Source organism: Macaca thibetana, chromosome 11 (assembly GCF_024542745.1).
Source record: "Macaca thibetana thibetana isolate TM-01 chromosome 11, ASM2454274v1, whole genome shotgun sequence".
In the NCBI taxonomy this organism is placed as follows: Eukaryota; Metazoa; Chordata; class Mammalia; order Primates; family Cercopithecidae; genus Macaca; species Macaca thibetana.
Window position 1 is genome coordinate 64,127,059 of NC_065588.1, and position 72,089 is coordinate 64,199,147.

The 72,089-nt window shown below is 39.1% G+C and overlaps 1 long non-coding RNA gene and 1 pseudogene across 2 annotated transcripts; both read left to right on the plus strand.

Moving 5' to 3' along the window:
- Positions 1–13,224: 13,224 nt before the first annotated feature.
- LOC126930990 (uncharacterized) lies at positions 13,225–42,331 on the plus strand. Of its 2 annotated transcripts, none has more exons than XR_007717754.1 (5): positions 13,225–13,368; positions 19,408–19,540; positions 23,122–37,422; positions 37,923–38,049; positions 39,676–42,331. It is a non-coding gene; the product is annotated as an uncharacterized LOC126930990 (long non-coding RNA). The 2 variants fall into 2 exon arrangements; XR_007717755.1 differs by having other exon boundaries at positions 37,278–37,422; positions 39,676–42,330.
- A 16,933-nt stretch (positions 42,332–59,264) lies between these two features.
- Positions 59,265–63,034, plus strand: LOC126931629 (heterogeneous nuclear ribonucleoprotein A1-like; annotated as a pseudogene).
- The last annotated feature ends 9,055 nt before the right edge of the window (positions 63,035–72,089 follow it).

Below are 72,089 nucleotides of genomic sequence, written 5' to 3' on the forward strand. Positions count from 1 at the left end.
AAAGATTACTGCCTGCTCCTTCTCCTGGAAGCTTTGTTCCAGAGGGGCACCGGCCTGATGCCAGCCGGAGCTCTCCTGTATGAGGTGTCTATCGACCCCTGTTGGGTGTTCTCTCCCAGTCAGGAGGCACAGGGTCAGGGACCCACTTAGGGAGGCAGAGCTGTCCATTAGCAGAGCTAGTGCACTGTGCTGGGAGAATTCCCCTTGTCAGGATCAGCTGCTCTCTTCAGAGCTGGCAGGCAGGAAAGATTAAGTCTGCTGAAGCTGTTACTGCAACCTCCCTTTTCCCAGGTTCTCTGTCCTAGGGAGATAAGAGTTCTGTCTGTAAGTCCCTGACTAGAGTTGCTAGATTTCCTACAGAGATGCCCTGCCCAGTGAGGAGGAATCTAGAGAAGCAGTCTGACCACAGCTGCCCAGTCCAAACCTCCCAGTCTCATTAGCACCATCAGGGAAAAACCACCTACTAAAGCCACAGTAATGGCAGTCACCCCTTCCCCACCAAACTTGATTGTCCCAGGCTGACTCCAGACTGCTGTGCTGACAGTGGGAATTTCCAGCCAGTGGTTCTTAGCTTGCTGGGCTCCATGGAAGTGGGACCCATTGAGTGAGACCACATGGTTCCCTGGCTTCAGCCCCCTTTCCAGAGGAGTGGACAGTTCTCCCGTCTCACTGGAGTTCCAGGCACCACTGGAGTATGAAAAAACTCTTACAGCTCAGTGCATGCCCGAACAGCTGCCCAGTTTTGTGCTTTAAATCCAGGGCCCTGGTGGTGGTGGCTCATGAGGGAATCTCCTAATCCATGGATTGCCAGAATCTGTAGGAAAAGTAGTACTCTGGGCAGGTAGCAGAGTCCCTCACTGCTTCCCTTAGCTGGGGGAGGGAGGTCCCCTGGCTCCTTGTACTTCCTGGGTAAAGCAATGCCCCATCTTGCTTCTGCTTGTTCTCCATGGGTTGCACCCAGTGCCTACCAGTCCCAGTGAGATGAACTGGACACCTCAGATAGAAATGCAGAAATCACCTGCCTTCTGCATTGGTCTTGTTGGGAGCTGCAGATGGGAGCTGTTTCTATTTGGTCATCTTGGCCTTTCCCGCCCATCAGTTTTATTACCCTTGGTTTTCAGATAAGAACATTGAGACACAGAGTGGTTAACTAGTCCTAATTTTTAAGTCACGGGATCAGAATTACACAATTCCAAAACTTTCTTTTTCTTTCTTTTTATGAAATAATGTTAAAATGTATTAGTTAAAACACTTGATCTCTAACACATTCTGAATAAGAGTAACAAATTGTTATGCTAACAGTTAAAATGTGAATCCTACTCAAGAACATGCCGTTCTAGTCTTTGAAATTGAACTCTCCACCCTGATAACTGTTCTTTCTTCAATTTCAAAAATGAGACCAATTTTTCATCAACCTTTGCTATACAACTATTATTGCCCTTCTGTGGAGAATGTGGTCATTTTTTCCTGCATTATTTCTACCACATAATCCGTACCTAATAACTTGTTACTCTACCCCCATAAAAATCCCAGAGTCCTAAGGGTTTGGCCTGTTCTATATCATGGTCAGCTGGTAGATAATTTCTTTCCTTTAACCCACAGTGCCCTCCTGTGAGGAGAAAGGCACCCTGAACACAATGAGCACGATGAGTGGCATCATCGATTTTGTTCTCAGCCTCTGCCAAGTGCTCTCTCATTCAGACAATATTTAATTTTCAAAGGTAGAGTCTTTCTTCTTCCAGGAACTTGGATAGAAACAATGCTCACCTGATGAAATGGGTCATCTCATACAATTGGTTCTTTCCCAGAGACCAGAAGGAAAGGCCTGTGATCACACATTTGATCCATTCTCACCCATTTCAGTTTCTTGCTGTTTGCACTTGGCTCTCTACAGTCCAAGGCTCTTCCCCTTGCTCCAACATGGAGATACTACCCAGGTCAAAAAGAGATTCCCAGGAAGATAAAGTTCCTGTAGTTCTCCAACATCACATCTCTGCATAAAGCTCTCTGAGTCTGCGAGAGGCTCCAGGCATGGCCACTTCTCCCAAGAGGATTCCATGGCCACATCCCTAAGCGTCAGCAGTCCCGGAGTAGGAGTCATCCCTGACTCCTTTTGCTTTCTCTTCCTCCTCTTCTAGGCTGCTTTCTGGTGTGGAGGGGGTGGTGTGGGGATTTTCAGATCCATAGCAATGCCTGGGTGCTGGGTATGGAAACAGGGGTTGGTGAAGCACAGGTTTAATCTAGACAGAGGGACACTCAAGCTCCCTGGTGTCACCTTCACTCCATGCAATTCGTTTCCCGGACTATCCTGAAACTTTCTATCAAACCTCAAACCACCTTTTAGTTACATTACGTACGATCTCATAGTAAAAATATAAATTTTCAAAACTTGCCACCATAACCACTCTTGACAGTTCTTCTATAAGACTTTTATTACTGTCCCTTCATTACTCCAAATAGCAGGACTCAAAAAATAACTTTTATTTCTAATATCGATAGAAAAGCACCAAATGAAAAGAGCCAGGAAATGTAAAACCAAAATAAATACTATGTAACTGATATAGTTTGGCTCTGTGACCCCACCCAAATCTCACCTTGAATTGTAATCCTCATAATCCCCACATGTCAAGGGCGGGACCAGGTGAAGGCAATTGGATTATGAGGTGGTTTCCCTCATGCTATTCTCATGATAGTGAGTGAGTTCTCATGAGATCTGATGGGTTTATAAGGGGCTCTTCCCCTTCACTTTGCACTTCCTCTTGCTGCCTTGTGAGGAAGGTGCCTACTTTTCCTTTGCCCTCTGCCATGATTGTAAGTTACCTTAGGCCTCCCCAGCAACGCAGAACTCTGAGTCCATTAAACTTCTTTCATTTATAAATTACCCAGTCTTGGGCAGTTCTTTATAGCAGCGTGAGAATGGACTAATACAATGACGATTCAAAATTATGCTTTTAGTAGAAAGGGTAGAATGGGGAGTTATTGTTCGATGGGTGCAAAGTTTCATTTTTTTTTTCAAGATAAAAAGAGTTCTACATGGATGGAGCTGGAGGTCATTATCCTTAGCAAACTAACATAGGAACGAAAACCAAATACTGCATGTACTCATTTATAAGCGGGAGCTAAATGATGAGAACACATGGACACATAGAAGGAAACAACACACATTGAGACCTATCAGAGGGTGGAGGATGGGAGGAGGGAGAGGATCAGGAAACATAACCATGGGTGCTAGGCTTAGTACCTGAGTAACGAAATAATCTGTACAATAAACCCCCATGACACAAGTTTACCTATATAACAACTCTGCACATGTACCCTTGAACTTAAAATAAAAGTTAAACAGAAAAAAAAAAGAAAAAAAGAAGAGTTCTAGAGAAGAATGGTGGAGGTGGAGATGACTGCACAACAATGTGAATGTGAATGTACTTAACTTCACTGCACTGCACACTTAAAAATGCCTAAAGTGGTATATTTTGTTATGTGTATTTTAACACAATTAAAAATAATTTTTAAAAGATAAACAGATTAAAATATTAAACTCATGGGGAAATAGGACTAACTACTAAGGGCACTGTCCCATAAATGTAGTTGTTTACATTTGGCTTGTACAAATGTAAATGGACTTTCATTTTTTTTTTAATTTAATGACTTGGGAAAATATTCATGATGTAATATTAAAGTAGAAAAAAACCACAAGATACAAAACTATATAGAACAATGTTGGTTGGAATGTAAACCAGTACAGCCACCATGGAAAACATTACAGAGAGATTTATCAAAGAACTAAAAATAGAACCACCATACAATCCAGCAATCCCACTTCTGTCTATTCACACCCCCAATAAAAGGAAATCAGTATATCAAAGAGACACCTGCACCCCTATGTTTATTGCAGCAGTATACAGAATAGCAAAGATATGGAATCAACTAAATTGTCCATCAAGAGATGAATGGATAAAGAAAAGAAAATGTGCTATTATATATACGATGGAATAGTATTCAGCCATAAAAAAGAATGAAATCATGTCACTTGCAGCAACATAGATGGTAGTGCAGGACAGTATGTTCAGTGAAATAAGCCAGGCACAGAAAGACAAATATTATAGGTTCTCATTCATATATGGTAGCTAAAAAAAGGTTATCTCAGGGAGGTAGAGAGTAGAATGATAGATACCAGAGGTTGGGAAGTGTGTATGTGGAGGTGGAGGAAAGAAGAGAGGCTGGTTAACGGCACAAACACAGTTAGATAGAAGGAATGAGTTCTAACGTTCAATAGCAGAGTAGGGTGATTGTAGTTAACAATCATGTATGGTGAATTTCAAAATAGCTACAAGAGAAGACTTGAAAGGTTTCCAACACATAGAAATGATAAAGAAGGTGGTGGATATTCTAAGTATCCTGACGTAATCATTATATATTCCATACATTTAACAAAATATCACATTTTTATAAATATGCACAAATATTATATGTCTATAAATACTATAAACAGCAGTATCACAGACTTTGTTGTCTTAAACATTTGCACCAGTGCTCAATAGAGATTGGAAAGAAGAGGCACCAAAATAATGGTGGTTATTTCTGGATTAAGGATCAACCAAATTTTTCTGTAAAAGTTCAGATAGCAAATATTTTAGGATTTGTGAGCTGCATAAGGTCTGCAGAGAGGGGCGTCCCTCCAATTTTGGCTATATCTTACAGATCAAAGTTCATGTTCCCTCTGCCCTCATAGAAGGTATAGACAAGTCAGTTTATTTTTTAGTTTACATTAGTTCATTTTTGTCTTCTTGAACCTTCCAATAAAACTCTGATTCTCTTCAACAACTTTCTTGCTTTTTTACATTTTTTTGTTATCAGTCCTCATTTTCTACTTCTTCTGTTGATCCCAGTACAAGTGATCAGAAATTCTTGTGCCCCAGAACTGAAATGTCTGTGCCTGCCAATCAAGTTTTACAAAGGCATTTTCCTGAATATCTGAATTCCATGAAACAAAAATGTGACAGGAATGGAATACCGCCTTTGAGACCTTTTGGGAACATGAGAGTGATCATGGTGGTTTTGTGGTGATGCTAACCAAGCAGTGGCAGAGCTTTCCCAAGTCGCCACTGCAGCAGCAGGGAGTTTAATCACAGCTCCGAGTAAGTCAGGAGTCATCTGACTTGGACAATGACTAGGCCTTTTACTCACAGGTTCCACAGATATTTTAAAATATTAATCAAAATAATACAGAAGATACTTATCTAGACTACTATTTTTACCAAGTCATGGCTTCTTGATTATTGAATTCTTGTTCTTCAGAGGAGACAGGGAGAGCTGCCTGAATTCGCCCCTAAGTATCACCTTCTCATACGCTTTGGTTGTGTAGAATCTGCCCCAATTAAAAATGATTCTTGGAAATGTTTCTAGGATCAGAGACTTTGAAGGGGATTGCATTAGTAGGAAATAAATTAAAGCAGCTGCCAGACAAAGATATGTTCCCATTTGTCTTTCTCCTTGACCATTCCATTCCCATTAAAATTAACTCTCAATGCTTTTAAAAGGGTTTGTTCCTGGCCTTGCTTTTAGAGAACATGCCCTTTGTTGTTGCACTCTGAAAAGATAGCAAGGGGGTATTCAAGGATAACTCAAACAAATGAATCAGCCTTGTATTCGAGCAGGCATGGGGGCAGGAAAGCTCCAAAGTACACGGAGAACACTCTAAGCATAGTCAGATGGGCTGCGCTCAGGGTTTTACAGACTCATTCACAATTTGGAAGTCATTATCTCAAGCACATCTCTGTTGTCATCTCATTAAATAGCAGTCTAAGCACATCTCTGTTGTCATCTCATTAAATAGCAGTCTCATGCTCTCTATTTTTCTTTTCTCCTTTTTTAAACTTTGCATTGCAGCTTTGAAAGGGAAGTCAGCTTTATCACCAACAGATATACCTATAGAACTCAACGCTTTACTGCCTTTCTTTTCAATTAATCTTGGCTGTGCTGGCCTAGTCGGGCCGTGTTCTCTGGCGATGCTCCAGGGGATCCCAGGACTGACCCCATCTACCTGTCGTTGCTTCCTTGGTGGTTTGATGATTTCCCTCTGGTTTTTCCTGGCAGCAGCAGCTCTCCTAATTGAAGCCACCTGTTTGGTTGCACGTCCTCCATTCCCCAAGAGGAGCTGAAACTCCACATGCTGCTCTATTGTCAGTTCACCGCTGTCTATATTTGAATTAGATTGCAGAAGAGGAGCACAGTGTCATCCTGAATCCAAATTGATCCTGCTGTGAGCAAGTGTATATGCGTATTGCCTTGTATTACAAGCGTGCCTTGATTTAAACAGATTGAAGTACTCAAAAGTATAATTTTAAAAACTGAAATATCCAAGGTGATAGTTCTTAGGAACATACTCTTTGAGGCTGAAGGAAACTTAAAAGCCACATAATTCAACCTTTTATCTAATATATAAATTCCTCTTACAACACCCCCTATAAGTGGCTCTCAAGATATTACTTTGGCACATCCTGTAATAAGGTACATATTCTCTCAAGAAGTAGTCCTTGCCATTTTCAGAGAGAGAATGGAATTTCCCCTGTATGTCAAACCAAAATCAATCCTACTCTATTTAGCTCATTTCCTTAAATGCTGACGCCTGCAACCAGATAGAAAAAAATTTCTGCCCCAAACTTCAACCATTTAAAGACAACTATAATGCTCTATGAATATTCTTTTCTCCAGGATATTTGTGGAGTGTTATAGTTTTCAATGTTTTCTGATAATATCACGATTTGCAGATCTTTCCTTCCTTCATCATACTGTTTTTTTCTTCTTCAACAAAATTGTCTCTCTTAAAGTGTGGAGCTTAGAAGCAAACCAGCAATCTAAATGCTTAGTGTAGAAGGGAGTTACCATTTCCCTTCACCAGAGACCGTCTTCCGTGATTGCGGTCTAAGATCTTGTACTGGTTAGAGAAAGCCATGTGTGTTGCCTGCTATAGTTTGGATATTTGACTCTTCAAGCCTCATGTTGAAATTCAATCTCTAATGTTGGAGGTGGGGCCTAATGAGAGGTGTTTGGGCCATGGGGCAGATCTCTCCTGAATGGCTTTGTGCCTTCCTCCTGTTAATGAGTGAGTTCTTGTTCTATTAGTTCCCAAGAGAGTTCTCCGAGAGCTGGTTTTTAAAAAGAGCCTGACACCTTCCACCTCTCTCTTGTTCTCTCACCATGTGATCTCTGCACACTCTGGCTCCCCTTCACCTTCTGCCATAAGTGGAAGCAGCCCGAAACCCTCACCAGAAAGCAGATGCTGGTACCATGCCTCTTGTACAACCTGCAGAACTGTGAGCCAAACAAACCTCTTTTCTTTATAAGTTACCCAGCCTCAGGTATTCCTTTATAGCAATACAAAGGGACTAAAATATTGCCCCAACAAACAAACCCCCAAAACTCAACCATAGTAAAAGTTTATTTGCTCACCCCACAGTTGGATGAGAGTCTGAAGACCATTCTCCATCTCATAGCCAAGCCAGTAGGTCCCCATGGCTCCAAGGGTCACTTGGAGCTGTGGAAGTGAGGACTGGAGGGTCGCTCTAATTTTAAAGGCCAGTTCGGGGAGTGGCTTACATATTTCATTAGCTAAAACAGTAGATTTCCATGAATTTCCAGAAAGAGGAAATGCTATGGGAGACACATAACTCTGTCTCCACCACCGATCTCGTTAGCTTTCTTGCCATTACAGCCTGAAGACATCTTTGAAAACCGAACCCAGCTTATCTACTGTCATTCTCACTTAACATGATAATAAATTTTATACCCACAGGAATCCTTATAAGTCAAAATTATTATTTTCATGTTATAAATGAGGAAACTGGGGTTTAGGAAAGTTAAATAACACAATTGAGTTCACATTTGGGTATTTTACAAAAAGTTTTAAATAACCAACTTTCTTTCTGTACTGAAAATTTAAGATACTAAAGCTCTTATTACATTCAACATTTAAGAGCCCAAGATATATAGATATTACAGAAACTCTAAGAGATCATTCAGTACATTAGTTCTTATCTCTATCTGACACAATGCCCTCTTTTAATAATTAATACTTTGTAATGCCTTCTTGGTAAACATGAAATAAAATTAATAATAAAATATAATATTCAATAGGAAAAACTAGACTAGAAGAAAATAAGAAAATGAAAGTAGCTGAATTAGTCAATGATTGTTGCATTACAAACCTCAAAATCTCAATGGTTTTTAAAAGTAAGTATTTATTTTTCATAAACTTGAGAGTTAATGGCGACACCTTTGCTGAGGTGACTCCTCTCCAGGAGATCCTCATGCTTTTCCTGAGACCAATAGACAAAATGGAGCACTGTCTTCTGTTGACTATGGAAATAGGAAAAGTAGGAACAAACAAGGCCTCTCAAGGTGGCATGTGCCACCATACTTGGCTAATATTTAAATTGTTTTGTAGAGACAATGCCTCACTATCTTGCCTTTGTTGGTCTTGAACTCATGGGCTCAAGCAATCTTCCTGCCTTGGCCTCCCAAAGTGTTGGGATTACAGGAATGAGCTACCATGGCCTGGCCCAGCTTGGCATTCTTTGGCTTGTAGATACATCACTCCAATCACTGCCTTTATCACTAGGCTCAGGACCAATGCCATGTCATGTCTGCTCACATTTCATGGTCCAAAGCAAGTCACTAAGTCAAGGGGCAGAGAAAGTTACTACCTCGAGTTGGAGGAGTGGCACAGTTACGTGGCAAAAAATATGGATATAGGGAGGGATGGAGAATTGGGTCCCCTAATTGATCTAACTCAATACCTGGAGTATTACTAGTCTTTCAAGACCCTGATCCCCATGCGTCCAGCTTCTGTTGGAGCCCTGTATTAGTTGCTAGGGCTGCCATCACTAAGTACCACAAACTTGGTGGCACAAACAACAGAAATGTACCCTCTCACAGTTCTGGAATCCAGATATCTGAAATCAAAGTGTCAACAGGTTCCATTCCTTCTAAGGACTGTAAGAATCTGTTCCATGCCTTGCTCCTAGCTTCTGATGATTTGCTGACCATCTTGTCATTCTTTTTTTTTTCTTTTCTTTTGAGACAGGATCTCTCTCTGTCACCCAGGGAGGAGTGCAGTGGCATGATCTTAGTTCACTGCAACTCCTGCCTTCTGGGCTCAAGCGATCCTCCCACGTCAGCCTCCTGAGTAGCTGGAACTACAGGTGTGCACCACCATGCTTGGCTGATTTTTAAATTTTTTTGTACAGATTATATCTCACTATATTCCTTTTACGGGTTTTAAACTCACGGGCTGAAGCAATCCTCCTGCCTCAGCCTCCCAAAGTGCTGGGATTACAGGCCATGAGCTACCTTGGCCTGGCCCAGCTTGACATTCTTTGGCTTATGGACACATCGCTCCAGTCACTGCCTTTATCTTTCCATGGAATTCTTCCTGCATGTGTGTCTGCATCCTCATTACCCCTTTATGTAAGGACATCAGTCATATTAGATTAGGAGTCCTCCATACTCCAGTATGACCTTAATATAATTACATAGCCAATGATCCTATTTCCAAATAAGGTCACATTCAGAGGCACGAGTGTTAAAAACTTGTGATGGCTAATTTTTTGTGTCAACTTGGCTGAGCTAAGGGATGCCCAGATAGCTGGAAGATTTATTTCTGGTTGTGTTCATGATGGTATTCTTGGAAGAGATTAACATTTGAATTCATAAACTGAGCAAAGAAGAACCACTCTCCCCAGTGTGGTTGGGCATCCAATCCACTGAGGGCCCAAGTGGGACAAAAAGGCAAAGGAAGAGTGAATTCACTGTCTCTTCCTGAGCTGGGACGTCCATCTTCTGCCCTTGGACATCAGTTCTCCTAGTTTTCGGGCCTTCAAACTCAGATTGGGACTTACACCATTGGCTGTCCTGGTTCTATGGGCTGTGGGCTTGAACTGGAACTATACCATTAGCTTTCTGGGCCTCCAGCTTGCAGATGGCAGATGGTGGGATTTCTTATCCTTCATAATCACACAAGCCAAGCCCTCATAATAAAGCTGGTTTTATATATCTATATTTTAATCTATATCTTATTGTTTCTGTTTCTCTGGAGAACCCTGACCAACACAGACTTTAGCATATAAATTTGCAGGGCAGGAGGTGGGACACAATTCAGCCCCTAATAACCCCCAACTAATTTTGAAGTGTGAAGGGAATGAGATGGTGGAGGGGAAGTAAAGGCAGGATCACTGTGCTAGTACATACTAGTCATAAGCCTGGTCAAAAATAAAATAAAGGAAATGTTTGCATAGTACAGTCCAGAGGAGATAAGAGGAGGTGAAATCACATGCATTGGTGAAAGATTTGTCTTTACAAGCAAAACAAATTTTAAAAACCTAATCAAATTCAAATTTTAAAAACTCTTTTATATTCTCTGACAGGAAAACTTTTATCTTACAGATGAAATATTCATTAACACATACTGGGTGCCTACTGTGTGTCAGGCATATTATCTCATATCCCACAATAACCTGAAAGGCTGGCACCACTATCTCCACTTTATATGTGAGAAACCTGAAACCAAGAGAAATTAGAAACATAGTTTGACTCATAGTTTATAAAGCACCAGGTTGTCCAACCCCAAGCATGCCTGTTTCATCTCAACCACTTGTCTGTTGTTGAGTTACTGCTGCTTTTACACAACTTGAGAAAATCCCAGATGTCATTGATTAGGAAATGATGTACTGAAATCCCTCCTGTTTGGTCAGTGTTTCCTATGGGATAAGAAATAAGAGGACAGCTTGATTACCCCCCCTTTTTTTTTTTTTTTTTTGGCCTCTGAGGTCCACCTTTAGGAACACCTTTAATCATAAATTCTTAACACTTTACCTCATCCAGGTAGAATAGTAAAATTTCTCCTCTTGTTCTTGAGACCTTTTCCAGGCTTTCCTTATAACATTCATCATGTACTAATCAACTTGCTTATTTGTGCTTTCCTTTCTAATTCAACTGAAGTCCAGAATTTTCTTTTGTCTTTGTATCTCCAGTGCCTAATATAGTGACTGACACATGTTGGGGGAGGGACTTAGTGGGAGATGATTGGATCATAGAGGCGGTTTCCCCATGCTGCTCTCCTGATAGTGAGTGAGTTCTCACAAGATCTGATGGCTTTCTAAGGGACTCTTCCCCTTCACTCTTTCTCTTTCCTGCTGCCTTGTGAAGAAGGTGCTTGCTTCCCCTTCTCCTTCCACCATGATTGTAGATTTACCCAGCCATGTGGAACTGTGAGTCAATTAAACCTCTTTCCTTTTAAATTACCCAGTCTTGGGTGTTTATAGCAGTGGGAAAATAGACTAATGTTTCAACATATGCAAACAGAATTTGCATATGTTGGAGACAGAAAATCTCTCTCTCTCTCTCTCTCTCTCTCTCTCTCTCTCCTATTAATTCAATTAATTTTCTCAAGCACCCTGTCAGGAACATGCTCCTATTGTCCACATTTTGCAAAAAACACAGATTTAGCAAAACAAAGTATCTTGCCCAAAGTCACCCACGTAATAAGTGGAAGAGCCACTCAAGGCCCTTGGTCTGCCCGTGCCTGCCAGTGCTCTTTATAACACAACATGGAAAGTGCCCTTTAACAATGATTGGCAGTCAATTAATTACTTTAGAATTTCATTCTAACCTTAGAAAATCTTCCCTTCCCTTTTCCAATAACGGATATAAGATAGAGGAACCTTATTTGTGTTGAGGACAGGAACCCGACAATTCTGTCTGTGTCAATAGTCTCTGGCTCGGTGACTCCCATATATGGGTGCTCAGTAAATGTGTAGGAGCCCAATACAGGACATGTTCAGTCTTTATGCTAGAGGTGTCTTGGGCACAGAGGGCCAGGGTGACCTTTCCAAGATCAATCCCATACCTCTTGGCTCAAACGCTAATCCATCTCTAGAACCTGGGGATATATATTATATAATGTTCTATATACTTCATATAATTTGTTCTCATGATACTTGCTTGGGTAAGTATGAGAATTATTTCCATTCACATGAAAAAAGGTGGTCTTGGAGAAAGGCTAAATGACTTGCCCAAGTTCATACAGCTAGTAAGTGGCAGAGCTAAACTTTAGACCCAGTCTTCTTTCTCCCCAGCCCCTTTGCATTTTCTCCAGCGTAGCCTACCAACAAATCAGAACTGTTTACTTGGAGATTTTCAAACTGGCCGTGACGTGACTTGTTGAGGCCACACACATATAAAAGAGGGAAGGAGCTGTATTCTTTACTCTGTGCCAGATTTTGCTCAGATATGAAAATAAAGCTACTGAAAAACTAGAACAGAAGCTGTTGAAACTTTTTCCTCAAAGACGGGTAATAGGTCTTTAATAATCCAGACACATGCTGCAGTCCAGTTGATCTACAGCCAAGAGTATATTTGCAGGATAGCAGCTAGCTGTGGTCTCTCCAGTCAAGGAACAGGATTAACCTAATTAGCCACTAATGTCACCAAATGCATGACCTGAAAAGGCAGGCAGGGGCTGCCCAAGCTGGAATAGCCAGCCACTAACAGTCATTTAGAGTACCTCATACAGAGGAGGGGACTTATTTCAGTGGCATTTCAATTAAACACATCTCTAAATCATACAGACACATGCAAATATAAAAATGCAAATTTGAAATACAACATTTTCTTGTAGGTGATTTTGGGACTGAAACAGGGGAATGAAACTTCACACAACCACTGTTTTGTCCCCGGTGGATTCCTAGGGAGTATCTCAGTGCCTTGCACTCAATACTGTTTACTGAGTAAAGGAATCAATGAGTACAAACATGTTCTTACGAAAGCAACCACCCATAAAGCTACACACATCTCTAATTCTCATTTGGTTTTAACTTCCCCATTGCAATTAAAAGTCTACCTTCATTTACATGCATATCAACCAACATCCCCCAACAAAAAAAAGAAAGTTGCATGAAAAAAAATAGAAAAGCTATGAATTTCCACCATGTCCCAGATTTTCCAAATAATCCTGCCATTTGGAAGCCTGTTCATAGCCCCCAAAGTACTGAAAGGCCTTGCAAAATGCTCATAGGTGAAACAGCAGGAAGCATCTAGAGCCATCTCAGACGGAGCCTTCTGCTTCCAGAAATAAAGTCACACATTCACAGGTGCTTCCTGTTTTTTCAAACACCTTGCCCACCTTCTGCACACCAAGCGTGGATTCTGCAAAACGTGAGCCCAACAGGAAGCTGCCTGCAATTTCAGGTAGCTTTTCTGACTCTTAAAGAGATCTCAAGTATACTTTCAGAGAAATGCCAGCAAAAACTGTAGTCATTCGGGAAGGAGTAAGTCTGGAAGAAAAAGATACAGTGAACTAGCACAACGAGGGTGAGAACATTTTTCATGAAACTGCTGTCTGTAAATTACATTTTAAAACAAATAAATTGTGTTTTCTTTAGGTTTTTAGCTCCTGTGGGTGGAATTAGGAGAACCGACTGTAAGCGGGTGGTGTTTGTCATATCTCTGCTGTGAGGGAGGAAGAAGGAGGAGGAAGGCTGGGGTGGAGAGGAGGAAGGAGACCCGCATGGCTGGAATGTCTCCACTGAGCTCAGGGGGATGAATTCCTCTGAGACTTCTTGCATTTGAGGAAGCTCACAAACCCTTCCTGAGATCTCAGAATAACCTTGAAATGAACATGTAGAACACTGATTAAGTTGTGTGTTCACAGTAAGCTTTGATTGAACTATTCTAGGGAATTTCTTCTTAACATGGTCACAGGTGGATGAGTTGGGAAGAAAATGCTATGGGCGCTGTACTGTTTTAAAATGAATTCAGAGAAGTTGTTCAAGGTGATAAGTGCCATGTCACATATCATAGGTCTTGGATAATTTAGGGTGATTTTTAAAATGTAATTATAACTGCTAATTGCGTAATTACTGCTAACAGTACTGGTTCAGTTCCAAGTATGTATTCTTACATTTGCTTTTGTTTTCTTCTATATTTTCCCATCCGTCTTGCCAAATTAAGTTAAATCATGTAAATAATTTTGCTTATTAAATTGACTTCTTAATGTTCTTTTTTTCTGAAATGAAATTGAAAACAGTATCTACAAAGTTAAGTTTCTTCAACTTAACTGGTAAAAGGGCTGCATGGGAGAATGTTTCTCTGCTGAAATTCAAAGAAATGTCTTTAATCTACAATGGTCAGAACTGGTCCATATAAATCCTCCCTGAGCTTACCCTTAGCAGGGAATTAAGGGAACAAAGAGCAATTAACTTTGTTTTGCTTGTAGTAACAAAAATAGAAACACCTGAACATCTTATATGACCAATAGAAGTTTTATAATCCTTTTTTAAAGGAAACTTTATATACCTAAGGGTTTGAAATACATTAATACTTTTTTTTTTTTTTTGAGACAGAGTCTCACACCGTTGCCAGGGCTGGAGTGCAGTGGCGCGATCTCGGCTCACTGCAACCTCCACCTCCCGGCTTCAAGCGATTCTCCTGCCTCAGACTCCCAAGTAGCTGGGATTACAGGCGCCCGTCACCACGCCCAGCTCATTTTTTTGTAATTTTAGTAGAGACGGGGTTTCACTATGTTGGCCAAGCTGGTCTCAAACTCCTGACCTCATGATCTGCTGCCTCGGCCTCCCAAAGTGCTGGGATTACAGACACGAGCCACCGCTACACTAATAATTTTTTAAAAACTTTAAATTCTGTTCTACACAAGAAACTATTTCTCTTCCACCTGTCCCGTGTGTTTTGGTGAAGCACCATGTCACCATGTGCATATAGCTATTGAAGATCCATTATGCACATGCTATAGATTCAAACAAGTTGCTGTCCAGAAAGAACCTGATATCCTCTCAGGACACACACATGTCACAGTGAAATGATACCAGATACTGGCAAAGGAGGGGTAGAGTCTAGTCTTGGTTCTATTATTTACAAAGTATCTCTAGGTTTCCATTTTCTCATTAGCAAAAAGAGGAAATTGGACTATGTGTTCTGTAAAACCGCTCCTAGTTTTAAAGTGTATTGATTCTTGGGTTTTAAGAAGAACTGAAATAAAAGACAGCACATACTAAATGGCAGGTAAGCTGCTATAAGGAAGCGACTGCATAGGGTTGGAGCATCTGGGAAAGCCTCCGTGGGGCTGAGAGGTGTGGCTGGCTCTAGAGAATGGGTGGAACCTAAGAAGGTAGAGATAAGGGGGAGCAGTTCACAGGGCACACTCAGGAGACCAGGGGATGCTCGACTGTGGCTAGATCCAAACAGACCCCCGATGCACATGTAAGTGCTAGAGAAAATCTTGTTCTTTGCCACCTTAATGAAAGAGGATAATAAGATCACTTGTGGGAAAGTTTTAGTAGCTGAGACTGCTGATCCAATGGGTACAGCATCTTCAAAGGAAAGCCAGCAAGATGGGCCATGTTAAACCCAAAACTTTCGCCAAGGCTCTTTGGCTGCTCCGCACCGGGGAGGTCTCAGTCAGTACCTTGTACTGCAACTATGCCCTCACATGACTCCTCTCTTTTAAATAGCTGGAAGGCCCTTAAATAGGTTCAAACAACAAGACTTCCTAAAAGAAAACTAGGCAAATTCTGCCACCTCTGAGCTCTGTGACCTTGAAAAGTTTGTTTTAAATGAAATAGCTCAAGGATAGAGAGAATTATCTAGAATGAAAGAATAAGTCCATGTGCTTGTCATCCAGCTTTGTTACATGTTATTGCTCGTATTTTCTCATAGTTATTTCAGATTTTTCACAAGGAATGAAAGGTTAAAGTTGACGCTAATTATGTACTACCTTTCAAGCCAGTTCTCTTCCTCTCTCTCTCTTTCTCTTTCTCTCTGTCTCTGTATCCAGGAGCAAACACGTTTTGAATTTGATGTTTATCTTCCCGTGATGTTTCTGTATTTATGCTACCTAGACATCTACAAATAATACTGAGTATTGTTTTGTGTTCCTAGATGTTATATGAATGGTATCATACTTTGCATATCTTTTAATATCTTGCTTTGGTAATTCACCATTGAATTTTTGAGGTTTATCCATGCTGATACACATTATTTTCACTGCTACATAGAATTCCATTGTATCATTATTCCAAAATTTATCAATCTGTTGTCTTGTTAGTGGCATCTTGGGTTGTTTAAAAGATCTTTCTATCTCGAATAATGTTGCAACATTGCCCTCACGAGTGTTTCCTCCACATAGGTCAAAGCTTCCCTAGGAGCCACTGGAGGACACATTTACTGTTGGTTTTAGAAGATATTACATAACTGCTCTGTGCTTTTCTAACAGTAAGGACTTCCAATTCTCTATATCCTTGCCCACATGCAACATTTTAATCCTTTTCAATTTGATAGGTATACTGTTTTAATGTTCATTTACATGCCATAAAAGCCTTTTATGCCCCATTGTACAGAATACTAAAGTGAAATCTTTATTTCTCATGCTACATACCCCAGTCTAGTTTCTTTTAGGACTAATCTACTTCCTTTCAGTTTATGGTATTTTGGTTACCAAACTAGACACTGTTTTTCTTTGAGTAAATATAACTCAAAGCAGGTGTTGACTTTGCACAGTAATAAAGAAAGGTAAATTGTTTCCAAAAGTAGAAATAATATAACTGTGCCAACTCTAAGGTTCAGAAAACATCCCTTGATTTTGTATCCAATTTTCTTTCCCTTTGGTCCTCCCACCAGTTGATAACCACCTTGAACAGCCAAAATACGGCATGCAAAATTATATTTGTGATATTTGCAGCTTGACTTAAGAAACTGAAGTAGCTGAAAATCTGACAAATATGTCCTCTTGTCACTTTCCAGTCCTTGTGCAGTGGTGAGGAATTTCAGACACAAACAGGTCCCCATTAGGCTTGAATCACTCTGATAAAGCTCTGATAAGCATCAAGGTTCTGGGGCTTTTTACAGAAAAGAATTTCTTTTTCTTTACTTTTTAATTTCTGAATTTCAACGGGCAGATTAAAGTTCCTCCATTTCTTTAGAAAATCACTCTCTGTTTTTTATGCAGTTCATGATGTACTTTCTTCTTTCACTCAGACAGGATTTAGAAGAGCAATCTGGCATTCATCTCAGTGAAAGCATCAAAATATCTAACACTGTCAGATCATTAAATAGAACACTATATAGTTATAAAATATACATCCCAAACCATTTCTAAAAGGTCATTGAGGAATCTTAAGTGATCAGAAAAATGTTCATGAGATAAGGCTCAATCTGTGGAAATAAACTATATGTATATGGGCATATCAAAAACAGTTCCATCTCTATCTTTCAATCTATTTATCATCAATCTATCTAGATAAAGGGAATATACCAAAATATTAACAGTGAATATCTTCCAGTGAAGAGACCATGAATTATTAAACACTTCAAAACATATTTCTGATTTTCCAATAGTTCTGCCATGAGCATATCTTATTTTTATAACCTAAAATGATTAGAACAAAAGGCATTTATTAATAAAAAATATAATGTAACAAAGTTCTAAGAAGACACAGTCTTATAGTATGGAGGCTTGATAAAGAAATTTAATATAGTCGTTATTTTTCTTTTGACTTTCCTTTTATTTTTCTTTTTGCAAACTCTTTCTGAGTTGAACACAGGTTTGGGAAAATAACAGAATTTTAACTTTCCACATATATTTTTTAAACGTACGTTTAGTAAATATAGACATGTATAAGCATATCTAAATGGTAGCCTGTTGGGGTTTATTTGCATAAAGGGCAGAGGGTCTCAGTAATAACAAGTTATTATTTTCTTAAGGTTGATGGTTAGTACCACCATGTTCCCCCCAAAACCCCACTCACTGTGGCATGGGAGAATAATTTAACCTTCCAACCCTTGGGAGGCATTCAGTAGAGGAAGGCAGTCATCATCACAGGAGAGTTGTTGTACACAGGTTGAATTGGGGTTATCCTTGGGCTAAAGAAGAACTCGGTTGTACCTTCATACAGCGACAACAAGCTTCCCACCCCTCCTTCAGAGAAGAGCCATGGCCCTCAGTAGAGGGAGCTATAACAGAGAATGAGTTAAATGAATGCTTTATTAACCAGTGTTTGTGAAAATCAGTAAGTCACAGAGCACCCAGTTTCATTTGTATCCATCAATGCATCGTTATATCCACAGGGAAGCACAGCAAGGAAGGACAGTAGGTGGATGATGCTGTGGGGATCTCCTACCCCTTCTGAGCTCCTATTACATCTATTATTATCACAATCATACATTTATTTCTTGAGTAAACAAATTTGGAGATTTTAAGATATAGTGCTTTATCCTAACTTGGTAAAACCCCTATATACAATTACCTAAAACTAGGGGGAGAATTTAAATACAGTTTTCAAAGCAATTTAGCAAGTATGTATGAAGTGGCCACACAATACGTCTGGCACTATTCGAAACATTGTAAGGCTGAAGAAATAAGACACTCCTCCAAAGAGAACATCTTAGGATCTTATCTGGATGATGAAATAGATGTACATGAAGCAGACAAACAACATTACATGTTCTAGGAGGTACAGTAAAATGAAGCATCATAAGTGATGAAAGTGATCTACTACAGATTTAAAGTATGAACTCTGGAATTGGCTCCCCTGAATTCCAATCTCAGTTCATTTTATTATTGGCTGGGTTGAAAGAAACTTAGGCAAGTTACCTAACATCTTTATGTCTCAGTTTCCTCATCTATAAAGTGGTGAAACTAATATCTGTTTCATAAAGTAAATTACATATAATATGCTTACAAGAGGGTCTAATACACAGATGAAGCTCAAGAAACAATTACTTTTATTACTATCAAATGTCAAGAAAACTAGTTTAGAGACTACGTATGATACTTATAAAATATTGATTGCCAGGGTTGGACCAGACTTTTGAGAGAAAGTGCCTTTTAGAAATGGCAGAATGGGCCGAGTGCTGGCTCACGCCTGTCATCCCAGCACTTTGGGAGGCCGAGGTGGGTGGATCACGAGGTCAAGAGATCGAGACCATCTTGGTCAACATGGTGAAACCCCGTCTCTAGTAAAAATACAAAACCTATTTGGGCGTGGTGGTGCACATCTGTAGTCCCAGCTACTCGGGAGGCTGAGTCAGGAGAATCGCTTGAACGCGGGAGGCGGAGCTTGCAGTGAGCCGAGGTGGCGCCACTGCACTCCAGCCTGGGCGACAGAGCGAGACTCCATCTCCAAAAAAAAAAAAAACAAAGAAAAGAAATGGCAGGGTGAGATATTCAAATAAAACTTTCAGGTTGCATTTTATAAAAGACTGAGGATTATTTATCACAACAAATGCAAAATCATTTCCATAAAGAGTAGAACATATAAGTGGTAGGAAAAAATATATCAGTTGATTATTTTCTTTAAAAAAAGAATCTCAGATCATTCATTTGATATTTCTCTTCAGAGTTTGAAAAGTTCATGACAGCTCACAGCTCACGATGGTGGCGATCTTAAGGATACAGAAAGCTCATTCCTCATGCAGGGAAGAAGAAAATATTCTAAAGAAGAGATAAGCATATTCCGCAAAATCAAAAAAGGTAGGAAAACAATATTTATTCATTCACTCCTTCACTCACTCAACAAACATATATTTAATGCCTACTATGCGTTAGGCATGGTACCAGAATCTGGAATCCAAAATTAAATGAGTCTCTGTCCTCAAGAGTTTACAAGACAGAGCAGTAAATAAGTGATCAAAATACTGTATGATAACAATTAGTACAAGGCATGGAGCTGAGCCTGGATAGTAAAGCAGAGGTCATGTGAGTGAGTTTTGTCTTTACTCTGATACAAATGGGAATCCATTGAAAGATTTAAACAAGGAGAATGCTATCTAACTATTTTCATTCTTAAAAGGTCACACTTGTTGTATAGTGAGAACAAATTGAATGGTGAATCAGAGCTGAGATTTTGTAATTTTTATAACTGTAAAATCTTGTATAGTTTTCTATGTCTATAAAGTACAATGAGTTCACACCCTCTTAAATCTAAGTAGCTGTGGGTCCCCTCCAATGCTATTATTCATCTAGCAGTTTCCCTTTTGCTCCCACTCATTTCTCTACAATGAATAACAGAACTGCAAGTAAACAAAGAAGGATGGAGAATGAACCTTTGGTTTCTCTCTTTCAAATGGAAGCTAACAGAAAAGCTCAGGAACTCACACCTTGAGGAGAGGGTAATATGCAGTGGTTAATAACATAGGATATTGATTTAAAAACTAGTGTTGCCCATTGCTCATTCTGCGACCTGAGGCAAACTTGTCAATATTTCTGGTCTTAATATCTTTACTTTAAGATGGTAATAAAATTATTTCTATCTTTTATTTGTCAGACTCGGCTAACTGCTATAACAAATAAATCAAATCTCAGAGGCTTAACACAATAAAAATATATTTCTGGTTCAAGTTAAGAAAAGGCATTAGCTAAAACAATAAGATAAGTTATTATAATATAAAATTGCAGGATAAAAACATTACATAGATAACTTATTATTTTATATACATAAACAATGTTTATTTAGATGTTATAACAGAAAAATCCTCATTTATAATAACAACAAAGAACATGAAACACTTTTAAATAAACGTAAAAGGAAATGTGCAAAAACTGTATGAGGAAAGCATTTGTGAAAGATATAAAAACACTGAAGAAGAGCCAAGAAAACACTTAAAAAGAAAAACTAGGAGGAAGACCTAGCCCTATCACACATTAAAACATACTATAAAGTCTTCATAATTAAGATTGTGGTATGTAGGTGCATCACTAGAAAAATAAACTGAGAGAATAAATTAGAAAGCCTAGAAATCAACTCAAATACATATGGAAATTTAGTATATGATAAGTGACATCACAAAATTACTGGGGCAAGCAAATTTTAATAGATGGTTCTGGGACAACTGGATAGCTATTGGGAATGAAATAAGTTTAGATCTGTATCTCACACCATATATAAGCATAAAGACCCAATGAAAAAGAGATATAATAAATATAAATGTAAAACAAAAAAAATTTTTTAAACATACTGGAAGAAAACATAGGTGAATATTTCTATTTAACGTTGGTATAGGGAAAGATTTTCTAACCATGACTCAAAATCCAGAGGCAATTAAAAAAAAAAGATTGACAAGTGGGCAAATAAAAATAAAAATTTTTATGCATGACAAAAACACCATAAACAAAGTCAAACAACAAACAAACTTTTAAAAAATGCTTGCAACATTAATCTTTCTATAATAAAGCACATAAACTGCTAATATATTAAAAACTTCTAAAATTGAAAGAAAAGGGATTTAAAAAAACATTGAACTAGGTAAAGAAACAAGAGTAGACAATTCACAAAAAGATATATTAAAAAACCTTGTAAGATAGCAAAAAATGTTTAATATCATTCATAACTAGTGAAATGCAAATTAAAACTTTATAGGAATATTATTTTCCACCTATCAGATTAGCAAAAAATTAAAAACATGGCAATCGTCTGTAGGGAAAGAGATACTCTCACACATTGCTGGTGAGAATGTCAAGTGGTACAAGCCTTTCAGAGGGAAATTTGGTAATGCCTAAGAAACTACATATACACTTATTTTTTAATTCAGCAATTCCACTTCTAGGAATTTACCCAGAAGATACACCTCCCATAAGGCAAAAATAAATTTGCACAGGGTTATTAATTGTGACATTGTTGTTACTGCAAAATATTGGAAACAATGTACATATCTGAATATAAGAGAGTAAACAAATTGTGTACCTCTACAGGCTCTAAGAGAAAAGAAAATAGAAGAGGATTCCTGTGAAACAATTTGGATTGTTTTTCACAACACATTAAGTAAAAAAGAAAAAGGACAAAGTGCAAAAGAGTATCTATTATGTGTCAACTTTTATGAAAGAGAGATTGAAAAAAAAAAAACGCAAAAAGGTTAACCCAGGAACTAAGATTGCTTATATATAGGGATAAGAGGAAGGAGTAGAGGTACAAGGGATGATGGGGGTGGGAAAGAAACACCTCTCTGAGTATAACTCTTTGTACAGTTCTGACTTTTAGAAACCATGGTAATATTTCGTATACCAAAAATATAAATAAATGACAAAAATCAAGCAGGATGAAGGGAGAACCCAAAATTCAATACGAACAATAACAAATAAGCCTAACTCAATTACAAACCACACTGAAGGGGATGAGGAAGAAAAGAATGAACTGAAGGCAACTTTGAAACCCAATGTATTATTACATACATGTATTATTAATACAATGTATATATTATATACTCTAAGACCAAAGACCAACAGGCATGTACACAAACAATGTACACTAGTTTGCAAGTTTCCCAGACCCAAAGAGGCATCGGTTAGTAATTATAAAACAGTTCATGTATATTTTAGGATTGTGCAAATAAGTAAATAATATTTGCATAACAAAAGGGAGAAATGGCTTGATACTGAAAAACTTGCGAGCAGACATGGTGAGGAATGGAGTCAACCGCATACACCACATTGGCAGAGAAAGGGAGAGAGCCATCTTATTTTATTTTAATGAAATATTTTGCTTTGGAGAATTCAAAGAAAAATATAGGAGGTCACTTGATTTTACCACCAGAGGGCATAAGACATTAAGAAATAGGGCAAACAATGCCCACTTGCTTGTGAGATTCTCTGATTTCATGGTTTGAAATCTCTAGGTGGCCACTTCAAAAAATGAACTCAAACCCTAACCTGAACCAGAACACAGACCTAAAAACAAAGGTTTAATACTCTGCTACTGAAACATACCAGGAGGGAAAGCAGTTCACAGCATGCACTGAGGGCCAAAGACAAACAAGCTACCTGCAAACGAGGATAGGAAAAGGTTAGGAGGGGGAAACTATCTTTTTAAAATCCTCAACCATGTTCTCAAAAATGTAATTTATTTACATTTTTTAATTCCATTATTGATTTAGGTTAAACATTGAAATGAGTTGGCAGTGTTAAATTTCATGTTTCCTCTCCTGTCGATGTTTGAGAAAAATATTACCTGGTTAATGCAATCTTACCTAGCAAAACGGGGATGAGCTGGTCTAGAATCAATGAGACCAAGGTCTTGAGTTCAAATTGTGTGTGAGTCAGTGAATCTCTCTCTAAAACAGGGCCAAGCCCTTCTCCTAAACCAGCAAATGCACCTGGTGGATCACAGAGGGAGTGGTGACAGAGCACACATGTGCATAGCACAGACCCAGCACTGCCCTGGAGAACTGAAAATCAAACTGCACATTCTGTGGATGTTGTGTCAATGGACTCTCCCCATAAATAGTATTTTGATCTCAGAGTCAGGTAATTTAAATTTATCCTATTCCTCTCACCACCCTCCCCTCAACTCCCACCTTTTACATTTCTATGTTCTTCCCCACCTAAGCACTTACCCTTTTAAAAATCTTTGCTAGGTGCATACATGGAAAAGGGGGTGAATTACTTATTTTAATGATTTAAAAATTATTTTAATTCTGCCAATAGTTTTCCAAAGTAGAAGAAACTTGGATGGGCAGGAGATTTTAATCTTAGACATAGACCCAATTGGTCCATCTCTATTCTCTGCATGAGATGGCACCTTATCCATTACAAGGATATCATTTCCTACCTGCCCCCCCTTGCTTAAAAATCTCTGGCGCTCATTTCATAGATGAGGATTTTTGAGGGAAACTGCATCTTATTTGGAATTAACATGATATTACTATATCCAAAGGAGCTCTCCTGGGTTTGAGGATAATCATGACTGATGCTGCATTTGTGCAGCAGAAAGTATCAGTGAGCCACGTGTTGTCATGTGCTGTGTTCAAGTCTCTCTAAGTAGGTAAAAGTAAACTGGAGAACTGAGATAATCATCTTGACAAGTTAGTCAAAATACTCCATATTTATTCTAGATATAAGGACTGAGGGTGTGTGTTATTTAGTATGTTGCTTTACACTTCTAAAATACTTGAGATAATTGCAATGTTTCTTTTTCACTTTTTAATAATAGTACTAGATATAATTGCATTACATAAATGTTCTGTTATCTTAAAATTACTAGAGTCCATTTCTGACTAAAATATCTCATTGTTTCATTTCTACTTCCTCACCTCCAGCTTTTTAATCAGTCTTTTATTGTCAGATTTCATTTTCCTCTTTAGAAATGGGTGAGGTGGAGCCCCAGTTGTGCTTAATGGGTATATGAAAACAATCTTTTGAATCTTCCAATCCAGGCTGTTCTTATTGTTGTGATACCTTGGGGAACACAAATGGAGTTGAGTGGGTCCCAGAGGAAAAGCCTACCCAGAACCTGCTCAATGTGAGTTCATAGTTCACAGATTCACAGAAGCTGATCATATTCCTTTTTTTTTTTTTTTTTTTTTTTTTGCATTGGGCACCTGATTAACCTCCATGAGTCCACACTAGAAGTGACACCGAGAAAGAGTTCAACTTCTCATTTCCCATGTGTCCCTCAAGGGTCCCTCATCACCTTCCCTTCCTGAATTCGAGTCAGATGGATTTCCTCCTTTCCCAAACTTGAATGCCTCCATTGTGCTAATGCTTACAGAATCCACATTAATTTGGGCATTATCTGAGGCTGTGTTTGTTTATGTGGCAACAGTTTGTAAGTTTTGCTGACATTCAAAAACAGGACTCTTGGGTATACTGGAAAAAGCCTTGCCCTAGGGATCTGGATTGAGGTTGAAGCCATGCCCCCTCACACCTGGGTGGGCTTGGGTAAGCCCCTGGGGTAGTAGGGATAAAAACTTTAAATATTTGAAGAAAATGCAGCTTCTCTGTTTTCTATAATAGATCTACTCTTCCTCATAAACATCTACCTCATTGGGTACCAGTGCATGGACAGCACCCTTTTATACTTGTCAATATTCAGTATTAAAGTCTCTTCTCTTTTAAATGGGCTCCCCCATGATGCATTTACTTTTGCATCTGCCCAGCTTCCTCTCTCTCCCCAGAGGGTCTTCCCAGCTTCCTCTGGATCTTCCCAGATTCCTCTCTTCCCAATGCTGGGTCTTCCCAGCTTCCTCTCTCTTCTCAGAGGCTGGGGCTGATATAATCATGTGGCAGCAAGGGAAAGGCATGCCAGAGCCCTCTGGATCCTCAGTGCATGGAATAGTCCCCTCCCAGCTGATATGTCACTCAGTCTACATGGGTCTTTGGAGCATTTTTCTGGCATGCCCTCTTGTCCTGACCATTTGCCTCTGATTGTGCCTTCCTTCTCTACAGCCTCTGTGCATCTTCAGACCTCTGCCAATTCCCTGGTCTTCTTAGCACCAATACGTCTGCTTGTTAAGGCTCAAGGAACTTTTCAGAACCCATAGGATCAAGACTGTCACTACTATCTCACCTCACATATTAACAAAGAGTCTTCCAATATGGTCTTTTTTCCCCCAGTGCTCCAAACAGTGATGGGGAAAAATTGGACTCTTCTTTGGACTTTTCTTAGCAGGATGCATATACTAAAAACCTGCCTCTCCAATTTTCTTTTCTGTCTCCTTTTTTGCAGTCCACTGGCATGGAAGAATAAACATCCTACTTCTTTTTAACACCTATAAGGGACTTCCTTATATATATATCCTCTTTACATATCCTCTTTTCATATCCTTTCTGAGGTGACATTTGTAGTCTCCTAAAGAAATCATGGTGGACAAGTTGCAGAGACAGAAATCTAGTTCACCCACAAAGCAAGATGTATCTGGAGAAATTCCAAAAATATTATCCCTCTTGCACCTAATTTTTCTAATTCTCACTTTCCTCAGAAAAATTAAAGGAGGGGGGGCAGGTAATAATGCCTGCACCTACTCTCTAGAGGGAAGATCTCTGTGTGCTTCTTGAAATCAATTTGGGTTAAAACTGCAGGAACTAGAATTTCTCCAAATGCATTTATTCCTTAGAGGGTTTATACCCTCAGAAGGCCTATACTGACAGACAATCCTGTCTTCTGACTTAGCCACGATACAGCATGTAAAAACATGCACACGCATGCATGCACACATGCATGTGTACACACACACACACACACACACACACACACACAGAGCCATTCTCCCCTTGCACCCTCCTTCTCTTTGGAAATGTCCTCCAATCTGTGTTAGGCTCAAACAGGAAAAAATCCCAAAAACCAAACCAAACCAAAACAATGATCTTTAAAGTCTCAGTGTAATTACAAATCCAATATGTTAACTTTTCTTAAATGATTCAAAAATCCTAAGAACAGACCACAGTTATTTATGTATTCATTCAATAACTTGTCCTGGATGCTTGAATACCTCAGTAATCAAAATAGACCATGACCCTTGCCCTTACACTTGACAGGATGGGAAAGAGTGGGAAGAAGGGAGGCAGATAATAAGCAATATGCTAAATAAATAAGTAAATAATATTGTACATTAGAAGCAGAGGAGTGGAATAACATAAACAGTAGAATACACAGGATGGAAATATTTATTATTATACCTTTGCTTCTCATATTTAAAGTAATTCATTTATTCATGTTTCTCTAGTTAGTTTATACCTTCCCAGGGTTAAAATAACCTTTAACCTCCAAGAAAAGGAATATTATCTCAGATCAGCTAAGACAGTAGGTTATGGGTTGCTGATCAATGAATTCTTAGGGCCTGGGGTCTGCCTGAAACTTCTTTGAGGGATTCAAATTTAATCCAGTAACCATTTCTCTACCTTTTCCCCCTCCTTCCCTTCTTCTTTTCCACTTTTTAGAGTAAAATGTTGGAGGAGAAGTCAGTAGCAAGCAGCTAAGACAACATGGTATATTTGCTGAGTGCATAAGATACTTGGTTTGTCACACACTAAGGAATTTGATTTTTACCCAACAGGTCATCAAAGGACAAAAGTAACAAGCTGGTTTCAAGAAATGTCTCAGGAAGCTAATCAGCAGAGTAAATTTACAAGATAATTTTCAAAAAATTTCCTAATTTATTTATGCCATCAACCTTGTATAAAGAGTTCTAGAAAAAAGTTAAAGAAGGAAATTTTTATGTATAAAACATTGAAAAACAAATTCCAGGTTTTTTTATAAGCTGAGATTAATGAGTCAAATTCTAATGAAACCATCAGTATTTAGCCATCTCCCTCACTCATGGAGGAAGGGATCAGACATACCCATTGTGCTATTGTCTGGGAAGAATTCTAAGACAGCCCCATGATCTCTGCCCAGGTGTTTCATCCATAATTGGGTTACATTACAGGTGAAAGTAAAGAGATTTGGAAAATATCATTGAGGCCCCAAATCAATTGAAAAGTTCATCAAAAAGGAAGCTTATACTTGCTGGGTCTGACTTAATTAGCTGGAAGCCTTTTTAAAGAGGGTTTGGACTTCACTGAGTCAGAAAGAGATTCTCCTGCTGGCACTGAAGGAACAAGCTGCCATTGGTTCTGCAGCTGCAAGGAACTGAATTTGCCATTAAGCATGTGTGCTTGAAAGAAGACTTTGAAACTCAGATGAGACCCTAGACCCAGCTGATTCCTTGACTGCAGCTTTGTGAGACCCTGTCCTGACGACCCAGTCAGGCCAAGCCTGGACTCCTGACCCATGGATACTGTGAAATAATAAGAGAATGTTGTTTCAAGATTCTAAAATAGTGATAACTTGTTACAAAGCAATAGAAAACGAATATACCCTTAGAATGATTTTTAAAAATCACATAGAACAGTGCTTATCTATAAAAACAGTCAGTGTGTGTAGTAAAGGCACAGAGCCTAAAGCCAGACTACATGGGTTCATATTCCAACACCACCCCTCCTTGTCGTGTGACCTTGGGCATGTTCCCGTGTGCTTCCATGCCTCAATTTCCACATTATGAAATGAAGATAAACACAGGACTCCACTCAGGATTATTTTGAGAATTAAAGGACTTAAGTTATACAAAGTCCCTAGAAGGGCAACTGGCACACAGTAAGTACTCTGTGAATCATTAACTATTCTTATATGATGCAGCTCTACTAATTATTGGTGGATCTAGATACATCAAAGACTTTCTTCACATACTCCCTTGACAAATAAGAATGTCATCCTATTATAAACACTCAAGGCATTTGAAGAGATCAAATTTATCCCTGTGTTGAGTTTCAATAATCTATTTTAGTCAGGAAAAATAAATAATGGATGAAACGACGCAAGAAATACAATCTCAATTTTAAACTGAAAAAATAGCTGGTGGAGACCTAATCATTCCTGAGAGTCTCTTAATGCCCTCTCTCCTCTAAGATTTAAATAGCGGACACAGTTTCACATTAATCACTATAAAACATGAACAGCTGATGAAATCTCATGGTGTAATTGCCACATGTTATTTTCAAGGAATTGCACAATGCAAAACCTCTATATTTATACAATAAAATAGAGGAAAATACTTTAGGGAAGGCTACTTAGCCATGACAGATAGATAGAAAGAAGAATAGGAAAGCAGAGATAGAGAGAGAGAGGAAGGGAGAGATGGAATAAAGAAGGAAATATATGACTTGGTGCGCTCATCATGAGATGATACATCTTGAATCCCCTGGGTCAAATGGGTTGAATCTTAAAGAAATAAGTGAAGCTTCTTCTGAAGCAATAGAAATTGTTTAGCTATAGCTTTTTTAAAAAAAAAATCAGGCAAACTAAAAATGGAAAACCATTTTCTTGCGATATCCAACTAGAAGAATTTAGCTAGGAAAAGGAAAAAGTCAGTTGTGATATAAAGTGCAATACTGCTAAAGACTAGCCACCTCAGAATTGCATGGGGGATCTTTTAAAAATTAGAGATACGTAGTCTTTATCCCAGAGATTCTGATCTAGGAGGTCTGGAGTTCACAGCAGTAAACTGTATTTTTGGAAAGCTCTTTATTAGTTAAGGTAAGTTTTAGAAACAATCAAATTCCCAGGTGTCAGTAGATTAGCACAATAGAAATTAATTTCTTGCTCATGGGATGGCTCATGGTGAGGTTGGTAGGAGTCTTCTCCACACGCAGTCATTCAGTGATCCAGACTCTTTCCATCAGTGTCTCTCCCATATGCTAGGGTTTCATAGTCATCTGCATCCACCAAGTAGAAGGGGAAATAGCATGGAGGAACACTATGGGAACTTGTAATGGGCCAGACTGAAAGTAGCATGAATTTTCCTTTTTCCTCTCATTCTGTTAAGGAGATCTCAGTCACAGGGTGACAGCTATCTACAAGGGAGGAAGGGAAATACCATCCAGATGGTGTTTCAATAAGAAGAGGCAGTAGATTTCGGTGAACAGGATGCAGTCTCTGCTACAAGCACTCCGTGTGATTTTATGTACAACTGGTGCATGATTAAAAGTTCACAGTCGAAAATACAACTTTTGAGTCCAAGTAATCTAAATTCCAAACTTGGCCATTTGACAGCTATGTGATCTTAGGCAAAATATCTCCCCTCCTTGTGACTTGGTTTCTTCAGTTATTCATCTTTTAAGTAAAGATTAAAAACATCGTACATCATAAGGTTCTTGTGAGACTGAAATAAGATAATATGTTTAAAATAATTAGAACCATAACTGGCACTTAATAGTAACACATATTTTATTTTAACTGTATTGTTTAAGAATCAAGGTGTTCTGCTATTTGAGATAAGAACTCAGATGCATCAGTATCAGAATATATATTTTGTCCCAGCTGAATTATTAGATTGGAACAGTTTTTTGTGTTTTTGTCTTGTTTTGTTCTTTGAGTCAGTCTTGCCCAGGCTGGAGTGCAGTGGCCCAATCTCAGCTCACTGCAACCTCTGCCTCCTGGGTTCACTGCCATCTGACTTTCCTGATTCCATCCAAGTTTACCTTTAAGGTCTTGTTCTTGGTTAATGAACTCTTGATGACCATAAAGCTGATCAGAGCCTGGCTCCTCATGTGCTCAATTTACAATATGGTAGTCAATGTTCTGAACATAAGAACATAACCTCCTTCTGTGTTCTTGCCTTGGGCTGAACCATTCTCCTGCCTCAGCCTCCCAAGTTGCTGGGACTACAGGTGCCTGCCACCACGCCCGGCCAATTTTTTGTGTTTTTAGTAGAGACAGGGTTTCACCATGTTCGCCAGGATGGTCTTGATCTCTTGACCTCGTGATCCACCCACCTCGGCCTCCCAAAATTCTGGGATTACAGGAGTGAGCCACCGTGCCTGGCCTGGAACAGTTTTTAAAGGTAGAATTTTAACACACTAGAAGTTGGTTTCTTGCTCTCATAAAAGTTCCTGGGCAAGTGGGCAGCTCTCCTCCATGCAGTCATTCCAAGATCTTGTCTTTTTCCATCTGGTGACTCCCCCATCCCTAGGCTTTATCATCATCTCCTCCAGTGTGTAGAGATACACTAGGGAAGCAGTACTCACTGTGGTCAGAGCTAAGAATTTGGTGCTGCAGTATTAAAATATTTGAGGTCCACTGAAAGAAGAATTGCTGTGTTTTTAAAATAAAATAAAAGCAACTTCCAAAATTAAGAAATTCAAAGTGTTGATAGTTGATATCTCAAGCTGATCTTTATAATAATCTGATTATTTTAATTCAGAGTGTTTCAGATATTTTTAGATTTAACTTTGCCACATATGAATATTTACCACTACACCCAAGGGACTCTATGAACACCTATGGAATAGGACCTAAGCTTTATGGTGCTAATCATTTGAAGCAAGCGAAACAAACCATCATTGATGAGCTTGATGCTGTGTCATTGAAAGGATTAATTTACAGAGTGGTTCTGAAGGCTGGACCACTATGAAGGCACTGTCCAATCAGTGAAGTTATCTATTTGAAGTAGAGATGACCTTTGTTCAGCATTTTCAAAGCTGAGTCATGTATAGGCCTCTTTAAAGAAAAATAATTTTCACTAAGCCACATGAATATATCCATGGTTTTCTGGTCTTCAGATGCCAATTTGAGGAATACATCCCTACTCAAAATAATTCAGCACAAAATAAGTCTCTGCATGCCTCATCTTCTTACCTCCCCCACCCCTTGCCATAATCACACACTTTTTGTGCTGCCCTCCCCAGTAAGCATCTCAGAACATGCTGCCTTCATCTGACTTTCCTGATTCCATCCAAGTTTACCTTTAAGATCTTGTTCTTGGTTAATGAACTCTTGCTGACCATAAAGCTGACCAGAGCCTGGCTCCCCATGTGCTCAGTTTACAATATGGTAGTCAATGTTCTGAACATAAGAATACAACCTCCTTCTGTGTTCTTGCCTTGGGCTGAACCACATGTTAGGGAAGTGAGAGAAAAAAAATGTTTCGGATACCCTTCATGTGCCAGGCCTCATAGAGTCATTTCATTTTTTTACCCTTGTGCCCTTGGGAAATCATTCCAGCATTTCAGCTTCCTTTTACTCCTATGCAAAAGGAGGATGGTGACAATGTCCTAGGTTCAAATAATAGTTACTCTTTCTTTAGTTCCTTACTGTGTTCCTGGTTCTTTGTCAGGGGTTAGATGTATTATCTCATTGAATCTTCAGACACTGCTATGTGGTAGGTTTTTAGATGAGAAAACAGGCCAGAAAAGGTTTTGTAAATGGATCAGTCCATTTAGGCACAGTCCTCGGAGCTTTGGAGTTTTTCAGGTGATATTGGCTCAGCTGATACACTTGCTTCCTAAGGCACAGTAACAACAGGAAACTGTCATGACTAGAGGCATATATACAATAAATAACCATCTCATCATCCTCTCAGTTTAGCAGCACTTGTTTGGTGGTTCTTTGCCACATCAGCCCACTTTACAAGTAGTCAAGTAAGGTAAACTTAAATTTGACCTAGTTTAATCAAACTGTGGGTTGTGGTTCAATTATTCAACAATTGACTACTAAGAATTTAAACAGTTTTAACAACCACTATAAGTGCAGTCTTTCTTTTGTGGTCTCTCTCAGAAGCTAATGTTGCTATTTCTGACCACCATGTATATACTGTAACTCCTCCAAAATAACCTGAAAATGCAAAACGAGTTACATTTTCACAGACACCATATTTCAAAGAGCATGAATAGAAAGAAGGACCACGGAACTGATCTTGAGATAACGTTCCAGCGAATTCATGCTCCAAATATCATCCTCGATTTTGCTCAATAATAACCTATATTGTTTGCTTCCCACTTAATGAGAAAACTCAAGCACAGACTGAACTTGGGAGTGCTGGTGTCAAGAGAACCATCAGACCGCAGCATGCTGAGACCAGTTGGTCTCCACTACTAGTACCATGCAGCCAAAGTGAGAGGATTGGAAAGGGCCAAAATCAGTGGTGTTGGGGACTCACCAAGGCAGCCCAACCTTATGAGAGCCAAAAGTCACCCCTGCTCAGCCTACGAGGCAAGAGACACTTCTCGTAGGTAAGGATTAGAGAGAATAGAGAAGCTTCTCCAGCAGATTCCAATGCTGTTGCCTTCCAGTTTCCTGTTTGGATTTTGCAAGCCTCCTTTAGTTACCCTGGAATGTCAGAACAAGCAATCTGCTTTGAGTTGGGGAAGGTTTGATGGTTTTTTTTGCACGTGGGGGTGTTAAGTTCATCAGAAAGAAAAATGAAAAAAGCCCGCCTCCTGCACTCGGTAGTGTGGCATGGAAATGTAGCACATCCTACTCTGATGTTTCTTTCCTGCCTCCCTTAGCCCTAGTTACTAGATTGCGGTTTACAGGTTGTTTTGTTTTTTCTTTCCTTTTAATTGGTTTTACTCTTCATGCCAAGTTGCTTTAAGGATCTAAACTTTTTTAAGTATAGGGAAAGCTTTGATCCACCACCTGCCAGGACTGGAGAGACGAGTTTGCAAATGTTCCACCTTCATGCTTTGCCCCACATGAGGCTCTCTTCTATCCCATTTGCATTCAGGGGAGTTACTCTAAGTTTGGTCCATGACAGCCACTGGCCAGGAAAGGAAACGAGGACATGCAGCTATGTTAGCCTCAACAGAGAAGTTGTTCTGGAAGGCAGGAATAGACTATGCTCAACCAGAGGAATGCTGCCTTCACTTCTCCCTAAAATGAGGAGAGGAAAGGAGAGTAAAGGAATGAGAGGAGCACATGCAACCAGCTTCCTTCTCCCAAACACTTTTCACAAGAAGTCATGTCAAAGCCACAGACACAACCTGGGCCAGTGGTTTGAGGCGGTGAAGAATCTGGATTCTCTCTGTTGGTTTGACTTGTATGAACTCAATTCAATTCAACAAGCTTAAGTTTATATATCACTAATTATATCTATTATCATCACTTCACAGGCATACCATAGTTCCAGCCTTTAATTAAGGAAAGACGATTAGCAATGCATAGAGTACAGGATGAGGAGGTCTTTGTCATCAAGTGCAGAAAGAGAACAGCAAGCATTCTATAAAAACAACAACAGCTTTGCTCTTGCTGTGGTTTACCTCCTTTTGGTTTTGTTTAGAGCTCCCTTGGGGATAGAGAGGAAGCATGAAGTGGCAAAAGAGGGAGGTTAAATGGCATGAAGCAGATAAATGAAAACAAAAGCGGAAAGAACTCTCAAGAGAGCAAAGTGATAGAGCTGGAAAGACCAAGCCTTGTCCAGGGCATCTCAGCTCACTGCAATACAGAATCCTTAACCATTTTGCCTGGGATTTATTCAAAAACCCATGAACCACTGAATATATCATTATCCGGTTTTATTGAATTAGCTCGCAGCACATATTTTCAGCACTTAGACAAACATTTCTGTGCAATTTAGATCTGAAAGTCAGGGTTTAGGATTTGGGATTTATAGGAAAACAACCCTAGCCCCACTTTCTCTCAATGCACTGGTGGAGGTTGGGGCTGCAAGGTGAAGGACCACCGAATACAAGCTGCCCTGCCTTCCTCTGGCAGCAGTTACACAAAGCCAAGCAGTTGTCTTGACCTCAGAAATTCTCAGTCTTTAGCAGATGAATGTGCAATATGGCACTCCAAGAGGGAGATACAGTAGGTTACATGTCACAAATACATTTAACCTTTGAATTCTTCCCCCTTAATTTCACCTACTAACCTCTTAATACCTTCTACAGGGTCCAATTTGAAAAACACTAGGTGGGATGGTTAATTTTATGTGTCCCCTTGGTTGGACCACGATGGCAGCTATTTGGTCAGACATTATTCTGGATGTTTCTGTAAAGGAGTTTTTGGGTAAGATTTGCAATTAAATTGGTGGACTTTGAGTAAAGTAGATTGCCCTCCATTTCATAGGTGGGCCTCATTCAATCGGTTGATGCCTTGATCAGAACCAAAGGTTGACTGTCCCCAAGTAAAAAGGAATTCTGCCAGCAGATGGCTTTCTTTTTCCCATAGGACATTGGGGTACAGGTGGTGTTTGGTTACATGATTAAGTTCTTTAGTGGTGATTTGTGAGATTTTGGTGCACCCATCACCTGAGCAGTATACACTGCACCATATTTGTAGTCTTTTACCCCTCGCTCCCCTCCCACTCTTCCTCTCAAGTCCCCAACGTCCATTGTATCATTCTTATGCCTTTGCACCCTCATAGCTTAGCTTCCACGTATCAGTGAGAATATACGATGTTTGGTTTTCCATTCCTCAGTTACCTCACTTAGAATAATAGTCTCCAATCTCATCCAGGTCTCTGAGAATGTCATTAATTCACTCCGTTTTATGACTGAGTAGTATTCCATCATAATGTTTACCATAGTTTCTTTATCCATTTGTTGATTGATGGGCATTTGGGTTGGTTTCGTGATTTTGCAATTGCGAGTTGTCCTGCTATAAACATGTGTGCAAGTATGTTTTTGTATAATGACATCTTGTCCTCTGGGTTAGATACCCACTACTGGGATTGCTGGACCAAATGGTAGCTCTCCTTTTAGTTCTTTAAGGAACCTCCACACTGTTTTCCATAGTGGCTGTACAAGTTTACATTCCCACCAGTAGTGTAGAAGTGTTCCCTGATCACTGCATTCACACCAACATCTACTGGTTTTGTTTTGTTTTGTTATTATCATGGCTATTCTTGCAGGGGTAAGGTGGTATCATATTGTGGTTTTGATATTGCATTTCCCTGATCATTGGTGATGTTGAGCATTTTTTCATATGTTTGTTGACCATTTGTATATCTTCTTTTGAGAATTGAGCAGACAGCTTTTGAACTTCATTTACAACATTAGCTCTTCCTGGTTTGCCAGCAGACTGCTTTTTGACTTGAACTGCAACTCTTTCCTGAGTCTTCAGTCTGCCAACCGTCTCCATCAGATTTTGAATTGGCCAAACCTCCACAATCACATACACCAGTTCCTTAAAATAAATGTATTACACACACACACACACACACACACACACACAGAGAGACACATACATACACCCTATTTCTTTGGAGAACCCTAATACATTACATTAATGTAAATTTGGAAAATATAATGGAGTCTATTTTCAGATGGCCAGATTAATTGTAATTCTTGGTGAAAAGAGCAATGCACATTTCTAATGTACTATACAAACAGATTTTGAGATAAAGGGCAACTAAAAACCCAGGCACCAAGATCGAACGAATATGAAACATGTTAGAACAAACACAATTTTTGAGAAAAGCATTTTCCTAGCCCAGGGCATGGCCCAGGGCAGAGCAAAAGCACCTGGAGAAGAAGAAAGGGCTCAAAATACCAATCAAAAACAGAGTAAGACCTCTTACTGAGGTCTTATCTAAGGCAAGCCAGATGGACACAAAGCTTTTAGCTGACAATGCAGGCAGGGGCTTCAACTCAGGGCTGGATTATGCGTTCACATTCTAAAAGTAAGGCCACAGAAGGAGGGATGTGGGGTCACATGCTTCTCCATGATAAAGACATAAGCAGAGGAAAGCTGCAAACAAGCCACCCCTAAAGGGTAGAGTACATGTAAGGTTTGGAAGGGAAGGACCAAGACAAGATCTCAGGACACTTGCTGATCTTTTCACCCAGGGTGAGATAAGGTGTCAGGAGCAAGCAATCTCACCCCTCTGGCAGAGGTTTCACCTTCTCATCACCTCATATGTGCTACTTTGAAGCCTCTAAAGTTCTTGAAGCTTCTACTAGAGATTTCCCATTTCCAAGTCTCCCAAACAGTGCAATTTTTCCTTAACTGTGCTTGTGATCTACCCACTACCTCACATATTGACTACATTTATTTGATTTTAATACTATGTAGTCTCCCAAAAAGACTTGATGTTTATAGTAAAAATAAAAGGACATACATTAAAGAAGAGTCAAAAACCAAAGTCAACAAATAAAGAGGAAAGAAAAGGTCGTAAGAACAAAGCAATAGAAAGATCAGTTTGAAATTCAGTTCAACAAGTGTTGACTACAGATGTCTTTCCAAATCTAACTTACCCACCAGCATAGCATGGAGGTTAAGAGGGCTGCCACTTACTAGCTGTGACCCAAGGCCAAGTTACTTCACTGTTTAGTGCCTCCATTTTCCTATCTGAAAACTAGAGATAGGAATAAAATAAAATAACCTTTCCCAGAAATTGATGCAACTTCAAATTATTGTCTACCTCTCTCATTCCTAATCTAGTAAAAGTTCTTGAAAGAGAAGTCTAGGAGAGGGGAAAGAAACCAACATTTATTGTGTGCCTACTGTATATTAACTCTATAAATTATGCATTTAGTTATCATAGACTTGCGAGAAAACATTTTTATCAATTATATAGACAAAATGGAGTCATGGAGGCTCCAAGGCTTAGATCAGAAGCTACAGGAGACCTCAGATTTCCTCTCTTGTGATGCACACCATGGAGTGATGCTTCACACAGTGGGACTTCTGGGCTCCCTGCCTCAGAATCACTAAAAACCAATCACTTGTTAAAACCAATGATTCCCAGGCCCTCACCCAGACCTATATAATTACAGTTGCTTGATGGTAGTGGTTTTAATAAGTCACCCACCACCATGATTCCCCTGTACACTCAAGAGCCATTGACTCAGTGGTTAGGAGCATGGACTCTGAAGTTGGGCCTGGTCCTGGTGTCGCTATGTTCGAGGTATGTGACGTCGCTATGTTCGAGGTATGTGACATTGGGCACATTACTCAACCTCTCTGAGACTCTTTACTTCATTCCAAACATGGAGATTACAGCACATCCTTCATGTGGTTGCTGCAGTGACGAAATAATGAATGTCAGGTGCCAGGTTCAGAGTCTGGCACTTAGTAACTATGTTTATTTCCTTCACATGAGAATAACTTAATTTCCTCTTTGCTTTCTCATTCAACCTCACAGTTCACTGTATTTGCTTTTTTTTCCCACCATTCAAGTGAAATCAGCTGAACAAATATGACCTCCTTGCTAAATCCAATTGCCTCTTTTCTGTTCTCATGCAGGTGAGAGATCATTTGGTTTGCGGAGACTTGGATTTGAGGCCTGGAAGCTGAGATAGGAACTAGTGAAAGGATTGGAGACAAATTTTTGGTGGAGAATTGAGAAAATTTGGAGATAAACTGGATGTAGAAGATAAAGAAAGAAGAGGTGCCAGGAATTACTCTTAGGGCTCAGTTTTGAATAATGAACCACTTACCATTTTTGGTGGAGCTGTTCACCAAGGGGAGGCACTAAATCCCTCTATGGGGAATATAATATAATCTTTACATTTCTAGAAATCTTCCAAATGACTCCAATGGCTAACCCTAGTTAAGAAGGATCAATCTAGAGAAGTGGCATAGAGAATAATGGTTACATTTAATGGCTAGTCATTATATCTTTCTTTGGAGGTAGCTTGTCTTATTCCAACCTAGTCATGAACTGGCCATATCACTGGAAAAGTTAGTTTAATCATCTATGAAATGGAAATAACTGGTTCATATGGCTGTTGTAATCTTATAAAACATTTGGAGTACTTCCAAGCTACCATTTTAGATTATTCACTTGAATAAGCCAGGTGTTTTCACATCTGTAAGCTTTAGCTCATTCCCTGCCTTTTGCTTGATATGTTCATCTCCCCTTGTGATAATTTTCTATTTCTTATCCAGAGATAGCTTTCCTCTGACTGGTACCTCAAACCACCACCCGCCCAAGCCAGTCATCTGGGCCATTTCTCCTGCTTGCATGGGCTCACAGTTCTCTATGCATTCTTCTACCATAGAACTTACCACAAAGGTTAGAGTTATTTATTTATATATTTATTTATTTATTTATTTATTTATTTATTTTTGGTCTCCTGAACAAGACTTAGAACTTTTGGACCTTGCTGATCTTGTCTTATACGAATTTATATCCACAGAACCTAGTCTGTTGTAGCTTGAGGCACACAATGAATTAGATGGATTTAATTGAATTTAACTAAATTAAAAGCATGATACCCTCAGGGAACTCATTGCACAATCTAAGCCTCTTGCTTAATTAAAGTAGCCTATGAATGCAGTCACAGAGAGCTACAGCCAGCAGCCAGCGTATAGAAAACCTTCACCCTACATGGCTATTTAGGGTGCCCAAACTTAAGCCTAGACCAGTCATGCCAGACATAACACCTTTCTTATCTGTCTCTCATCTCTGCTGTGCTCTTCCTGAGCAATGTGGGGCCCATGCCTTTCTGAGGAACAGAGGAAGGAGGAAGGTGGGGTGGAGAGGAAGAAATACTCCTACAACTTTGCAAAACCTTCCTTCACCCCTCAATGAGGGACAGAAGATAGAGAGAGTGGCTGTATGTGCTGTATTAACAGGCATGCTCAGGCTGGTTTGAGTCTTTTCTAACCACCTGACTTTGTGTAGAAGGTCCAAACACCATTAGGCAAACCCCAATAATGTTACAAGCACAGTGAACTATCCCAGAGCAAGTTTTCTAAGAGGATCCACGGTTTTTACCATGCCTTTGAATGGAAGCAGAATTTGAACTCTCTGATACTAATTCTTGTGGAGCCTTCAAGAATTGAAGTACCCATAAAGTGTGAGGGATCATACATTTTAAACTAAAATAATTTGATTAAGGGTTTGGGTCTCTGAGAGAAAAGTTGAAGAGGACTATTCATTCTATAATCTCGAGGCAAATGGACACAGCAGGAGGTAATCTGACATGTAAAAATGGAAACCTTTACAGCCAAGCAGATCTGGATCTAAATCCTGACTCATTTACTCTTTAGTTCTGTGCTCATTAAAGTTAATAATGATGACAATGATGATAATCGCTAACACGTTACATGTGCTTACTACATTCCAGGCTGTTGCAAGTGCCTTGCATGTATCAACTTATTGAAGATACCACCGTCATATTTTATAGCAAAGGAATCTGAGGCACAGAAAAGTTTTGCAATGGATACAAGTTACTAAAGAGCTGAGCCAGAATTCAAACCCAGGCAGCTGGGCTGCAGATGTCCATGCTAATAGCCACTCTGCTTCCCTGCCTCCCACGTGCCTCTGGAGCACAGCGTCTGGCTTTCAGAATCTGAGTTTCCTTCCCCGTAAAGTGCATATGATGACGCCAACCTTGGTGAGGTCTGAAGGAGATAGTGTACCTTGAACCCTAGACACCAGAGGGGCACCCACACTAGAGTAGGTGCCTCTAATTTCAACATGTACACTCACAATGTCCTCTCAGATTTCTAAGTAAACTCTAATAAAATTCTGAGATATCTAGAGTCCCCAAGAACAGCAAATGTGTGGGTGGACTGAACAAATTGGAGGCTTTAAAATTTACTGTTTAGAATCTTCCATTGATCCAGAAGGCAGTCATAGTCTGTGATGCCCGCTATCTCAATATTTCTAAATTAACTATGGCTTTTGTTACAGGCTAGAAGCTCAGCAACTGCTAACAACCAGCTGGAGGGGTACATCAAAAGCTATGAGAGCCCAGAAGGAGAACAATTATTTAGAACTGGAGGGGCCAGTTGGGAAAGTCTTTGAAGGGTCTTCAGAAAATGGCCCAAAAGAAAAGAGGAAAAGTCATTCTACTGAGAGGTGTTTGTGTAACCAAAGCAACCGAGGTCTAAGAACTCACACAAGATTTGAAAAGGGTGAAGGATGCCTGGAAAGCTGGACTAGGAAAAGGTTGTGAAGGGCCCTGAATGTTACTTGTCACATGTTGCCTACAGCATGCAGAATCAAAACATGATAAATCATATCTTGAATCATGACATATGAAGCATGACACATGAATCATGACGTGTGACACGTTGAATGTCACATGTCACATGCCAGAGGCAGCCATCAAGAGTATTTGAAAGGGAAGTGTATAATCATGCCTGTTCTTTAGTAAGACAATTCGTATAGTGTTCAGTGTGGATTAAAATGGAGAACACAGGTATCAGTTTGACATCGACAGCACAGGAAACCATTTGGGTTTCTTGTACACCAAAATATTAAAACATACGTGCAAACACACCAACACATTAAAATCTTGAGAGAGAAGGGCCAAAAGTTCTTTGTCACTGGACTAAAAGTGGAAATAAATGTTTACAACCTCTAAGGTGGATTAAGCTAAGAATTTGGAGTTGTTGGCAAAACTGCCACATAAAATTTCAGATATGCAAAGAAATGCAATTGTAGACTTATGCACATACTTCCACCAGAGAAGGGAATCTGGGCAGAGTGGGTGAAGCAAAAAACATGTTCAAAGGTTAAGAAATGCCTTGCTCTTACCAAGAAGAGCTAACAGCATTTTCTTTGAATCAGCTCTCATATTCCCTTAAAAAGAAATTGATAGTGTTGTAGAAAACTCACCTATTGAAGAGAAAACAAAATCAGCAACCCAGTATGAGTTAACTGGTATTATGTTAAAGGGACAAGTAACTGTACTTTTGACATACACCCTCTAAAAGGTAGGGTGGCAGTGTTTCAAAGAATCAAGTCTGAGTAATAGAAAAGCATATACCACTTCCCCATATACACGTTTGAGCATGGGGGACCGGGAGGCTGGGTAATTGAATGCAGTTGTGCACATTGGCCATTCTCCCATCATGTGCCATTTCTTCGATGTCTCTACCAAAATTCTCCTTCTAAGTGACACATCCCTTTATTGATCATCTTTCCCCATGCTGATCATCCTCAGGAATCATGTGAGTTATTAGTCTAAGTATTTGTTTTTCTCAAATATGGTCTTTTAACTACTCCTTAAATATATTATGTATACATAGTTTGTTTTCCCAATGTAACTACAAGCATTTAAAAAATGGGAATATTTGTCTATATTTCTGTAATTTTTCATCATGCCTTGTGTGGTATATAAAAATCAACAGCAATAAAACAACAGTAATAATAGCAAGACATTTTGAATGCTAACTGTATGTTCAGCACTATTTCAATAGCTTTACAGGTATTTACTGATTTAATTATTACAACAACTGCATGAAGTAGATACTATTGTTGTCATCAGTTTGTACTTGAGGAAACTGAGTCATGGGAAGTTTAATTATCTTTTCCATAGTCACAAAGCCATTAAGTGTATGATCTCAGACAGTCTGACACCTGAGCTGTGCTTCAATGTACCTGTTAAGATATTCTTTTTCTTGAATTCAAATTCTGAAAGGAAAACAGAGTTGAAAATCCAAGGCCCTAGCTAATCAAGTAAAGTTTTGCTTTAAAAACATCAAGAAGCAATCTTCCTAAGGTCTCTGCATGATTTCGTGGCCCATCACAGAACAGGGTCATCTTTGACTTCTACACCAAGGAAAATGTGGCTTATGGATTCTTGGATAGAACCTACTGCATGGCCTCTATCTTCATACGCCCTTGCTGGGATTTGAAGATAATATGAATAAAGTAGATTTAGTGGAAGTGAGGAGAAGGAACATCCTGAACAAAAAACACTTGTTCCACTTGGCCAGCTACCTATATTCTCATCAAGGGAGAGTTGGCCACAGTTAATACCACATCAAAGTGCAAACTCTGTACCAGCTTGCACCTTTACTTATTCCTACCTTTAACACACACATCGCATAACACGTATAATTCTTATTCTGGGTATAGTTGGTGGTAGGAAGGTTTTCATACATTTGAGATTCTATTTGGTGAGTATATAGTAACAACACAAGAAATGTGCCATCAGACTACTGTTCAGCAGTTTGCAAAGATGGCTACAACAATTCTTGTGATTCTTATGCACATGTTTTTGCTATGGAACTTTGTCACCCTTTCCCATCAAGATACACAGTCTATTTCTTTTTCCATTTAATTTGGCCCTGTGACTTGCCTAAAACCAACAGAAGGCTGCAGAAGGGACATCATATGACTTCAGAGTCTCAGCAGCAAAAGGCCTTTCAGCTTCTGCTTTCAGGCTGTCATTGCTGTGAGATAGGAAGCCTGGGCTAGCCTCTATGAGAATGAGAGACCACACCTGGTCAACAAGGAGAGCCAACCTGCAGCCATGTGAGTGAGACCATCCAGCCTCAGTTAAGCTGCCAGATGACTGCAGCCAGATAAGTGGCTACAGGCAAGACCAGTAAAAGAACAAACTGCCTGAGCCCAGCCCAAATTGCTAAGGCATAGCAATTTAGGACAAGATAAATTCTTGTGTTTTAAATCAGGATTTGTTATGGAGAAATTGATAACTGATAAAGCTCCAAATCCTAACTGAGACGAGAAATTCAACATCTTTTATATTACCATGATACAAACATTATTTTCTTAGTAGTCATCATTAAAGCTTTGTATGTTTAACTGCCCTTCCACTACTGCAACAGCTACAGTGCTGGTGCATTCACATGCATGCATACACATAAAGACACATTCTCCAGTTTCCCAACTAGTTACTCATATACTCTTACGGGCTTTCATTTCTCAATATTGCTACACTTCCAGCTCAGTCCATTTAACTAGCTTCATTCCCATATCTAACTCTTCCTGTCTATGAAGAGTAGCTTACGGTTACTTACTATGTGCCAGGAACTATTTCTGACTATCACTTTATCAGGCAGATTGTTCTCTATCAATAACTACTGAACAGGTGACTTCATCTAGTCAACCATGACATTAGAATCAATTGCAAGATAGAGATAGGAATCAAAGAGAAGAGATAAATATGTTACCCTTATTACTTATTTTTAAAACATTTGTATTGGAAAATATGATTGAGACACCTACTAACCCACACAAACACAGGAACATTTGGGCAGCCACAGGCCTCCTCCAGTGCCGATTGGTGTGTGAAAAACTCACAGCATGGAGGATTAAAAAATGTATATTCTCTGAAGGCAGATATGCCCTTCCAGATACAAGAAAACGAATGAACCATTAATACTGAGTTCTTTCTCCCAAGCTGACCAATCAGTTATGACAATTCTTCTCCCCTAGGAAGAGTCACTCTTGAGAAGTCACAATTGTAACATTGATGGAGGTTTCCTATACAAACATAAAGACTGGGGAATATGTGTTTCCCCTATAACAAATGGTGACTTTCCATTATGTCTCCAGCCTCAACATCTTTCCTGAGCCTCAGAATTATATGTACACCTGTCTATTCAGTCTTTGCTTGGAAGCCTAACGGGTATTTCAAACTCAACATGTCAAAGAGGATACTCCTCATTTTTTTTAAACTATCTCTTCACTCCTGTTTTGTTTGCTAGGGTTGCCATAACAAAATAAGTCTGGGAAACTTAAACAGCAGAATTTTGTCCTCTCACAGTTCTAGAGGCTGGAAGTCCAAGATCAAGCAGTAGTTTCTCCTGGTATCTCTCTCCTTGGATACCTTCTCACTATGTCCTCACATGGCCTTTTCTTTGCACACACACATCTCTGGTGTCTATCCCTTCTTATAAGGAATCAGTCATATTGAATTACAAACCCACTCTTATGATATCATTTAACCTTAATTACCTCCTTAAAGGCCCTCTCTCAAAATATAGTCACATTAGAGGTTAGAGCTTCAGTACAGGAATTTTAGGGGTAGGGCACAATTCAGTTCCTAACCACCCCTCTCACAATCTTTCCTATTTTAGGAAATGGCACCACCACTGATTAATTTCTTAGGCTGAATTTTAGGAATCATCTAAGATTCCTCTTCCCCTCATACCCCACATCCAGTGCATTAGGAAGTTATGTGTGTTTTACCAATTCCATATCCCACCACCTCCACTATGGACTCCAGGTTTTGCTGTCTTGTTCTGCCTGCTCTACTGTAATAGTCTCCTAAATGGTTATACTGGTTCCTTTCCTATCCTGCTACAGTCTATTTCTCATACATCCATCAGAGTCAGTCAGCTACTGTTGAAAGTAAATCAGACACCATTGCTTCCCTAGTTTGCATTCTCTAGTGACTTCTCATTACACTTAGAATAAAACTCAACTCCAGTTTACAACCCACCTTCATCTACCCTTGACCACCTCACCTTCCTTACTACATATCACTCTTCCCCATCATTCACTCAACTCCAGTCACTTTGGCTGCCTTGACTTTCTTCAAGCATCCAAAGCTGTTTTTGGTGTCACAACCATTGCATGTGTTCATCCTTGTCCGTCTACCTGGAACTCTCTGGATGTGTCTTCCCACTTTTCATTTCACTGATACCTCTGCTCAAATGTAACTTTCTTAATAGAGCTTTCCTAACTCTATTTTAAACACACCTCATGACTTTCAACTCTTTTACCCTCCTTTATTTACTTTCAAAACATTTACAACTGCTTGAAATTGCATTGTATTTTTTTTAAATTTATTTATTATTATTATACTTTAAGTTGTAGGGTACATGTGCATAACGTGCAGGTTTGTTACATATGTATACTTGTGCCATGTTGGTGTGCTGCACCCATCAACTCGTCATTTACATCAGGTATAACTCCCAATGCAATCCCTCCCCCCTCCCCCCTCCCCATGATAGGCCCCGGTGTGTGATGTTCCCCTTCCTGAGTCCGAGTGATCTCATTGTTCAGTTCCCACCTATGAGTGAGAACATGCGGTGTTTGGTTTTCTGTTCTTGTGGTAGTTTGCTAAGAATGATGGATTCCAGCTGCATCCAAGTCCCTACAAAAGACTCAAACTCATCCTTTTTGATGGCTGCATAGTATTCCATGGTGTATATGTGCCACATTTTCTTAATCCAATCTGTCACTGATGGACATTTGGGTTGATTTCAAGTCTTTGCTATTGTGAATAGTGCTGCAATAAGCATACGTGTGCATGTGTCTTTATAGCAGCATAATTTATAATCCTTTGGGTATATACCCAGTAATGGGATGGCTGGGTCATATGGTACATCTAGTTCTAGATCCTTGAGGAATCGCCATACTGTTTTCCATAATGGTTGAACTAGTTTACAATCCCACCAACAGTGTAAAAGTGTTCCTATTTCTCCACATCCTCTCCAGCACCTGTTGTCTCCTGACTTTTTAATGATTGCCATTCTAACTGGTGTGAGATGGTATCTCATTGTGGTTTTGATTTGCATTTCTCTGATGGCCAGTGATGATGAGCATTTTTTCATGTGTCTGTTGGCTGTATGAATGTCTTCTTTTGAGAAATGTCTGTTCATATCCTTTGCCCACTTTTTGATGGGGTGGTTTGTTTTTTTCTTGTAAATTTGTTTGAGTTCTTTGTAGGTTCTGGATATTAGCCCTTTGTCAGATGAGTAGATTGCAAAAATTTTCTCCCATTCTGTAGGTTGCCTGTTCACTCTGATAGTAGTGTCTTTTGCTGTGCAGAAGCTCTTTAGTTTAATGAGATCCCATTTGTCAATTTTGGCTTTTGCTGCCGTTGCTTTTGGTGTTTTAGACATGAAGTCTTTGCCCATGCCTATGTCCTGAATGGTACTACCTAGGTTTTCCTCTAGGATTTTTATGGTATTAGGTCTAACATTTAAGTCTCTAATCCATCTTGAATTAATTTTCGTATAAGGAGTAAGGAAAGGATCCAGTTTCAGCTTTCTACTTATGGCTAGCCAATTTTCCCAGCACCATTTATTAAATAGGGAATCCTTTCCCCATTTCTTGTTTCTCTCAGGTTTGTCAAAGATCAAATGGCTGTAGATGTGTGGTATTATTTCTGAGGACTCTGTTCTGTTCCATTGGTCTATATCTCTGTTTTGGTACCAGTACCATGCTGTTTTGGTTACTGTAGCCTTGTAGTATAGTTTGAAGTCAGGTAGCGTGATGCCTCCAGCTTTGTTCTTTTGACTTAGGATTGTCTTGGAGATGCGGGCTCTTTTTTGGTTCCATATGAACTTTAAAGCAGTTTTTTTCCAATTCTGTGAAGAAACTCATTGGTAGCTTGATGGGGATGGCATTGAATCTATAAATTACCTTGGGCAGTATGGCCATTTTCACGATATTGATTCTTCCTATCCATGAGCATGGTATGTTCTTCCATTTGTTTGTGTCCTCTTTGATTTCACTGAGCAGTGGTTTGTAGTTCTCCTTGAAGAGGTCCTTTACATCCCTTGTAAGTTGGATTCCTAGGTATTTGATTCTCTTTGAAGCAATTGTGAATGGAAGTTCATTCCTGATTTGGCTCTCTGTTTGTCTGTTACTGGTGTATAAGAATGCTTGTGATTTTTGCACATTAATTTTGTATCCTGAGACTTTGCTGAAGTTGCTTATCAGCTTAAGGAGATTTTGGGCTGAGACAATGGGGTTTTCTAAATATACAATCATGTCATCTGCAAACAGGGACAATTTGACTTCTTCTTTTCCTAACTGAATACCCTTGATTTCTTTCTCTTGCCTGATTGCCCTAGCCAGAACTTCCAACACTATGTTGAATAGGAGTGGTGAGAGAGGGCATCCCTGTCTTGTGCCAGTTTTCAAAGGGAATTTTTCCAGTTTTTGCCCATTCAGTATGATATTGGCTGTGGGTTTGTCATAAATAGCTCTTATTATTTTGAGGTACGTTCCATCAATACCGAATTTATTGAGCGTTTTTAGCATGAAGGGCTGTTGAATTTTGTCAAAAGCCTTTTCTGCATCAATTGAGATAATCATGTGGTTCTTGTCTTTGGTTCTGTTTATATGCTGGATTATGCTTATTGATTTGCGAATGTTGAACCAGCCTTGCATCCCAGGGATGATGCATTGTATTTTTATTTGATTGTTTATTGTCTAGTCTTCTCCACTAGGTTGTAAACTTCCCGAGGCTTTTTGTTTCTTGCTGTACCTGTAGCACTGAGAAAGGTCCTTGAAACAAAAGAAACCCTCAACACACATGCATTGAATGAAAATAATTTATGCAATCTAAATCATTCTGATTTGGAAATTTGATCATGCCACTTCCTGTCTTAAGCTCTCCAATGGCGTCTCATTGCTCTGTGGATAGACTCCAAGCATCTAACATGGTATAGAAGACCTTCCTACTTTTCAGTTTTACCTCTAGCTACACCCACCATGTAGCTTGAGCTCCAGCCCTCCCTAACCTTTATGACGACTAGAACCGTGCCACTTCATTTTGTAATCCTTGGATTCCAGCACAATATCTGGCACAAAATGGTCACAAAGCAGCTGGCATTAAGTGACAGGAATTATGCTATAAAACAGAGAGTGTACAGAGTCTTCATTTTACATTTCACTAGACGGTTACTATATTGACAAAATGTTGATAATAAAATCAGCCCTAGCTATTTGTCACAGGTACTTTAAAAATCAAATTTATAGAAAAAATATTTATAGAGCACCTACTATGTGCTGGGCACTGTCCTATTTGTTAAGGGCACATTAATGATTGAAATAGACAATGATTTCTGCCTTCATGGAATTTATATTCTAGGAGGTAAAAGACTACACACACACACACACACACACACACACAGGTAATAAGTTCAATAGAACTAATTCAGAGAAGGAGAGTAAGGAGGCCCTGGTGCAATGCATATGCACATTTTATACTTGGTGGTCAGGAAAGGCCTCATAAAGATGATGACATTTGAATAGAGACTAAAGGGGTTGAGGGAATGAACCATGTAGACATTTGGGGAAAGAATATTCCAGTCAGAGGGAACAATAAATGCAAAAACCCTGAGGCAAGAACATGTCTATAGTGTTCAAGACCGTATATTCTGGGCCATAAAATAAATCTCAATAAATTTAAAAGAATTCACACAATATAAAGTGTGCCCTCAGATCACAACAGAATTAAATGAAGCTCAATTTAATAAATAAAAGTAAATAACAGAAAGCATCCCTGGATAATCCTCAAATATTTGGAAACTAAATAACACATCTCTGAATACCTCATGAATCACAGGATTAATCAAAGACAATGAATTGAATGAAATTGAAAACAGAAATTACTGAAATTTGTAAGATACATCTAAATTTATGAAACTCAAACACCCATATCAGAAAAGAAGAAAGGTTTGAAATTAACAACCTCAGCTTCTGCTTTAAGAAATTAGAAAAAGAAGAGAAAATAAAACCTGACCTAAGGAGAAGAAAGAAAATGATAAAGATTAGAGCGGAAAACAATGAAATAGAAAACAGAAAATGATAGAGAAAATCAATAAAATTAAAAACTTGTTCTTGAGAAAATCAAAACTGATAAACCTTTCACAAGACAGATCAGAAAAAGAGAAAGAGAAAACACCAACTACCCATATTAGGAATGTGAGAAGTGACAGTCCAGATTTGACCTGGAAAATAAAATGAAAATAAAGAAATATGATGAACAACGTTATGCCAATAAACTTGACAACTTTGATGAAAATGTACACATATCTTGAGTAGTATGAGCTATCAACATGGTTTTGACCCACATCCCCATCCAAATCTCAAGTTCAACTATAATCTCCAATGTTGGAGGGAGGGCCTGGTGGGAGCTGATTGGATCATGGAGGTGGGTCCTTCATGAGTGGTTTAGCACCATCCTTTTAGTGCTGTTCTTGTGACAGTGAGTGAGTTTTCATGAGATCTGGTTGTTTAAAAATGTGTAGCACCTCATACTTCATCCTTTCTTGCTGCTCTGGCCATGTGATCTGCCTGCTCCCTCTTCCACTATGATTCTGTTTCCTGAGGCCTCCCCAGAAGCTGAACAGATGCCAGCACCATAATTCCAGTACAGCCCGTCGAACCGTGAGCCAATTAAACCTCTTATTTTATTTATTTTAAAAAATGTTTAATTTATTTATAAATTACCCAGTCTCAGGTATTTGTTTACAGCAATGGGAGAACTGACTGATACAGCTATCATAATGCATTCAAGAAGGAACAGAAGACACTAAATAGCCCTGCACCTATTAAGGAAATTAAGTGGTTTTTTTAAAATTCAATTTATAAAGAAATATATGAATGAAAATACTTTCCACGAAGTAAATCCTAGGCCTGAATTATTTCATCTGTGAATGCTAAAAAACACTTAAGCATGATATAATACCCATTCTACGCGAACTCTTCTAGGAAGTTGAAGAGGAGTAAATACTTCCCAACTCATTCCACAAGGTTAGCATTACTCTGATACCAAAATCAAAGGCATAACTAATGAAAACCATGGACCAATTTCCCTTGTGAGCGCAGATGAAAAATTCTTAGCAAATTTTAGCAAGTTGAATGTGACAATATCTAAAAGAAGACCAAGTGGAGTTTATCCCAAGAGTGCAGTGTTGGAGGAAAAACAGGGGACACTGTGGCTAGGCTGGAATGAGCCAGGGAAGTGAGATGAGATTTGAGAACTAATGAGAACTAGGTCATGTGGGCCAGAGGATTTGTTCCAGATCATCATGACCCTGAACTCAAACAATTAATACTAGTAGTGTGAATTTTAGGCCTGTCTACAGGAGAACAGGGAAAATTGAGGGGCAGGGGGGACTGGTAAATACCACAGAGAGAATTGTCAGCCTCATTGCAAGGACTTGATTTTTAATCTGAGTGAAATATAGGAAAACCATTAAAGAGTTTTGAGTAGAGGAGTGATATCATCATTTTACTGCATTTTAATGATCTATTTTATTGACAACATATTTTAGTGGAGTGAGACTGGAATCAGGAAGACCAAATAATAATATGTAAGTCAAAGTATTCAGTAAATTATAAACAATTCACATACCAATAGTTACTCAAATATTGCAATAACTTCATCATTCTTTGTCATAGTTTAGTGCACCATTTCTGACAAGCTGCTTTATGTATACTTACTTTTTTACAGATAACAGTCTTTTGATAAAATACATTTTGCTAGAGAGGACTCTCAGAAGAATGTGGGGAACTCTGCTTGGTTATAGGATGATCACTGAAGCCCAGTGGAATTTTACCCAACCCTTTTATTACACATCCCTCAGTTTTATTGTCAGAAATAAAATATTATGCTGAATGGTAAGAGCCTAAAATAATACAACATTCCTTTATGTGAGGTACTTGGTCCCAACTTGATTGTGATGCCAGAAATACACAATATTTAACCTTTTTCCAAGGAGCTGGTCTCCCTTGAACCAGCCCCCTGCAGTCATTGTTCTCCTGACTGATGTTATTAGAGATCCTATGCAGGATCTAATTCCTACTCATGCCAGAGCAAGCCGGAAGAAGCTCTACAAATTCCTGGGAGCTACAAAGAAATAGGTACCCAGAGCCTAAAACTATTGGAAATGATGTTTGTCTAAAATGGCCAGAGACAACTTTTATAAGCTTCCAGGAAGTGGAGAACCATAAAAACTGACAAAAAAAAAAAAAAGCAAGCCAAAGCACACAAGGTCAAGGGAGCTGAGAATCAAAGACTATGATCACAGGCAAGGCTGTGGATATGGAGTGCACACGAGAGTTCTCTTTCATAAGGGATTGATGATGTGCTTGGGGGGCGAGGTGGCCATTTGCACTGAGTGGTTCAAAAAACGTACAAAGTCCAACCCATGCCTAAGTGAGTGTTGTAGCTCATAGCAATTTAATTTGTTTTGCCACACTTGAAAGTGCAGTATGATAGTGAGAGTATTAGGTGCCTTTGAAGGCAGGCAGGGAAGATTATTTTGGAGGAAGTGAACACCATGTAAAGAATTGTCGACCTCATCCACACTTCAAGTCAATTCTGCTGACATGAAAATGTTTTTCACAGGTCGAGTGTGCGGTTTCCATTTAGCACACAGGCCTTCCACCTGGGAAAGTCCAGCTTGGCAGCAGCATTTCCATCCATCTCACCAAGTTACCTATCCACGGCTGAGTGCTTTTAGCGTGATGTTTCTACAGCTGAGAATTATTCAGAAAACTATGTATGTTCATCTGTACTGAAGCAATAGTGATAGATCAACTACCTCATACACGTCATCTTGAAATCTCAGGAGGAAATTACTGCCTACAATACACACACACACGACTAGCTTTTAGAGTTTTGAGGTTTCAAAAAGTTCTATTAAATGGCTTCGGAATGTTTGAAATGTACAAAACATTTCCTAGGAATTTTTGTATCAATGTTTTTCCTACAGAAATGTCTGTGAACTAGAATTGTTTTCTTCTATTCTCTGTATATTCATTTAGTAAACATGTATTCAAGTCTATCCTTGATACTCAGCATTCAGATATTTATAACAATGAAAAACTGAAGTCCCTGTGCTCAAGGACTTTGATTTAGTGAGGGATAGAAGAACATGCAAGTAGTTACAATTCAAAAAGGCAAGCTGATCAGAGAAGTACAAATAAAGCACTAGGAGTTAAAGAGAAGGAGGTCACTAACTGCCAGGGTCATTAGAGACCAACAGAGAAAATTATATATGATCTGGATCTTGATGGACTAAAACGAATTTATGATGGGGAGAAGCAGAAAGAGTAACATTTTAGGCAGAAAGAATAAAGCCTGGAAGTATATAATAATGCTAAGACTTATATGCTGTATTAGTCCGTTTTCATGCTGCTGATAAAGACATACCAGAGACTGGGAAGAAAAGGAGGTTTAATTGGACTTATAGTTCCATATGGCTGGGAAGGCTTCAGAATCATGGCGGGAAGTAAAAGGCACTTCTTACATGGTGGCAGCAAGAGAAGATGAGGAAGCAGCAAAAGCAGAAACCCCTGATAAACTCATCAGATCTCATGAGACTTATTCACTCTGACGAGAATAGCACAAGACCGACCAGCTCCCATGATTTAATTACTTCCCGCTGGGTCCACAACACATGAGAATTCTGGGAGATATGATTCAAGTTTAGATTTGGGTGGGGTCACAGCCAAACCATATCATAGGCCATACTGAGGAAGTCTGCTTTTGATAGTCTCAATATCAAGCACCTCGCGAGTGCTTAATTTTGACCTGTTCTTTGTGGGTGAAAATGATGGGATCAGTTTATGTTCATGAAATTGATGGTGATAATAATGATTAAAAATAGGATCTTTCTATGGATCTTGGCCAACATGTCCATGTGGCTGTGCTAACCAATTATTTACTATTTTATCAACCTGCTTGCATTTTCCTATTTCTGAACCCCTTAATATTCTTTGAGAAAGGACTATTATACATCATGACTGTTAGTAGAGCCTAGAAGATTAAAGATTTTCTCCTTTGACGGTCTTAAATATAACAGTTCTTCTGAAATAAATTCATATATTCAACTTAATTCCTGCCAAAATTTCAGACACACATACACACACACACACACACACACGGCAAAATTGTTATAAAATAAACTTGGAAAATAATAGAGTTGAGAAAATTATGAAAACTAGTGCAAATACTAAAATCGAATTAATACTAAAGATATAACATATTGCAACATGTTATATAGACTCTGAAATAAAAACAATTTGTTACTAGGCTAAAAATAAAACCTGCAGCCCAGAAGTAGAATGTATTACATATAGCACTATAGTTTCATAAAGGAGATACCACTGGTCAATCGGAAACCCGAAGGTTTAGTCAGTAAGTGTTCTATGAGGGATCAGTTAGCAATTTGCAAAGAAAAATTAATTTAGAGTCTCATCTCATTTCATAGGCCAAAATATATTTTAGATAAAGAAGTAAACATTAAAAATGAAACAACAGAAACTAGTAAAAAAAGTGAAATAAATATTTATCAAATGTCTAGATTCAAAAGGACTTAGCTTAGAAATGATAAAAGACTTAAGAGAGAAAAATAAAGATTGAGCCATATACAAATTTAAAACTTTAATATCTAAACTCTAAAAACCATAAGACAAGTATCAAATTTGGAAATGGCTACAGAAAATACTAAAAACATTAATAACTTTATTGTATTATGAACTTGTATTAACTGACAAAAAAACATAAGAAAAACAGGGGAAAATACAAATAAATACAAAATTAACTAACTACAAAGGGTAATTAAAAATAATTATGGTTTTTTATTATATAACTAATCAACAAACATACAAAACCTATATTCATTCTCAGTTGTGATGGAAATCCAAAATAAAACAACATTAAGATATAATTGTTTTACTGGTATAAACAGTATTTTTCTCATTGATAATATTCAATGTAAATGCAAAGACAGTACAGTGTAGAGTTTGTGTTTGGATAATTGGCTGGTCATTACTTTTATATTCTTGATTTTATTTTTTTAAATGTCTTTAATGGTTTTTTTTTACTTTTATAATTGAAAAAAATTAAAAGTGACAAAATATATGTACAGTAATTAAGAAAAATATCTTCTCGAATTGGAGTGAATTTGTAATCCTACACACTGGGCCAACTGGCATCAGAACTTCCACTGACTATTGTTAAAGAATCTGCTCAAAAACAATAAGATTTTTCAGTGAAGAAGGGTTATTTCACTTATCAGGATCTGCTGAGTCAGCAGAACAGAGAAATATCTGTTGTCAATCAGCTCAAAATACTTAATAACAAAATAAGTGTTATTCAGCCATCACGAGTCAAAGGCAGAATTTTTTATAGAAAAGAACAACTAATGATTGAAACCTGCATATTCAGCAGACATTTACTCCACAGAATTCTAGGCAGCAAGATAAAAAACAAACAAACAAACAAAAAAACAGCGTTGCTAAATTACTAAAAGCCTAGAGGTGAATCGTGTGTGTGATAAGTGCTTCAGAAAATGTTATCATCTATTTTTCTTGTCTTTGCAGAGAAAGTCCCTGACTTACAATGGTTTGACTTGTAATTTTTCAGCTTTGCCATGAATTTAATGCGACATAACCCCATTGTAGATTGAGGAACATCTGTACTTATAAAACACCTCCACCTCTACACAATTTGTTGTTGGTGGTAGTAGTAGTGGGGGCATGTTATGGTGGTGATTCTTGACAGCTCACTGATATCTATATGAAGGGGTGGATAGAATGATAAATGGTAGGTGTGATGTGTTGATGGGACAAAGGGCCAAAAAGTTCAGCAGAGAGGTTGGGAAGAGAAGTGTCATGAAAGGTGACAGAAAGCTCCACATGCCAGCTTATTCCCTGGGCTAAAAACCATTAATGACTTTCCCTCTGTCCTCTCAGCTTGTGTAAAACACCTAAGAAATAAAATCAAGGTTCCTCTTTTGAAATTATTTCGCTAAACTCTTGAGTCAGCAATGCTGTATGAATTTGCATCTCTACTTTTGCAAGAACTATTTATTTAGAGAACACTATCTTGTGAAGATGTTTTGTGGGATGTATGACCATCAAGATCAAGTCACTGTAATCCTGATGTTAACCAGTCAGGGGTATGAAAGTGGGAAGGTTGGCCCCTAGGTGTATTCTGACTGCTCAAATCAGTCCTGTAAAATTGAAACTAACCTACCTGAGCCAGCTCCTATCCACCTGATAGGATACAAAGAAGACTCATGGGCCTGTGGGTTCTTACGTACAAGCTGCTGTTTTTCCCCTCTACTGATCGTGGGAATTTCCAGCTCAGGAGTTGTGTTGGCATGCTGTCCTGGACAGAGTGAAAGCAGGAGGACCTGGCCACACATGTGCTTAGATACTGCTTTCCTTTGTCCAGTGAGAGGTTGGAAAGGTGCTTACAGAATCACAAAAATAGAAAATAAGAATGAAACTAATTTGAACTTGGTTGTAAGAGGATTTGTCATTTACTATATCCTTCCTGTGTCTAACTCAGAGTTAAAAGAAACCACAACATTTTCCCCCAAACCTGATGAAGACTAAATAAAACACTAAACAAGAAAATAATCAGAACAAATAAGAGTTCATTAAGTGGCTTCAAACAAAACAAATAAAAATTGATGGTTTTCCTCTATACTAGCAATAACCAGTTAGAAAACGAATACAGAAATAGCGCATTCCCCCCAAAATAGGAGTGGGAGTATTGAAAACCTGTAAGAAGAAGATTATACTGAGAGAAAGTAAGTAGAAAGATATTTTTATAAAATGGTCACTCCTCCCCCAAATTAATCAATATTTAATTCAATTTAAATCCGATACAAATGTTTTTGGTTTTTTCAAACAAACTGAAGTTGTAACATTAATGTAAAAATTGGTATGGGAGATTGCCTGGAAACTTTTACAAAAAATAAAATTGAGCAAGGTAGAGTTGGGTACTTGCTATGAAGCTCTTAAAACTGTAAAGGTACCATGTTTAGATAATTTTGATGTCACTAAAAGAAGAGTCAAATCAATAGCATTCAGAAAAAGATTCATTTATCTATGGCGACTGGATATATAGCAAAATTAACATGTTCAATTTAGTGGAGTAAATTCAGACTATTTCATAAATGATGTTAAGATTGTTGATCCATCTAGAAGAAAGCAATTTTTTTAAATTTTACTTTAAGTTCTAGGGTACATGTGCACAGCGTGCAGGTTTGTTACATATGTACACATGTGCCATGTTGGTGTGCTGCACCCATTAACTCCTCATTTACACTAGGTGTATCTCCTAATGCTATCCCTCCCCCCTCCCCCCACCCCACAACACGCCCTGGTGCATGATGTTCCCCACCCTGTGTCCATGTGTTATTGTTCAATTCCCACCTGAGTGAGAAAATGCGGTGTTTGGTTTTCTGTCCTAGTGATAGTTTGCTCAGAATGATGGTTTCCAGCTTCATCCATGTCCCTATAAAGGACACGAACTCATCTTTTTTTATGGCTGCATAGTATTCCATGGGGTATATGTGCCATATTTTCTTAATCCAGTCTATTATTGATGGACATTTGAGTTAGTTCCAAGTCTTTGCTATTGTGAATAGTGCCACAATAAACATACGTGTGCATGTGTCTTTATAGCAGCATGATTTATAATCCTTTGGGTATATGCCCAGTAATGGGATGGCTGGGTCAAATGGCATTTCTAGCTCTAGATCTTTAAGGAGCTGCCACACTGTCTTCCACAATGGTGGAACTAGTTTACAGTCCCACCAACAGTGTAAAAGCATTCCTATTTCTCCACATCCTCTCCAGCCCCTGTTGGAGTCTTTAATCCATCTTGAATTGATTTTTGTATAAGGTGTAAGGAAGGGATCCAGTTTCAGCTTTCTACTTATGGCTAGCCAGTTTTCCCAGAACCATTTATTGAATAGGGAATCCTTTCCCCATTTCTTGTTTTTGTCAGGTTTGTCAAAGATCAGATGGTTGTAGATATGTGGTATTATTTCCGAGGGCTCTATTCTATTCCATTGGCTCTATATCTCTGATTCGGTACCAGTACCATGCTGTTTGGTTACTGTAGCCTTGCAGTATAGTTTGAAGTCAGGTAGTGTGATGCCTCCAGCTTTGTTCTTTTTGCTTAGGATTGTCTTGGCAATGCTGGCTCTTTTTTGGTTCCATATGAACTTTAAAGTAGCTTTTTCCAATTCTGTGAAGAAGGTCATTGGTAGCTTGATGGGGATGGCATTGAATCTATAAATTACCTTGGGCAGTATGGCCATTTTCACAATATTGATTCTTCCTGTCCATGAGCATGGAATGTTTTTCCATTTATTTGTGTCCTCTTTTATTTCTCTGAGCAGTGGTTTGTAGTTTTCCTTGAAGAGGTCCTTCACATCCCTTCTAAGTTGGATTCCTAGGTATTTTATTCTCTTCGAAGCAATTGTGAATGGGAGTTCACTCATGATTTGGCTCTCTGTTTGTCTGTTATTGGTGTATAGGAATGCTTGTGACTTTTGCACATTGATTTTGTATCCTGAGACTTTGCTGAAGTTGCTTATCAACTTAAGGAGATTTTGGGCTGAGACGATGGGGTTTTCTAAATATACAATCATGTCATCTGCAAACAGGGACAATTTGACTTCCTCTTTTCCTAATTGAATGCCCTTTATTTCTTTCTCTTGCCTGATTGCCCTAGCCAGAACTTCCAACACTATGTTGAATAGGAGTGGTTAGAGAGGGCATCCTTGCCTTGTGCCAGTTTTCAAAGGGAATGCTTCCAGTTTTTGCCCATTCAATATGATATTGGCTGTGGGTTTGTCATAAATAGCTCTTATTATTTTGAGATACGTCCCATCAATACCTAGTTTATTGAGAGTTTTTAGCATGAAGGGCTGTTGAATTTTGTCAAAGGCCTTTTCTGCATCTATTGAGATAATCATGTGGTTTTTGTCTTTGATTCTGTTTATATGATGGTTTACATTTATTGATTTGCATATGTTGAACCAGCCTTGCATCCGAGGAATGAAGCCAACTTGATCGTGGTGGATAAGCTTTTTGATGTGCTGCTGGATTTGGTTTGCCAGTATTTTATCGAGGATTTTTGCATCGATGGTCATCAGGGTTCTTGGTCTAAAATTCTCTTTTTTTGTTGTGTCTCTGCTAGGCTTTGGTATCAGGATGATGTTGGCCTCATAAAATTAATTAGGGAGGATTCCCTCTTTTTCTGTTGATTGAAATAGTTTCAGAAGGAATGGAACCAGTTCCTCTTTGTACCTCAGGTAGAATTTGGCTGAGTCCGTTTGGTCCTAGACTTTTTTTGGTTGGTAGGCTATTAATTATTGCCTCTGTTTCAGAACCTGTTATTGGTCTATTCAGGGATTCAACTTCTTCCTGGTTTAGTCTTGGGAGGCTGTATGTGTCCAGGAATTTATCCATTTCTTCTAGATTTTCTAGTTTATTTGCATAGAGGTGTTTATAGTATTATCTGATGGTAGTTTGTATTTCTGTGGGATCGGTGGTGATATCCCCTTTATCATTTTTTATTGCACCTATTTGATGAAGAAAGCAAAATTTAATTTCTACATCACAACTAAATAAAAAGTTTCAATTGGGCGTGTGTGTGTGTGTTATAATTTGTTTTTTCTTGTATATTGGCTTTTTAAGTAAGTCTATATACATCTAACTCCTTGTTTAATGGAATTTGTATATAACAATAAATTTTGAATGCAAGAATTTATCTAACTATTTTTTGATGGACATCTGAAGTGGTTCCAGTTTTTTAAGGATGCATTCATAAAAGTACAGTTGCTGAAATAAGAAAATCTGAGCATTTAAAATATTACTAGTTGTTGCTATTATATTTGTGGCACAAAATTCTGGAAGGAATTTCTCATTTATTTATTAAGGGGTTATTCTTAGTTGATTCATGGATGTCATAACTTGCTCACTGCTGTGCTTGATCAGGATAACAAGCATTAACTTGGCACTTTCTTTGCTCCTGACAGTGAGCAAAGATCAGGATCAGGAGGCATAGGAATGGTGGAGGGGTACAATAGAAACTCCTCACCCTTATGCTCTTTCAAAAAAAAAGTAGGGAAAAGTGCAGATTTGTAAGTACTAAATTGGGTGATAGTACCTATTACATGTGCTTTAAAAGAACCAGAGATTAAAAAAAAACAAGATTTTTACAAGACAAAATTAGGCTATTTTCTACAACTGTATTCCCCCCAAAATGATTTTGACTCCAAATCCATTTGGAACATAATATTTATGGTGATTATTGTGAATATTAATGTCCCTAATAATTAACTGGATAAAATAAATCTTCTGCACCATAAGAAAACTCAAATGGTCCTGGGACAAAGCTAATGAATGGGAAGGAAGAAATGTAACCAATACTTATTTATTATGTACGTGTACCATGTGCTAGGTGCTTTGATTACATTCTCTTCTATTTTGTCCACCTCTGGCCTAACTTGGAAGAACAATGCATTGCCAGGAATTCTCCAAAATGAAGGACAGCTTTAGGGGCAGAAGGTTTTTTTAAAAAAAGAGCTAGCATCTATAGAGTTCCTGCTATATGCCAAATATTGTGCCAGAATCTTGAAGCACACTGCTTCTGTTTCATACATGCTCAATCCTCTAAAGTGAGCTCAAAGATGCCTTCTAACCACATGCCAAAGTAGGAAGTCCTAAGGAGAGAACAAAGTCTTCAGGCACACAGTCTTAAGGGATGAAAGTTTTTAAGTGAAGAGTAGAAGGTACAAGTATGTGAAAATGAACCTTGGCTGACAGAAGTCTCCTCACCCAGATATGCCAAGGAGATTACCCTCCCACCAGCACAACCACCACCTGCCCCACCACTTCCCAACAGCGAATGGCTGACTTATGAACGCAGAAGTCCAGTCTGCTTCAAATCATGATAACTCTGCTATACTATTTATGTTCCAGAGTCCCCTGTTGATCAGGCCAAGGCTAGACTTCATTAGATGATATCCTTGATTGGTAATTTGCCCTTTCCTATGTCACCTCTCTTTTTCTGTTATAGGTTTGGCCTGAAGAACGCATCCTCCATAAATCCCTTGTCCTCAGTTTCTGACTCAGGCTCTGCTTCTGGAGAACCCAACATAAAATGAAGAAAATTTGAGTTCCTGACCATACTTCGATTTATCACACCTAATGATTTGTAATCTTCACAATGACTCTTTGAGGTAGGGATTATTAATCCCATTTTATGAATTATTAAGATAGGTACACTGAGCTAGATTCAGCAAAAAGGTAGGTCCCAGGAAGATAGTTCAGATAGACACTGAACTGCTTCAGTAGTTCCTAAGGAGAAGCTGATCAAGGCTGCCTTTAGTAGGAAGGTACTTGGGGACCCAACTCCAGGGCCCTAGGCTCTAACTTCCCACAAACCGATCCCTTCAGAGGGAAGGCAGAGGTGAGAGGACAGAAACTGTATCTTTTTTCAATCCATGTTATATGGTCACTGTTCTAAATCTCTGAAAATTAATCTTAGTCATTCCCGATACCTGGCAGGTGGAATACGTTAAATATGTTTTCAAATTAACATATACCTAAGGAGTCCAGGGTCTAGATCGCAGTGCTGTTTCTCTCAGTTTGGAGTCTTCATTATGTGTCTGTTTCCCTGGAGCTAGGATTCATCCCTGTAGTGAGCCTTCTGACTGCAGCTGATAGCATTCCTCTATCTCACCTTCCGATGGGGTGGTTCAAGACCAGTGGTAGATTCATAAGTACACAGCCTGGACATCTGAATGAGTTGGGACTTTCTGGATCAATTGTCCAGGCTTGAGGTAAGCTTTCAAGTGACTAACAAACATGGCAAGCTTGTGCTGCATGGGAACCTACTGACCAGATGGAAGAAAACTTAATTGAACACAGAGTCAATTTTCAAAGTTTAGAATATGGTGTGTTGCGATACATTTGTTAGCTTTCTCCTTTCTGCTAGGGGATGCTGTTGAGGAAGCTTTGTCAAAGTCTCTCTTCCCACTGCTGTCGTGTCTAAGTTGGAGTCTCCTAAACAGCCTGAACGGCTGTGGAAGCTCCTCATTGGAGAGTTGAGCTTTGAAACGACTGCTGAGAGCCTGAGGAGCCATTTTGAGCAATGGGGAACACTCACGAACTGTGTGGAAGTGAGATCCAAACACCAAGCGCTCCAGGGCCTTTGGGGTTGTCATAAATGCCACTGTGGAGGAGGCAGATGCTGCCATGCATACAAGGCCACACATGGGGATGGAAGAATTATACAACCAAAGAGTTGTCTCAGGAGAAGATTCTCAGAGACCAAGTGCCCACTTAGCTGTGAAAAAGATATTTGTTGGTGGCATTAAAGAAGACACTGAAGAACACCACCTAAGAGATGATTTTGAACAGTATGGGAAAATTGAAGTGATTGAAACCATGACTGACCAAGGCAGTGGCAAGTAAAAGGGCTTTGCTTTTGTCACCTTTGATGATCATGACTCCATGGATAAGATTGTCATTTAGAAGTACCACATTGGGAATGGCCACAACTGTGAAGTTAGAAAAGCCCTGTGAAGCCAGAGGTGGCTAGTGCTTCATCCAGCCAAAGAGGCCAAAATGGTTCTGGAAACTTTGGTGGCGGTCATGGAGGCAGTTTTGATGGGATAGACAACTTTGGTCATGGAGGAAACTTCAGGGGTCATGGTGGCTTTGGCAGCAGCTGTGATAGTAGTGGATATGGTGGCAGTGAGGATGACTCTAATGGATTTGGTAATGATGGTGGTTATGGAGGAGGTGGCCCCGGTTACTCTGAAGAAAGCAGAGGCTATGGAAGTGGTGGAGAAGGTTGTAGAAACCAGGGCAGTGGCTTCTGTGACAGCTATAACAACGGAGACAGAGGCGGCTTTGGCAGTGGTAGTAGAAGCAATTGCAGAAGTAGTAGAAGATACAATGATTTTGGCAAGTACAACAGTCAGTCTTCAGATTTTGAACCCATGAAGGCAGGAAACTTTGAAGGCAGAAACTCTGACCCCTATGGTGGTGGAGGCCAATATTTTGCCAAACCACGAAACCAAGGTGGCTATGGTGGTTCTAGTAGCAACAGTAGCTACGGCCATTGCTACTGTTTTGTTTTGTTTTGTTTTGTCTTTGTTTCTGTTTTTGTTTTGTCATTGTTGTTTTGAGATGGAGTCTTGCACTGTTGCCTCCAGGCTGGAGTGCGGTGGTGTGATCTCGGCTCACTGCAACCTCTGCCTCCTGGGTTCACACAATTCTCCTGCCTCAGCCTCCTGAGTAGCTGGGATTACAGGTGCCCACCACCACACCCAGCTAATTTTTTGTATTTTTAGTAGAGATGGGTTTCACTCTGTTGGCCAGACTGATCTCAAACTCCTGACCTCGTGATCCGCCCGCCTTGGCCTCCCAAAGTGCTGGGATTACAGGCATGAGCCACTGTGCCCGGCCAGAAGATTTTAATTACTGCCACAAGACACAGCTTAGCAGGAGAGGACAGCTGGAAACGTGACAAGGAAACTACAGGTTACAACAGATTTTTGAACTCAGTCAAGCACAGTAGTAGCAGGACCTAGCTGCTACAAAGAAGACATGTTTTTGACAATATTCATGTGTATGGGCAAAAATCTCAAGGACTGTAGTTGTGACCAATTGTACAATAGTTTATTTCAGTTTCTGTTCTGTAGAAAGTATAAAGCTTGCCTATAAAAGGTTTTAATGTCAATTATTTTTTGCACCCATGCTGTTGATTGCTAAATGTAATAGTCTGATCATGATGCTAAATAGATGTGTCCTTTAAAAAACAGTATGATGTGTTTGTTGTAGTACATTGGTTGGCTGACATTAATGAAAAGACCCACCTATTAACATTGATAACTCAATCTGGACTTCTCTTTATAAAGCTACCCGATTGAGTCTTACTGGCCGGACTTTATATGCCTCAGTGGCCTCTTAACAAAAGACTGCCTCTAAATTAGACTAAGTGTCTTAGAACCCTGTGGTCTAGAGAAATGAAGTGAAATGTAGTAGCTGGGAGAAACGGGACATTATACGTCAAAGAGAAGAACTATCTTTCAAAGTAAACTAGCACCCCATTCTAGCCCAGTGTCATGGCTGACTCTCAGAGCATCATATTTTCCACTGATGGGCTGAAGATTCATAAATGTAGTAAAACACTGAAAAACAATTGCTTTATAAGACTTCTTTAGAAAATTCCTCATGGGACTACATTTACAAGGTAGAGGGCTTGTCTTCAGCTCCCTCAACATCTCAAATTTTTTGACACATTCAGTACATGCCTGTTATGTCTTTAATCCCAGAACACGTGTATTTTCCCCTTCCAAATGATTTCTTTGCAGATGTCACAATGGAGAAGAGCTGTCAGAGGTGGAAGTAATTATGCTGTCACAAAGATATTACTTTTTTCTTCCAGTGCTGGAAGGCAGTCAGGAACAAGCTATGCATTAGTCTAAGAGCCATGAGATGTATAACTCCAGGTTTTTAAAGCTCAGAGTAGAAAATGAAGAGGGGGCAATGGCATAGCAGGTGAATGCATTTGGGGTGTATTACAGACCAAGCAAGAATCAATCACTTCTGTCTGTCAGACCAGATGGCTCTGGAAATAGTTCAATCCTCAGGGCCAATGTGATATGTTGTGATATGTGATATGTCACAATAATATGTTTTCCCACAGGTTTCAAGCCTATGTTTTTTCAAAAAAAAAATTTAAAAACTTGAAAGGAAGACAAGTGACCAATATTATAAGATTAATACAGAAAATAATAGTAATCATATTTAACAAACTTCAATTTATCCAATAAACCTGTGTGTCAGTCTTTCTTGCTTCAGGCCTGTTTGCATCAGAATTATCCTGGAAGCTTCTTAAAACAACAAAAATGAGCACACAAACATCTATTTAACCATAAGGGAATTTTCACCTAAAATCATCTCCCCCTGTGATGTAGATTCACACTGGAGTTGAGTATAATAATTTTGCTCTCATCAAAAATAATTGGAAAGAGAGGAGCTTTGGGATATGTCATTTTGATCTAAGAAAATTTATTGGCTTTCTTGCTGCTTCTTTGGATTCTTTTTTGCATATCATCTGGCAAGTGAGCAGGTGCACAGCTCTGATAACCAGGAAAGAACCCCCGACCCACTACCACTGCCTTAGAGCAAACACTCAATAAACAGTCACCGCATTTCCACCCCCGTCCCTACTCCCACCCACCAGGCAAGAAAGCTTAAACCTAGTAAAGTCTCTGAGTGCTCAACATGAAATGGAAAACCCAGAAGAGCAAGGTTGGAAATCGTGACTGGGAAGTCCCAAGTTCTCTAGTTCCTCCTGGAAGAGGGCATGAAGGTGGCTTTTTGTAAATATGGGCATATTAATTTTTATTTGATGAGCCATAGAAAACTGGACAGTCCAGAGATAAATAAAGGAACTGGGAAGGTTGGAATCCAGAAATATTGACCGTCAGTTTGGGATTGGCAGTTTCTCTCCTCCCCATCTTTATTACCAGTTATAGTACTGTTACCTTAGATGCACACATGCTTTACAATAATGTTTTTGAAGCTGAACCCTAGAGATTTCTCAGATATGCTTCCTATGTCTTTCTAGAGGCCCAAGCACATACCTCCCTCATTTATTGCCTCCTATTCAACTTGCACAGCTTTTATGTGGTTTACATATTAGCCTTCTGCTTAAGATTGTGTTTACAGGGTTTCACGGCACATCTCATTCAGGTTTTGAAAAATATTTAGATTTTAGGAGTTGCATTCTACTCTAAGTAACAACTCCAATCCTGCACCATATTTATTTATTGGGTGATTTTTAGGCCACAGTACCATTTTGTACAGTAAGGTATCTTCTTATGAAACAGAGAAGATATGCTTACTTCCTTAGAGGATAAATAATGTGATGCTGAATCAGATAAAGGTAAAGTTACTAAGAGACAAACACTGCATATTAAGTGTTATAACCACACATCAGAAGACCATTTTAGATTGTGGTTTCAGAGTGCTAGAATATTTGAACCCTGTTTGCTTAGGTGACTAATCTAACTTTTTGGTAAGACTGGTTATATTTTTTTTCTGTATAGAGAAGAGGTGATGAGAGAAAGTATTCTTTAGTTTATTGATTCACAATTTTTTAAAAAGATCTCTCTAGTTACTACATAGAGAACAGACCTGGTGGGGGATCTGTTCATGCCTGGGGAGGCCATTTAGGCACCTGCTGCCATCATCAAGGCAGAAGATAAATACCTCAGTTTAAAAGCAAATTTATTTTTACAAGTTATAGATGTAAACAAGTCTCATATGCATGCATAATAGATCTACTTTATCCTACCAAAGGAGAAGGAGGATAATGCAGACATAGACACTAGAACAAGACTGCCTTGGTTCAAATTCCAGCTTTGTCATTCATTGTAGGACCTTGCTTGGACAAACTGCTTAATTTTTTTTTTTTAATCTCTGTTGTCTTATCTTTAAAAGGAGGCTAATAGTGGTACCTGTCTTATAGGATTGTCAAGAATAAAGGAGTAAGTATATATCAAATGTTTAGAATAGTTCCTTCCAGTCAATCAATGGTAACTTTTTTTTCTTTTCTTTTTTTTTTTTTTTTTTTTTTTTTTTTTTTTTTTTTTTGCCCACGCATAAAGAATCTAAATGGTTTAATGTGGCTAATAGCCCCCAGAGGGCAGCAGAGGCATAAGAACAGAGTGGACGAAAGGTTCACAGAAAGATGTCCTGTCTGATGGAAAAACAGGGAGAAGGGCACTGTGAATCATACAAAATGGAGACTGAGCTCAGGGCCATTTATAGCCTGCTTTGGGGACGTTTTCTAATAGTTCACAACGTCTTGTAGACAAAAATCAAGGACTGGAATAAGTGTAGTAATGACAAGGATCCAGGCACGCATCTGAGAGCATATGTCCAGTAAACCTCACTCAAAAGCTAGCAAGAAAATCATGGCTGTTGGCAGGAAGGACAGTTGATACTGAGGGCAGGGGCCTGGGTTCCTTTCCACTTGGCCCTCTCCATGCGACCTGGGCTTCCTCATAGCACGGTAGCTGGGTTACAGCATGAGCGTCCCAGTGAAATCAGGCAGAAGTGGGATCATGTTTTAATGACTCAGAAAAGATATGTATCACTTCTGCCATATTTTAATAGTTAAAAGTCTAAGAAAAGCCCTCTTAGTTCCAAGGGGATAGGACACAGACTCCATCTCTTGATGAGGGAGTAGCAAGTTTCTGGAAAACTATATAAACAGGAAATATTGTAGCCATTTGCATAGAATACAATCAGTCACAAAGTGCTTTCCTAGAAGTTCATACTGGATTCTTTCTGCCTCATTTTCACATGCAGAGCATCAGCAAATCCTGACAGATCAGGCTGCAAAATACATTCCAAACCTGATCTGATCTCACCACCTGCACTGCTCCCACCCTCGTCCAACCCGACATGTTTCTCTACCTGGATCACAGCAAAGTCTAGTGAGAGGTTCCTCACCTCCAATTTAAAAATCCCATAACCTACTATTTATAGGGCAGCCAGTGAGAACTTCGAAAAAATGTAAGTCTAATCCTATCACTACTGCTCATCTTAGAACTATCCAATGGCTTTCAATTATGCTTAGAATAAAGGCCAAACTCCTAATGGCGACCCACAAGACCCTCCATATTTTGGCCCTATTTATCTGTCTCATTTCATCTTCAGGCTTCTTTCCACCACTCTCACTCTCACCGTCTTCCTCTCACTTTAGCTCCTGGGTATGTTTTCATCTCAGGCACCTCTGATCCCAAATCTCTTCATATCACCCTGTTCCATGATTCAAATCTGCTTGAACCTCACCTTCCCAGACCACCCAATATAAACGAGCATTGGTCCCATCACCAGCTATTCCTTAACCCTCCTTTATTTTTCTTAATGTACTTATCACTGTCTGAGCTTCCATTGTGTATGCATTTAAGTCCTTGTTCATACTCTGCGTCTCCCTCTAGAATATTAACACTTTATGGGCAGGGTTTTGTTTACTACTTTATTAACAGTGCTTAGATCCATTCAATAGTTAAGTTGAATATTGAATAAAGAGCAAAAGAAGAAACAAAACAAACAGTATAGGCTTTCAAATCAGTGGTGGTGTAAACGAAGATCTATTTTCACTGTTGTGAAAACATGTTTGTGTTCTTTACTAGGCTATCCTTTCCTAGTGTCCTGTGGTTTCATGGACTAGTTTAGGAATGGTTGGTTGTTTCCAATGTGTAGCACATAAGAAACTTTCAGCTTGAGCCTAAGTGTTTCCAGTGCTGAGGTTCAGTCATGTCTGGGCATGTTTGGTGAGTTGGTGGTGACAGACCTCAAATAATTCAATTCTAGTGAAATATTTGGCTTTAAGTGGATGAGGAGGAAAGGTACTGTGGCTTTGGCGTCGGTGTAGTTGGGGGTAGGTATAGAGGAGAGGAAGAGAACCCGAGGACAGCGATGTTCAAGTGAACATGTTATCACTCGTCTGGGCTTCTCAACACTGTTGAACACACTGCCTATATTTGGAGAATTCCCCACCTCCTCTGCAGCCAGTACACTGGTCTGTGACACAGACCCAGACCATGGCGTGTACCTCAGCAAGTTTGCTAATCACAAGCATGTGTTGCAAAGAAACAAGTGCCACCTAGAGCCCACCCTGGTGAGAATGGCAGCTGGTGAATTCGATTTCCAGAGGGAAGGGTGGCCAAGGTGACACCAGGACCCAGCACCAGCAGGAGTCTGTCCCTGGTGGAGTCAGCAGAGTTATTCCCACCTGGTCAGTTCCTTACTGTGACCCTGAGAATTGATCCTGGCTGGGAAGCCTCCCAGCCTGCTTTCCAGCCTCCTGGGAAATCTTACATTGTTTAATAAATTCCTTTTCTGCCCCTACTAGATTTTAATTGGTGACAACTGAGAACTCTGACAGAAAAAGATGGGGTGCTTAATTCCAGTCTACTTCACCGATTAGGCCTGACACCTAGGGAGAAAAGGGGTAGAAGCCAAAATGTCAGGAATTATTTTAATAAGCAATTTTGTAAGACTTGGAGTTTGAACAGCAGTACTTTGCTTCCCGGGCAACAAAGTTCTGCAACAAGCAGGAAAATGAACACTTGCCCACTTTTGCCTAAAACACAGCAGGGTCCTGGTTCCGTGGAAGCTCTGGTGAAATCAGCTTCAAACATCTTTTAGAAGGCTGAATACTTTTGCATTGATATACACAGGACCCTTTATAAAACAGATGAAAGTGGACTGCTTTGATCAACGTGGCACTTGGAGCCCCTAAAGCCAGGATGGCCTCATAAAACTCTCAGTGGTGAGGCTCAGTGGCCATGCCTGGCTGCAGGCTCCCCCAAGTCTGTGACACCCAGCAGGAGAGGGACAATCTCCTGAGATGACACCTGAGAGATGCATGCCAGGAAGGTAACAGGTGCCACATGAGCAGATTTGTCTCTGAGCATTTGCTCTGATGGCTCCAAAAAGGCTGGCGGGGAGGCAACTTTGCAAGGACTTTGGGCTTTGTTTCAGGAATGAAGACAATTAACCACAGGATTTTGAATATTCTGTAATTAATGTATTTTCTAACATAATCTAGTGAAGCCTAGGGAATTTTTAGTTGCATGCCTCTTTACTCAACTATGTCTTAGCAGTGGTACATTATGCATATTCAAGTCACTGAAGTTGCCTAAACTTTCGTAAACTTGCTCATTAATTCTGTTGCTTATTAATTTCTCCCAGCGTTGTGGGAGAGCAGCTAAAGTTAATCATCACTACCGCTCCACCTGGCTCCCCAAGGGTTGTCCATGCCTATCCCCAACCCTTCACTCACCTCTCAACACCTCCCAGAGAGCTCTGGACATTTCTGGCATAATGTTCTGATCCAATCTTTGCCTATTGGACTTCATGTCCTTGCATCATTTTAGCTGCCTTTGTTAACCAAATTCCCGCAGGTATTTTATATACAAAGGACATGAGCTTTGGAAGATGAGTGAGAAGCTAATGATGATCTGTCATTGTCTCCCATCACCCCCAGATGGGACCATCTAGTTGCAGGAAAACAAGCTCTGGAGGCTGGGTGTGGTGGCTCATGCCTGTAATCCCAGCACTTTGGGAGGCCGAGGCTGGCGGATCACTTGAGGTCAGGAGTTCGAGACCAGCCTGGCCTACATGGTGAAACCCCATCTCTACCAAAAATACAAAAATTAGCCAGGCGTGGTGGCAGGCACCTGTGATCCCAGCTACTTGGGAGGCTGAGGCAGGAGAATTGCTTGAATCTGGGAGGCAGAGGTTGCAGTGAGCCGAGAACGTGCCATTGCACTCTGGCCTGGGTGACAGAGAGAGACTCCATCAAAAACAACAACAACAACAACAACAAAAACAAGCTCAGGGCTCCCACTGATTCTATATTATAAGTTGTATAGTTATTTCATTATATATTACAATGTAGTCACAGAATAAAGTATACAATAAATGTAATGCACTTGAATCATCCCAAAACCATCCCTACTACACAGTCTGTGGAAAAATTGTCTTCCAGGAAACCAGTCCCTGGTGCCAAAAACGTTGGGGACCACTGAGTTAAAGAAGGCTGTAACCTAGACAAAGGCTGGAAACTAGACAAAGATGTGAGATCAGGCCAGGATATGCTATACTGAAAGTGCAGACATTAAAAAATGAAGCAGTTTGTGCCTCGGCCAGGAAGACTTTTATATGATTCCTTTAGCAGTAGAAAGTGGTAAGCTGATGAGCCACATTTCAAAAGCAAATGGTCCAGGAGACACTTAAAGAAGTGAGTGTGAGGACAGAGCTAGAACTCTCACAGCTCCCCACTGCCTTATCACCAAGTCCAAACTCTGTAGCAAGGCATGATCCAGCTCCTGCCTACTGCTTCAACATTCGTTTATGAGTTTGTGTCCTTTGTAGGGACATGGATGCAGCTGGAAACCATCATTCTCAGCAAACTGTCGCAAGAACAGAAAACCAAACACCGCATGTTCTCACTCATAGGTGGGAACTGAACAATGAGATCACTTGGACTCGGGGAGGGGAACATCACACACCGGGGCCTATCATGGTCGGGTGGGGGAGGGATTGCATTGGGAGTTAAACCTGATGTAAATGACGAGTTGATGGGTGCTGACAAGTTGATGGGTGCAGCACACCAACATGGCACAAGTATACATATGTAACAAACCTGCACGTTGTGCACATGTACCCTAGAACTTAAAGTATAATAATAATAAAAAAATAAAATAAAATAAAATATCTCAATTATCCTGATTTGATCATTATGCATGATATGAATGTATCAAAATAGCAAATGTACCCTCCAAATATGTACATCTATTGTGTATTAATAATAAAATGTTTCTTACACAGAACCACGTACTGGCCAAACAAAAACAAATAAAAACAAAAAAAAAAAAAAAAACAAAAAAAAAAAAACAAAAAAAAACAAAAAAAAAAAAAAAAAAAAAACAAAAAAAAAAAAAAAAAAAAAAAAAAAAAAAAAAAAAAAAAAAAAAAAAAAAAAAAAAAAAAAAAAAAAAAAAAAAAAAAAAAAAAAAAAAAAAAAAAAAAAAAAAAAAAAAAAAAAAAAAAAAAAAAAAAAAAAAAAAAAAAAAAAAAAAAAAAAAAAAAAAAAAAAAAAAAAAAAAAAAAAAAAAAAAAAAAACACAAAAAAACAAATGCACACACACACATAAAATGCAGTTTCTCTACTGCAGCAGGCTCATTACTCATCCTTGTGTTGCCATAATTTGTATTCTTAATTCGGAAAGAGCTTTTCTACCATTTCTTCTCCCGGATAACTCCTGCTTTTCAAAATTGGGATGCTCAGGTATTCCTCTCCTCCCTAAGGTCTCTGTCAGACTGGATTAGGTGCTCCCGGTCTGCACCTCTAAGCACCCTTCCTGATTTCCCCATCATCATGCTGGTGGGACAGTACTATAGCTATCAGTAGCTTGATTGTTTCTCCTTTAATTGTAAGATTCTTTTATTATTATTATTATTATTATACTTTAGGTTCTAGGGTACATGTGCACAAAGTGCAGTTTGTTACATAGGTATACATGTGCCATGTTGGTTTGCTGCACCCATTGACTCATCATTTACATTAGGTATTTCTCCTAATGCTATTCCTCCCCCAGCCCCCCACCCCCCAAACAGGCCCTGGTGTGTGATGTTCACTGCCCTGTGTCCAAGTGATCTCATTGTCCAATTCCCAGCTATGAGTGAGAACATGTGGTGTTTGGTTTTCTGTCCTTGTGATAGTTTGCTTAGAATGATGGTTTCCAGCTTCATCCATGTCCCTGCAAAGGACATGAACTCTTCCTTTTTTATGGCTGCATAGTATTCCGTGGTGTATATGTGCCACATTTTCTTAATCCAGTTTATCATTGATGGACATTTGGGTTGGTTCCAAGTTTTTGCTATTGTGAATAGTGCCACAATAAACATATGTGTACATGTGTCTTTATAGTAACATGATTTATAATCCTTTGGGTATATACCCAGTAATGGGATGGCTGGGTTAAATGGTATTTCTAGTTCTAGATCCTTGAGGAATTGCCACACTGTCTTCCACAATGGTTGAACTAATTTACACTCCCACCAACAGTGTAAAAGTGTTCCTATTTCTCCACATCCTCTCCAGCATCTGTAGTTTCCTGACTTTTTAATGATCGCCATTCTAACTGGCGTGAGATGGCATCTAATTGTGGTTTTGATTTGCATTTCTCTGATGACCAGTGATGATGAACATTTTTTCATATGTCTGTTGGCTGCATAAATGTCATCTTTGAGAAGTGTCTGTTCATATCCTTTGTGCACTTTTTGATGGGGTTGTTTTTTCCTGTAAATTTGGTAAATTCTGGATATTAGCCCTTTGTCAGATGGATAGATTGCAAAGATTTTCTCCCATTCTGTAGGTTGCCTGTTCACTCTGATGATAGGTTTTGTTTTTTTTTTTTCTGTGCAGAAGCTCTTTAGTTTAATTAGATCCCATTTGTCAATTTTGGCTTTTGTTGCCATTGCTTTTGGTGTTTTTGTCATGAAGTCTTTGCCCATGCCTATGTCCTGAATGGTATTGCCTAGATTTTCTTCTAGAATTTTTATGGCATTAGGTCTTACATTTAAGTCTTTAATCTATCTTGAATTGATTTTTGTATAAGGTGTAAGGAAGGGATCCAGTTTCAGCTTTCTACATATGGCTAGCCAGTTTTCCCAGAACCATTTATTGAATAGGGAATCCTTTCCCCATTTCTTGTTTTTGTCAGGTTTGCCAAAGATCAGATGGTTGCAGATGTGTGGTTTTATTTCTGAGGACACTGTTCTGTTCCATTGGTTTATATATCTGTTTTGGTAGCAGTACCATGCTATTTTGGTTACTGTAGCCTTGTAGTATAGTTTAAAGTCAGATAACATGATGTTTCCAGCTTTGTTCTTTTTGCCTAGGATTGTCTTGGCTATGTGGGCTCTTTTTTGTTTCCATATGAACTTTAAAGTATTTTTTTTCAATTCTGTGAAGAAAGTCAATGATAGCTTGATGGGGATAGCGTTGAATCTATAAATTACCTTGGGCAGTATGGCCATTTTCATGATATCGATTCTTCCTATCCATGAGCATGGAATGTTCTTCCATTTGTTTGTGTCTTCTTTTATTTCATTGAGCAGTGGTTTGTAGTTCTCCTTGAAGAGATCCTTCACATCCCTTGTAAGTTGGACTCCTAAGTATTTTATTCTCTTTGTAGTAATTGTGAATGGGAGTTCACTCATGATTTGGCTCTCTGTTT